General features: G+C 39.6%; 1 protein-coding gene across 2 annotated transcripts; it reads right to left on the bottom strand.

Moving 5' to 3' along the window:
- Nucleotides 1-40,205: 40,205 nt before the first annotated feature.
- Nucleotides 40,206-52,472, bottom strand: LOC148024956 (dynein axonemal assembly factor 19 homolog). 2 transcript variants are annotated; one of them, XM_087694639.1, is made up of 4 exons: nt 52,425-52,472; nt 52,224-52,313; nt 41,924-42,066; nt 40,206-41,437 (listed from the first exon to the last, which is right to left on the bottom strand). In XM_087694639.1, exons 3-4 carry the CDS (start codon nt 42,062-42,064, stop codon nt 40,595-40,597), a joined length of 984 nt encoding a protein of 327 aa, XP_087550765.1. In that variant the 5' UTR covers nt 42,065-42,066; nt 52,224-52,313; nt 52,425-52,472; the 3' UTR covers nt 40,206-40,594. The 2 variants fall into 2 exon arrangements, with proteins under 2 accessions (XP_087550765.1, XP_087550766.1); XM_087694640.1 differs by lacking the exon at nt 41,924-42,066 and having other exon boundaries at nt 52,425-52,469.
- Nucleotides 52,473-72,089: the final 19,617 nt, after the last annotated feature.

Here is a 72,089-nt window from a genome sequence, read left to right as displayed (position 1 = left end):
ATTCAACATGTTTCCTATGCTGCTTGGTGGCGACTACTGTAAGCCACCTCGGACGGCTGCCAAACCCTTACCAAGCTCAGATGTCTGAACCACTTAAGTCCACTCGGATGTTTGATTGGGACGAGAGTCTAACCACTCAAATTTGGACAAAATTTGGGCCTTGGATGACCAAATCTTAGGCTTCGGATGGCCACTTGGATGCTCAAATGAGCATCCCGTGTTTGAGTACGAGTAGTCTGACCACTCGAAAAACCACTTACCTTTAGGAGCCCACTCGGATGGCTGAATCTAGGACTCAAACGGTTGATTTTGGGACTCGAACAAGTTGTCTAGAACCCTATTTTTTATTTTTTTTGCCATCTTGAGACTTGTTAGGGCCTACTGCTAGCTATCCAACAACCATGTTGAAATCTGAACCAGTAGATGAAATCATAGAGTTGTTTGCAATAAAAAACCTTGACCTAGTAGTCCAAGAGTGACTGAAATAGTTGGCCATCAGCGGCTACTACCTTGGATAGAGACCTAAGTTGACCCACTCGGTTGAACACCCATTAGACCACTTGTCACAACCTAGGAAGGATCCAAATTCTAATATTAGGAGTAATCAAAACCCACTCAAAAAAGTAGCAATCGTATGAAACAAATTGGATGCAGTTGACTTCATCAAAAGTTACACTATGCATTGTAGACATTTAAGCACATGTGAAAGCTGAAAAGCCTGATTTCACATAACTCACATTGAGTCGCATTGCTAGCATATAAGTGTTGTACATTTGCAACTATTGGATTAACAAGGAACACACTAAGGGGGATTAAGCTAAAAATGAACCCAATAGTAGGAATGCAACCCTAGGGAATCAAATGAGTGACCCAAGTCACCAAAAACAAAGGCCTAGAGAAGGTAGAACCATCAGACCACTGAGGGAAGGAAAGACTAGCCAAGATTAGGGATACATCTTTAGTCGACCTAATTGACCTCATAGAAGTACTGGTGGGTTAGGAGACAACCACCATGGCAGGCACCAACTCAAATGAGAAGGACCTTGATCTTAACCAACCTTAATGTGGTAGAGTACCCAAACGACATCCAGCATTTTGCCTATGATGATAAGCAGACAAGGATAGTGCATCATGGGGAAGACTAGCAATTGATATCATAGCTGACCTTGAGGAAGAGAGGAGATTGGCAAGGATAGCATTGCAGTGCATGGCGAGTTATAGCCAAGAGCAAAAGGGCTCAAAGATTGCACCAAGAGAGAGAGCTCCATGAGATTCACAAGATCCTAGCCATCTTAGATAGGAACACAATGGGAGGCAATGCCAATAAGGAGAGAGCCTTAGAGGCCGACCTTATAGTGAGCAAGCTACTCATGAAAAGATTGCTAGGTAGTACCAGCACTGAGCAAAATGGGGTAGCCTTAGCAGCATGATTTCTAGCTTGGCTCGAAGTCACCCCAAATACCAAGAGCCAAACAAAAATACCCATAATTGCAAAGCAACTCAATAAATACCAAGCAAGCAATGACCCTTACAACTTCCTAAGAAATTTGAGCATGAGTCACCCCAAATACCAAGAGCCAAACAAAAATACCCATAATTGCAAAGCAACTCAATAAATACCAAGCAAGCAATGACCCTTACAACTTCCTAAGAAATTTGAGTAGGTGTGTGAGGCTAACAACCTCATGGACCCTACTCAACAAGTGCAAGTATTCATTCTTTTCATGGGAGACAAGGGAAGGACTTGGTTTACCACTCTAGACTATGCTGAATACAATAACTTCACCCAATTGAAGGATCTCTTAAGCAAGAGATTCTTGGAGGCAAGATACTCTAATAACCTCATTGTTAAGCTAATGAATGTCAGTCAAAAAGACAAGGAGGACATACAAGAATATGTCACATATGTGAGGAGTCTCTACAAGAGGATACCTACAGCTGAGCAACCCAATGAGAGAGCGGTCTCCACTGTATTCATCAACGGGATCCACAATGAAGAACTCTATAAGGCCCTAGCAAGCAACTCAAGCCTACAAAGGGATGTGCTTGGGTAGAAGACTTGCTCATGGAGAGAAGCTCTAGGACTATGTAGCAAGGAAGTAACATATTTAGAAACACCAAGATAATTTCCACACTTAGCAAATGAGTAGCCCCTAGCAAACAAGATAAAGGAAAGAAAGTCGACCTAACCCAAGTGATAGCTCATCTAAGGTTGAAACTAACTAGGCTACAAGAGTCAATACAAAGGCCAATACAACCTCAAGTGTAGTGTGTGCATTGTGGAGAGAACCACCTACAATTTGAATGTTTTGATCCTAGATCACGGCTTTGTGACAACTATGGAAGATTTAGGCATGACACCATGCATTGCTAATTGCCAAGATAGTTACCTTACCAACAACCTTACGCTCAACCATACTATCTAGGAGTTAGGCAACCATACTTCAAAAAACAAGCCCCTTTGGCTCTACCAACACCTAACCATTCAAAGCCAACTGCTTTGAGGGTAGACATCAACCCAATGTGAATCTGTAGAACACTAGGACCTATCATGACCTATCCACCACCAAGCAATGCTCTAGTGCACTTTGTGGAGGAACACTAGAGGAAGACTTATACGTGAACCCTTACATCTCTTATGACGAAGAGAGTAATCCCATATTGATGGAGTATAGGCCTATGCCACTCATGGCCTTAGGCAGAGGGAGAGGTAGAGGCCTAAGAGGAGCTCGAAACCATGATCCCATAGCATGTTGGATGTGTGGCCATCCAAGGCATATCACATCTCATTGCCCTAAAAAGGAGAAAGAAAACAAAGAGAAGGCCAACTTGAGTTTTCCTAAATGCGGAGTCACATACCTATTTGTTGATTTTCCTAGGCAAAAACCCTTCACTAGTTCAGCAATCATGCCATCTGTGTTGCTTTGACTCTTTTCTATCAAGTCACCTAACAATGATGGCACACCTATTCCCATGAATGTCATGACACGAGCTCAAACAAAGCATGATGGTATCTCATTATCTGAACCTAGCAACCTAGATGTATCCTCTATAGGAAAGAAGAGTCGACAAAGGAGGAAAAGGAGGACTGGGACAAAAATAATGCTCAAGATAGAGAGTCAAACCACATTAACAAAGGGAAAACAAGTCATTGATGCTGAAGCAAAAACATTTGGTCCTAAGACGAGAGAGAAGCGAAACACAAAGGTTGGAGAGTATCCTGACCCCAAAGAGCAGCTAAAGGCTATGAAGATCAAGGAATGGATAAAGGAAGCACAAGCTCACTTGCAAGATGCTAAAACTATCATTGAGGATGGGATCAATGAACTCTAACCACGATCCCACCAGTCTCTCCCACATACCTAAGAGTAGGAGAGGGAACACCACCACATAAATAGTTGCATAGGCAAAATGAGGGTGCCACAAATAGGAAAACCACCTGAGAGCATTGGTAGGGAGCCCATGAAACCGAGGAGGGAAAGATGAATGGTGAATTGTTAACCACATTGATAACAAATCTTGTGACATTGTCATTGGGAGAGTTGCTTAGGAAACACCCCACACTATGGCAAGAATTGAAGCGATGGGTAGAACAAAGTAATAAACATGCATTGCAAGACTTGCCGGATCCCGAGATCTTGTGACACACAAACCCATCCTAACTCTGAATCCAGTGTTTAGTTCCCCACAAGTGAATGCCTTTTGGGAAGGTAGTGAGATGCAAGCAGTCTTACCTATCGTTTCCCTAGGAGATGCTATGCAAAAGGGGATAGTAGACATAGGAGAAGAGGGGGTTAGTGTACTTAGCCATGCAGTCCTGCAAGCTTGTGTTTGAAGATAGACAGACAGTAGAGAGAGAGAGAAAGAGTTCATAACACAAAGCAAATAGCTCATGTATTATCTCTTTCTTCTTATTCAGAGATAGTCACACGTACACTTTCCAAGTAGCCTAATACATCTTTTTTCTAAGTAGGTCATAACCCAACTTATTCGATGATGCACACATGCTAAAGACAGCTAGACACCAAGATGTCATGTCGGGCATACACGTAACTTGAGCTTGAAGTCTCAACACTCCCCCTCAAGCTCAAGACCGTAGTAGCTGTTGACCAAGTAGTTGTCTAAAGTGAGTGAACTTATCTTTACCTATTAAGGACTTGGTAAATATATCTTCTACTTACTGATCTGTCTTCACATGTAGGAGTTCCACCTTTCATGCAATTACCATCTCATGAATGAAATCATAGTGTACTTCAATATGTTTCATTCTAGCATGATAACAAGATTTTTTGCCATAAGTATTGTACTGAGGTAATCACAGTATAGTGTCACTGGAGCATTTACTTGCATATCTAAATATGCCATCAATTCCAGCAACAACCAAGCAATCTCACATGCAGCCAAAGTTGCATCTCTATATTTTGCTTGAGTACTTGAGAGTGCAATAGTCGATTGCTTCTTACTACTCTAGCTAATCATCCCACTACCAAGACTAAATGCATAGCCACTGCTAGAGCTACAATCATAAGGACATCCTACCCAATCCGCATCAGTGTAGCCAGTGAGCTTCAGGGCCTTAACTTTCTCATAAAACAACCCATGGTCTATAGTTTCCTTGACATATTTCATAATCCTTCTTACAACATCAAGATGTGGTTTATTGGGCTTTTGCATAAACTGACTTATAAGCCCAACTTCATAACTTAGATCGGGCCTAGTGATAGTCAAGTAAATCAAACTTCCAACCATCTGCCTATAAATAGTAACATCTGCAATCTTGGCTCTAGTATCTATGTCCAATTTGATATTTTGATCCAATGGTATATTAAGTAGTTTACACTCTATCATCCCATATTTTTCCAGCATTTCCAAGGCATAATGTTTCTACATCAGCCATAGTCCATTGGCTGAATTTATCACTTCAATGCCCAAGAAAAATTTCAGCTCACCTAGATCTTTCATGTCAAATTCAGATTTTAGCATACTCATCACATTATGTATTCCAATGTCATCATCACCTATAATGATGAGATCGTCCATGTAGATGACTACAACAACCAATCCTCTACTTGTCTTTTTAGCAAACAAACTATGATTAGCCCTTTCAACCATAAAACCAAGACTTCGCAAGTAACTGCTAATTCGTGCATGCCAAGCTCTTGGTGCTTGTTTCAGCCCATACAAGGCTTTCTTCAGCTTGCAGATATAATGAGGAAATTGTGCTTGTTTCTTCATAATCTAAGCCATATTGCTGAGTATATTGTTTTGCAACTATCCTGGCTTTATATCTCACTATGCTACCATCAAACTTGCATTTGATTTTGTACACCCATTTTTGCAATCTATGTTCTTCTTACCATCAGGTAATAAAACAAGATCCCAAGTTTGATTTTCAGTCAATGCAACCATTTCTTCATCCATGGCTTTGCACCAATTCTTATCCACTACTACTTCAGCAAATGTAGCAAGTTTTTTATACTCCATAATCTTTGTCATGTATGCATAGTGTTTTGTAGAATATCCACTCTATGTGAGTCTATCCACTGGGTATCTGACCCTCTGCGAGAGTCTCAACTACAGTGCACTGCTTGATTCCCCTCTTTCATGAGGTGGTACATACTTGCTCTGCTGAGCACCAGGTGTAAAAACAAATGGAATACCAAGTTCACTATCAAGACTGTCAGCTGAAGAAGTTATCATACCAGGAGTCATCATGTCAGAAATATCATCAGTAACTTTTTCTTTTCCTCTACTTTCTACCTCATTTCTCCCCCTCACTGACATAGTGGTGTTAGTGTGGATGGTGATGCATAGCTTCTCTGTCTTCCTGTCCATGGAGACACACTAGGATCCACCATCTACAGGCATAGAGACAAAAGCACTCTACTACAAAATAATAGGTGAACCTGAATCTGAAGGCATATCAGCAGCAGGCACAGTAGTAGATGATGCATACCATGAAGCCATTTCATCAAATATGGCATCTTTGCTGAAAAATATCTCTCTAGTAGATGGATCATAACACTTATTTGCTTTCCTCTCCTGTGCATAACCAATGAATACACACTTGTGTGCTTTAGGATCCAATTTCTTACGTTTCTCATATGGGATATGAACATAGGCAATACATCCAAAAACTTTCATGTGACTTATGTCAGGCTTGTGCCCATACAGTTTCTGGTATGGAGTCATGTCATGTATACCTGCAATGGGGGTTCAATTCAACACATACATGGTTGTCATAACAGCCTTAGCCCAATAGTACAGTGGCATGTTTTTTTCGTTTAGCATCTCACAAGTAGTCTCCATAAGCACTCTATTTTTTCTTTCAACCGCATGATACATAATGTCCTGTTATTTTCCTTTTTGATTAGCCTGCTTTTTCCAACACTCTTTGGCAATGTGGCCATACTTGCCACAGTAGTGACAATACTTATCTTTGTTTGGATTGTCATGAATATGATGTGACTACCAGGATCCTCTACCCCTAGGGCTGGATCTCCCCCTCACTCTAGAATGACCACCACATCTTGCATGTTGACCCTATAGGGCATTACTACCGTGAGATGCATGCTGTTGTATTCCTCATCCATGAGCAAACCCTCTTCCTCGACAGTAACAGCCTCGTTGATTATAATAGAACACAGCATATTTGCCTTTAGAGCTACTTGATCATGTAGTTAACCCCAATTTGACTTCTTCGTGGATCAACAATGACACAAGCTCATTAAAGTTTGGCATTTCAACCCGCACGGATATAGAGGTGCCAAATGATTTGTACTCAAGTCCCAAACCATTTAAATTAACAGCCACCAGATCCTCATCATCAACATCAACTCCAACCAATGCTAGATGATCTGCAATGGTCTTAATTTCGTCACATAGTCCTGTATACATCAACCTTTCTAATCCATATTGTTGAACTTCTACTTTAGCTGGATTTTTCGAGCACTAGTGGTCATGCCATAATACCACATCAAAATATTCCATGCATATTTTGGTGACTTACAATTCATTATCTACATAACCATTGCATCCTAGATGCACAAGGACAACCAATGCAACATGCGTCATGCTCTTTCCATCCATGCTTGATGTGCCCATTTTTGTTCAGCTGTAGGATTCCTCTCAGGAAGTTCGAGTTTAATTTCAACACTCATAACTAAATCCCAATAACCCTTTCCAATCAAGAAGTTCTCCATTCAAATCTTCAAAATGGTATAATTATTGTTATCAAGTTTGTCACCCACTATTTGAGTGATATTATATGTTCTCTTTGCATTTCCCATGTCTAGAACACAATGTATTCACTACAGTATTAAAAATTGTCCCTGCTTGACTTCCTGCAGACCAAGTAATTTTCACAAACAGGGTGCTTGTATGCACTCCAATCAATCCAATAAATATGAAGACAAGCTATCTACAATATCAATTGGGAGTGACCAACAGTAGCAAGTTCCCTACTAGATTCTAATTTTTCTCTTTATTTTACCACCAATAAATCAGCCCATAACTAAGCATTAAAATCTTCTAGTATTCTTCAAGACACCCATAGTCCATGTAGTAAGATCGAAGCATTAGATGACATCAACATGTAGTTCAATGTGCTTGTAGTATCGGACCAAAGTTGGTACAGTTCAAGACTGATTTCAAGACCATTCCAGATTTATAAATGCGTTCAGATCTGTGAAGTTTGGACTCCTACTCATGCTCAAGTACAAGATCTTGAAGGCATAAACAATGCCAATCAGTTCACATTGATTTAGTATGTCCTTCTTGTGTATTCAAGAATTGAGATGCATCTTACTGCATTCACATAGAATAGACTGCAATTAATTTCTTGTCATAGTGCAAGATGTACTTCATTATTCAGCATGCAATTACAGCTCCAGATTTGAAAATCCAATGCTCATAGCATGCCATTTAACATCCACACTTCATGTGGCAAAGACTAAGTATCACTTAATATTAGTAAGCTTCAATGAGTTGCAAAATTTCAAATATAAGCAGTCATTATTTCCAAGACAGCACTAACCATTGGCCAGATCTACATTCCATTGCTTCATTATCATGCCCAAGTGTGTGTATAGAATCTCGAGTCCATTAATAAGCATCCAAGACATCAAGTATGACATTTTTCAAGTATTGAATGTTGGAACAAACTGATCTATAGGTGAAGAAAAAAATTGCAAATATTCTAGCATCACACTACCTGATGGTCATGTTTTTACTGCAACACAGTGATTTGAGTAATCTTGTAATTTGGCAATTGATATACCACACATAGGCTGCATATACAATGCACCAAAGCTGCCCATTCTTGTCAAATGAGTGCAGGCGCAATCTTCTTCCTATTCACGTTGAATTTCAAGACCTAAAGGCGACTCCTTCCTGTTGTATGTGATAAGCATTACCAAGCACTCCTCAGTGCCGATCATACCCTGCACAAAGAGCATAATTGTAAGGTGTCCACTGTCCAGGCTACTTTTAGCGGTCTATCGAGAAACGAATCTAAGCGTCGCTACCCGGCACCTTACACTTGGTATCAAAGCCAAGTTTGTAATGATGCGTGATTGATTAATGTATGGTTCATAGGCATATCCTAAACAAAATAATCTAAGTGGTATAGCTTGATTGTCAAGCACCTCTTGCACCCACAAATGCTGACATGCAAGAGAAGAAATTTCTTCTCAAGCAAATTAAGGCACTCGAGTTTGATGGAGAAGGAATAGATGTCGCAGCAGAGGCGAAAATATGGATTTATTTCTCTACTTTGGGAACTGCTGCTACCAATCAAGCAATAATAGCCAAACTTAAAAAAATTGCATGCTTATGAGTGATCAGAGAAGTAAAATATATGCTTAAAAAATCGAGAGTCATAAATTTGATATTTTTCTCAGATTGACAAGGGCCGTAGCCACTCTTCACGGAAGTTACAATGTGAATGAAACTTATGAGCTATATTAATTACTAGTATTAATGTGTATAGTTTGGATGGTCCAAAAATATTAGAATTTGGGCAAAACTAGCATATTCTAGATATTTTAGATATTATCCTAAAAAGATATGGAGATTTCTAGAAATGGATGTCATTTAAAAGAAAAGACAATTGATGTTTTAGTTAGTTTTAGAGATTTTATAAAAAGAAAAAAAATAAAGAGAGGGATTTGCGAAATTGTGTGTGCCGCGATCGCAGTCTACAAACAGAAAGCAGCACTTCAAATAAAGAAAAAAATGAGTGAACTGAGAGCTTTCTAATCAAGTGTCTCATAGTTTTATCCTCCTTTCGGAACCAATGAAACCATCAAATTTATGATCTAAGCATCAAATCATTGATTTTTCCAATATCCCCCTCCACAAAGAGCTCCTCTTCTCAGCCACAAGCCTCTTCTCTAATTCACTATAAATATGAGGCATGGGGAGGCACAAGAAGCAAAAGGAGACCTCGAGAGGCTGCGAGAGAGAGGTAGAGAGAAGGATACCCCTCCAAGAGATTATGAGAAGCTTGAGAGAGAGAAAAAGAGAAAGAGAGAGAGAGAGAGAGAAAGGAATTATCCCGAGAGAGAGAGTTAGTTCAATTTTTTCCTATCTCGGTCTTCGACTAAGCCATCTTCTCTTACGCTCTCCTATCTCAAATCTATTCTACCTTCTTTATTTCTTGAGTCTTCTTGTGGACAATGGCCTCCAAGAAAAGGATGTCATGTGTGGATGGCAATCCTACAACCAGTAGTGAAGCTTCGGGCGAAAGCATCACTGTCAATCCAACTGCGGTTCTGGTTGTAAGTAATGTATTTTCAAATTGATAGATGCTTGTTTTGATTCTCATATGAGATACGTTAGGCCCCATACTATGATGCACGAGTATAGGTCATCGAAAGGGATAAATTTCATCTCATGTATTCACAAGGGAAGTTAATTGCACCTAGTTGCATATGGCTTGTTCATTGATAGAGAAATTACAAGTAAGAATCGGTCAAGGGTTATGAATGGCATAATCATGATATTAAAAATAGTGCATACAAGTGTTAAGTAAATTTTACATAAAATCACTCTTTAATCCCAAGGGGAATAGCAGATATGCAATGGAAATGTTATCACAACTATTCTTGCATTGTTTGGGAAGAATACAATTGGTTTTTTGCTGGTTGATCGAACAACATCCTAAATGCTTTTACATTCAACCGGTTGTTAGTTTGTTGTTTGGGTGACTATTCCAAGTGCTTGTGATTCATGGTAAATGCATGGCAAGGGTCTGTGATGACAAGTTGCCATGGAGATAAAGGAATGTTTTCCTAGAAAATGATATTAGGACTGAATGCCTTGTTGTGCTAGATTCCTAAATGATTTAATTAAGGAAGGATATATTGCACGGGTGGATCACCTCCATGATCGCACTGCGGATTAACCCGAGAGGGCACTACTTGATTCATGGGCCAAAGGTCGAGTGGTGAAAAGGCCAACCATGGGAATGATGTTTCACTCCTAGATAGCTTGCGAGTCAGGTGGAGCTCTGGACACCCCTTGCTAGGTCTAGAATGGATTTGAAGACCTCCGTGGCTCCCAACATCTGGGCATGTTGGGAGATCCTATTCTAGATAAAGGATTGAATTTATGGTGCCATATGATTTGGACCAGTTACTTCTACAGGGCAGAAGGGATACTTCTATTGGACCTTGTCAATAGATTACTTTGCTCTATTTTCGTGTCTGTGCGCTGTAAGTTATGCAAACAAACCTTGTTCCCTAAAAGGCTTAATTAATGAAGCTGACTTTAAGTGTCATACATAAATGTGGTAGGACCTAATTAGAAAACTAAAGCTATTGAGAGAAGCAGATGGGCGGAACCCCCAATAGGTCCGTCCTATGGTAGGGTGGTCCTAGAGAACTCAGAGGCTTCTCACAAGATTTTAACGTCGTTCGACCTTTAGGTATTGTTAGGTTAGAAACTGATTCATGCCATTTTAGGGGACCAGAATTCCCTACAGGTAGAGAGGTTGAGCGGGGCATCCCTCTCTCGTTTCCCAATCTCTTTGAACCAAGTGCGGCATGGGTCTACTTTGGCTTAGGTATCTCTGCGTAAAGTAGGACGTCCAAGATCCGACGCTAGAATGATGTTAGGAGACCTTGGCCACTAGGAGCCCAAATTTCAGGTTGATCCTAGTGGGTTTCACCGTGAATGTTTCGTTGCGAGGCGGATTTGGGAAACCCTAGGCGAGAAAACTCAGAACATTCCATGGGAGTTCCGGGCAATGACGCTTAGATTCATTTCTCGATGGACCGCTAAAAGCATGCCTGGATAGTCAATGGGCAGGCACCTTACAGTGCCAGGTAGCAACGCTTAGATTCGTTTCTCGATAGACCGCTAAAAGCATGTCTAGATAGCCGATGGGCAGGCACCTTAGAGAATTGGGCAGCGATGCTTAGATTTGTTTCTTGATAGACTGCTAAAAGTGTGCCTGGACAGCCAATGGGTGGGCACCTTACAATAACACTACCAAGATGTTGAACCACGTAGATCTACAATATCACAATTATAATGTTGTCCAAACAGGCACAGAAAATGAGTGCAAAGCTTCTCTAGATCATGTTTTTAATGCAACCTATCTTCGTTTGTCAATGCTCATTCAAAATGGGCTCTTTCATGTGACATTTCACCCGGTTAAACAGTCTCAATAATCTCCACCAAGCATAAAACTCCACACTCTCTAGTACTCATCTTTTCTTGAGCTATGGCTACTAGCACTTTCTTCTCCCTTTGTAGACCACTTCGTAGGTCATTATTTCCCAACTCTTGCAATAGCCAAGCTCACAAACTAACATGGCTCTGATACTATGTTTGAAGATAAAGAGGGAGAGAGAGAGAGAGAGAGAGTTCATAGCACAAATCAAACAGCTCATGTATTATCTCTTTCTTCTTATTCAGAGATAGTCACACAAACTTTCCAGGTAGCCTAATGCATCTTTTTTCTAAGTAGGCCAAACCACACTACCCTAATAACTCCATCTAAGTCATAACCTAACTTATTCAGTGATGCACAAATGCTAGAGATAGTTGGACACCTAGTTGTCATGTAAGGGCATACACACAACTTGAGCTTGAAGTCTCTAGCTTGGGGAAACACACCAGCTGAAATTGCACAGTTCAATGTCACTCTAGTGAATGGGATGAAGGTTAGACCTTGAAGGACTCGCCTTTAAAGATAGCAAGAATCCAATTCTCTGTAAACTTCATAGTCATGAAGGGAGTGGATTATGATATCCTACTAGATGCAAACCTTGGATAAGGAATGTCAAAGTGATAGAGGACTAGGATGATAGCATGATATCCTTAAGCAATAGATTAGAATCAGACACTGAGTAGAGTTGGACACTTGGAAAACCTCACCAGTGGACCTGGATTCCATCTCTACCAAGCTAAAGGGTGACTCAAGGGCTAGAAGTTATATGGATCTATAACAAGGTACACATTCCTTGCCCTGAGGATGAGTGTGATTGGATGCATATATTGGCAACCATTGATCTCCCATTCTTGGAGGATGAGGATGAATATAGGAAAGCTATAGATTCATTTTGTAAACCCAACAATGCCATAACTTCAAACCTACCCACACTAACCCTATGCATGTTGACCATGATTCCATCAGTAGACCAACACCAATCACTATCATGTCCCACAACTACCAAATTGGAACTCCATAAAATCCTTGAGTGCATGTCAAGTGAGTTAGTTGCAACTCAGCCACCGATTTAAAGCCCCTCAAGGATCTTGTGGAAAGAAAAGAGTGGCAATGGAGTAAGGTGCATGATTTAAACATGTCATATAAGTCGACTCTCATGACAAGTGAGACAAAGCTTGAGAATAGGAACCATGCAAGTGATGCAATGTCTAAGTATAAGGATTGTCATGATGAGTATGAAGACTATTCTTCCATCGGTGAGGAAAGTAGAGGAAGTAGAGACCACAAAATATGACATGGACGGAAGAATTATGGAGAAAATCATAGCAAATACTAAACCCTAAGAGGTCAACATGTTTAGAGTAAGCAAAGGAGTTGCCAAGGTAGATTGCAATCGAGCTTGGCTAGAATGCATAGAGGTGGTAGATTATGAGCGAGCAAGATTAGTTTAGCCTTGCACCACACCATTATTTGGAGTGGATTTAGTTGAGAGTTGTGAATACTAAGAAAAATAGCCTCTTCTAGTGAGGATAGTGAGTACAAATCTGCATCAAATGTGAGCTCTAATAGTGACCCCGAAATGCCTTGATCACCTAGGACCAAATGCACCAAGGGGGACCTCCCAATCCACCTAAGGTGCAAGAGGCTAAAGAAGGAGAGAAAGAAACAATCAAAGTCTTAAAAAGCTAAATGATAGAAGAAACCCCAAAACCTGCTCAAGCAAGTGAACCAACCAACCAAAGTTAAGAAGGTCAACTTGGCTAGAGAGGAGAAAATGCATTGACCTATGTACATGGTAGATGACCTAATCGAGAAGAAGGAGAATGATCTCATAAATCTCTAAAGTAAATTTATCGATGGGTTTGCATGGTCCTTAAAGGAGCTGAAGGGAATAGATCCGAGTATCATGACTCATAATATTTCCATGACCCTCGAAGCAGTACTAGTCAAGCAACGACCATACGCAATGAATCCTAAGCATGCACATACTTGCATGAAGAAAGATATTGATAAGATATGGAAGGCAAGATTCATTTACGAGATATAGCACACAGACTAGGTATCACCCATAGTTATCATCATGAAGAAGAATGGGAATATTCAAGTGTATGTAAACTATAAAAAGGTCAACACAACTACAAAGAGAGACACTACCCGTTACCATATACTAAGCATATACTATAGAGACTGGCAAGAAAGGAAGTCTACAATTTTTTGGATGGCTTCTCAGGCTACCAAGTGCAAGTCCATCTAGACGATATAGGCATAAGATGGCATTCACCACTGAATGGGGTGTTTACCTACTATAGTCATGCCATTTGGGTTGACCAATGCCCCTACTACCTTCTAGTGCTTCATGTGTGCCATCTTCAAGGACATGCTCAGAAAATGGTTGGAAGTCTTTGTTGATGACCTGTGCGTCCACACCAAGTGGAAAGAGCACTTGGAAAAGCTGCGAATATTCTTTGAACAGTATTAGCAATACAATCTCTCATCATTGAACCCCTTAAAGTGCTAGTTTTGGGTGAAGCATGGTTGTATTTTAGGGCATGTTGTGTCAAGGAACGGGATAGCCACAGATTCCTCCAAAGCTAATATAATTATAGACCTTCCCTCTCTAACCAACTTCAAGGGAGTTCAATGTTTCCTAGGCCACAAAGGATACTACCAATGGTTTTTTATGAACTATACATTTATTGCTAGACCTTTGTACAAGTTATTAATATCGTTTGAGTGGACTAAAGAATGTCAACAAGCCTATGAATGTCATAAACTAGCTCTAGCTTCAGCTCCTATTTTAACAGCCCTAGATTGGTCCATTACCTTCCATGTGCACATTAATGCATCAAAATTTGCCATCAGGAAAATGTTGTGCCAACCTGGTGAACATAACCTAGACTATCTAGTGAGCTTTGCTAATAGAAAACTCACTAATAGAGAAATTAACTACTCCACAACAGAGAGGGAAGTGTTAGCCATGGTGTTCACTGTAAACAAGTTTAAACACTATCTTCTAGCAATACCCTTTACCTTCTTTGTGGATAATTAAGCATTGCTTTATCTTGTGAATAAACCTTGTACAATAGAATGCATTACTCAATGGTTATTTCTACTTTTGGAATTTAACTTCTCTGTGGTCGTACGCGAGGGCAAACAACACTATATGGCAAATCACATGTCCCGCATACCCACAAGAGAAGCCATAGGGAATCAATGATGATCTACCAAATACATATCTTTTTAGAATGTCCAGTGAATGAGAATTTTTTAGAGAAAACCTCACATTGTATTGGGAGGATGACATAGTCCACATCCTCGAGAACGGATTACAAAACGACCCGTAGAAAAAGCTAGGTTAAGGAGACTAATCTTGAAAATCCAACCCTATTAGTTGATTGCAAGTTAATTGTATTGGTTAGGATAGGATGGACTCTTAAGGAGATGTCTGTGCGAACACAAAATTATGATGTGCTCAAAGAAGCACATGGCCGAATTGTTAGAGGACATTTTAGTGGAGACACCACAGCATGCAAAGTGCTCCAGTCTCACTTGTGGTAGCCAATGCTATTCCGTTACACATCTAAGTTTGTGAAGCACTGTGATGAGTGCCAATGGACCAAAGTCCCTACTCATAAGAACAAAATGTAGTTGACCCCGATGATCACATGCCAACCATTTGAGAAATGGGGAATTGATTGTTAAGAGAGAGACAGAGAGAAGGGTTAAACATAACAAAGAAGAGCCGCATGCTCTCATCTCATCTTTTTATATTATATTATTTCATAACACATATATCTAAAGTGAATACAACACTCTAAGTTCTACAAACCATTCACACACAGCCTAAAGTCACTGACTTATTTAATGTCCCACACTTGTTGATACAGCTGGACACATCTAACACACTGTCGGTCACACACAAGAGCTTGAAGTCTCAACACTCCCCCTCAAGCTCAAGATAAAACCTATACACCAAGTAGCTGTCGAAATTGACTAAAATTATATTTACCCAAAGACTTGGTAAAGATATCTATAACTTGTTCATCAATCTTCACATGCATAAGATCTAATTTCTCTGTAAGAACCATCTTTCTGATAAAATGGTAATGTACCTCAATGTGTTTAGTCCTGGCATGATAAACTCGATTTGTTGCCAGGAGTACACTGTTGAGATTGTCGCATAACAATGTCACTGGAGCATTTACATGTATGCCCAAATCAGCCATAAGCTTAAACAGCCATGCAATCTCACATGTTGCTAATGCAACACCCCTGTACTCTGCCTCAATGTACTAGATAATGCAACTGTAGGTTGCTTCTTGCTACTTCAACTAATCATCCCACTTCCAAATCCAAAGGCATAACCACTTTTACTTCTGGCAGTGGCACAAGATCCCATGTTCTATTTTCAGCCAAGGCAAATATTTCATCATCAATAGTTGTGCACCAATTTTTATCCATCACTACTTCAGCATATGTAGTAGGTTCTTTGATCTCCGTCACTTTTGTCATGTAAGCATAATGATTCACAGAATAACCATTGTAAGTCGTCCTATCCACAGGGTACCTAACTCTCTGCGAGTGTCTAAGATGTGGTGCACTACTCAATTTCCCTCTCTTATGAGGCATAATATATATGTTCTATCTAGTGCCATGCGTATACATAGTCGGAAGACCAAGCTCACTGTCTAGACTGTCAGCTGAGTCATAGCCTGAAGTCATCATGCGAGGTGTCATCATACCAGATGCATCCTCAAAGACTTTTCCTTTCCCTTCGTTGTCCATCACATCATATCTCCCCCTCACTGACATAGTGGTGTTAGTGGACGTTGAGCCAAAGCTCCTCAATCTCCCTGTCCATGGAGATACCGTCGTACTACTAAGGCTTGTCAATGCAGTACTCTACTTTGAGTCAACTTTGAAACATGTGTAGAAGGCATATCCGATGGCACTGTGGTCGATGATGCATACCAAGAGGCCATCTCATCAAAAATAACATCTCGATTGACTAGTGTCTCCCGAATAGAGGGATCATAGCATTAATATACCTTCTTCTCCTGTGAATAACCAATAAAGACACACTTATGTGCTTTTGAATCCAGCTTCTTCCTCTTCTCATCAAGGACATGCACATAAGCAAGACAACCAAATACTTTCATGTGACTGATATCAGGCTTGTAGCCATATAGTTTCTCAAATGGTGTCATATCATGAATACCTATAGTGGGAGTCCTATTCAAGATATACATGGCTATCATAGTAACCTCATCCCAATAATAGATCACGACATCTTCTTCTCATTTATCATTGCACGGGAAGCTTCCATTAAAACCCTATTCTTCCATTCAACTACCCCATTCTGTTGTGGAGTGCAGGCGCATATAAGCTGCCTATGTATGCCATTTTCAGCCAAACAACTCATTTAACACATATTCCCCACCACTATCAGATTCATTTTCAACCTACTACTTAAATTATTGAAAAACAACAAACACCTCATCCTTTGTTTTCAGTATATAAACCCAAGCATAGAAATCAAAATCCTTTTTAACCTACTTCTTAAATTGTTGAAAAGTAATAAACACCTCATCCTTTGTTTTCAATATATAAACCCAAGTATAGTGATTGAATTCATCAACAAATGTCACATAATACTTAGAGCCTCCCATAGATGAATTATGGGCTAGCCTCCATACATCGGAGTGAACCAACTACAACGGTCACTTACTATTTCTTACATGCTTGACAAATGGAAACCTTGATTGTTTACCAAACTAACAAACATCCCAAACTTGCATAGACCTGTAACAAGCTATTTCTTCTGCATCATTTGTAGCCACTAAAGATTAACATGCCCCACTCTTTTATGCCATATTTCTAAATCTCTAACTGTGCTACCAGAGACATGGGAAAACATGGCTGATTTCACATGTGGCAAAGTGGCATCAAGAGTAAACATCCTCCCATTCCTATGACCGCGAAAGTAATCAATTTGCAGCCATTACCAAACTCCTCAATGAAGCAACCATGCTTATTAAACCTAACCTGCAAATTTTTCTCAGTCATCTAGCCCACATATAATAGATTTTTAGTAATTGACGAGACGTGCAATACATCATGTAAGTTCTTATTCTTACCATCATGGATTACCAAAGGTACTTTGCCTTTATGTTCAATGCTATGCTACGTGTCATCCCCTTTGCATACATAGCCATTCCTCTCAGGCACCATGTAAATAAACTAATCACCATGAGGCATCAAATAATTTGATGCCCCCGAATCAATTTACCAATTAGCATCCTCAGTAGACTTCTCAATAGCCATGTCTTTCATATATGTCATGGCAAACAATCTATCCCCAAAAGCATCATTTGTCTAACTAGATGATGCATAATATACATGCTGCTTGCCCTTTTGATTTTCCTACTTCTTCGAGTAGTCCTTGGTAACATGACCATACTTTCCACAGTAGTGAAAATCCTTATCCTTATTAGGATTGTCAGATGGACAATGTTTCCAGGAGCCTCTACCTCTAGGGCTAGATCTCCCCCTATATCCTCTTGCATTTGAACCTTGCTTGTTATTATTGCCATAAGATACATTTTTTTGGCCTCCTCTACCCGAACCATAACCTCTACCACGGTTGCCACGGCCACATTGATTCGAATAGAAGACATCATTCCTCAACATGTGTGCCAATGGATGCCAGCTAATCGGCAATAGTCTTAATCTCTATGACGTAATCCTATCTAGATCTGCCTTTTCTCTCCATGTTGTTGAATTTTTGCTTTAACTGTATCTTCCTAGCGCTAGTAGTTGTGCCATAATACTTGCTCAATATGTTCCATGCATCTATTGGTGACTTGCAGTTCATAATCTGCATTACCATAGCATCCAAGATACACAAAGATAACCAATGTAGCACCCTAAGAGCTCTTTCCAACCAAGCTCAGTGTGCTCATCTTTGATCGTTGTAGGATTCCTCTCTGGGATTTCAGGTTCAGCTTCAACACCTGTCACCAAGTCCCAATATCCTTTACCTATCAAGAACTTCTCCATGTAGAACTTCCATATGGCATAATTATTGCTTTCGAGCTTTTCCCCCACTATTTAGGTTATGTTGTCCGTTATGTTTGCATTTGCCATATTGTAACAAATAATGGCTAACTTCCTACAAGCCAAAAAGTCTAACAGACCAACTGCAATTTTTGACTATTTATGATAGTTTTTTGCAATTAACTGTCTGTTGTAATCATGATATTTCATCCCATTAACATCTCAAAACCATCCACAAACATGTGGCATAACTTTTAGATACATCGGTCAACACATAGACCATATAGTTGCTGGAACTCTATATCATAGCAACCTTGCTGCAGTCAACCAAACATGCAATCTAAAATCTGCAGACTATCAATGACTAGGATCTTTTTCAAGGCCAAAATTGAGATGTATACATGTCATACATGCAATAAAAACTCTCAGACATCTGCTAGTACATGTAGAAGTCCATACATGATCATGCCGAAAAAATTTAGTGCATATACATCAAGTACAAGTGTTAAATACCTTGCTTGCAGGTCGCAATCAGCCAATACTCAGTCAAACCAGGTTTATCCAGCTCCAAAATGTCCTCAAATTACTTCATACATGTACTATCAAGTGTCGGGGTCAATACATGACCATTCAGACAACCATAGACGCTCTATCTTCAACAGAGACAATGTCATAGAATGCATTCCATGTTTATAACCAGCTAGATAATATCAATGCATTATCTTTCATGAGCATTCAATGCTCATCTCAGTCCTCCAAACATACAGTAGACATATTGCATGTCATACATTTGACAGAAGCTAACCAATGTTATGTAATGCTTCAGGACCAATGAGTGCTTGTTGTCCACAGTTTTATGACAGTTTTTAGTGTGTCATATACTTCCAGATCTGAGTATTTTCTTCAAGAAATTGCAACTCAAATGCATAAGACACAATACATATGTCTTCCAATATGTATCTACACTTCAATGGAGCCAAGAATGCATGTCAAATAGCTTCAATGCTTCAACCAAGATCCAATGTATGCTATATATTCATTGTTTATAGCAGTTCATGCTCTGTTCTAGATCTACATACCTATGCATAACCTTCAAACTGAGCTTCCATCAATGGATTGCCATGTCATGACCTTCAAGTACCTTCCAAAGTGTGTATGCAAGCTGTAGATCACTTGAGTAGTGATTATTTTATTGATTACCAGTCATGGGGAACCATTTGGACAGCAGGCGCAATCAAGCTGGCAGCCTAGAGGTGTATTCTAGCAAATCTTCAACACACTGATGATCAGTGCTCTCTCTAATGTGGTCAATGAAGCCTCCAAATGCTTCAAACAGGACCCAGACAACCTCTCTTTCAAGCAAGATGAAATACCTTCAGCACATACCTTGTAAAACAACAATGGCAAGCAACTTGCTATTCATAGGAACCCTTGGCCTTTAGTCTTCAAGTCTTCTTCCAAAATGCTATCCACCACAAAGCCCATTCATGGCTCTAATACCATGTTAAGAGAGAGACAGAGAGAAGGGTTGGAGATAACATAGAAGAGTTGTATGCTCTCATCTCATTTTTTCATATTATTCCATAACACATATATCTAAAGTGAATACAACACTCTAAGGTCTACAAACCATTCACACATAGCCTAAAGTCACTGGCTCATTTAATTTTCCACACTTGTTGATACAGCTAGATACAGCTAAGACACTATCGGTCACACACAAGAGCTTGAAGCCTCAACATTAACTTCATTGGTCCAATCAACCCTATAACACAATATTCACAAGCCAAGTACATCATTGTTGCCATAGATACTACCTAGCCAAGTGGCCAAAAGCTCAAGAAACTTGCAAAAATGATGCTAGGACCATGACTAAGTTCCTTTGGGAGCCAATAATCTCATGGTTTGGTTGCCCTATATAGAGTCGGTTAGCGACCAAGACACACACTTCATCAATGAAGTGATTGCTAACATGTTATCCACCTTCTTAATAATCCAAAAAAAGTTCTCACCATATTATCTTCAAGCCAACAATGAAGTTGATTCCACGAACAAGATCTTAGTTAAGTGTCCTAACAAAAGTAGTCTCTGCCTCATGTAGTGATTGGGACAACAAGCTCATGGCAACTTTGTGCATATATAGGATGGCCTACAAAACAGCCATAGGACAAACTCCATTCAAATTGACCTACGGAACCAAAGCTATTTTACTAGTAGAGTTCTTTGTTCCAAGCACTTGCCCAAGAGAGATGGGAGGGTCAAGAAGCATGGACAAATTGGTTAATAGAGCTGGAGCACCTATCTAAGACTTGTCCCACTGCAACACATGCTCGAATCTGTGAAAAAGCACGATAGAAGAGTTGGTTTAACAAACATGTCAAAAAACAAGACTTTGCACAAGGAGACCTAGTCTTGTTGTACTTTGTCAAGGGACACGAGCAAAAAATGAAATTCAAGGGATTGGAACCTTTCAAGGTTCGCAATATTAGTAGAATGGGGAATGTGGAACTTGAAACCCTAGAAGGGGAGGGCATAGGTTTTTTCAATGGAAGTCGCATCAAAAAGTATTACCCTCCATTACATCCACTTCATGAACCTCTGATGATGGATCTACAGACAAATGTGAGGGTTGCAACCATCATAGAACTAAAAGAGGAGGATGCAAAAGCAATAGCACCAGTCTACCTGCAAATAACAATAAGTGCCCAAAAGGCATACACCCTTAACACGCTTATTGATGAGGGAATTGACTCAAATATCTTAACGCATGAACATTGGACTGCCATGGGTCAACCCCAATTGCAAAAACCAATGCAAAACTTAGCTCGTTTGGGGGGCAGTCCTATCCACTCTTGGGAAAATCCAAACTAATGGTTTCTATCAAGACTAAGAGCCTATGCATCATCTTTTACGTGCTACCTAACAAGCAAAGTGTTAGTAAGGAATCACTATTGGGATGCATGTTCAAAAAACAAGCTCATTGTAATGTTGACTATGAATCATAGCGCATCCACCTTACCACCATTGGTAATGTTAGAATAGTAATGATGTTCAACAAAGACACCATGGCTATCCAAAAGCATGTATTTTCACTAGTAGTTAAGCCTAATGTCAACCCTAAGGAGGAGGGTAGTGCATCACAACCTCCTCCCATCAAAAAATTCACATCAACATCTAGAGACCACAACCAAAGCTACGATCCAAACACTCAAGTGGGTCCCAAAGCATAGACCACCATAGCTCCAAACTCATAGTTTCCATGTCTCAAATTCTCACTCTAAATGGTGGAGTTGGTGCTCCTATAGTTCACACATGACTCGGTAGCACTGGGTTCCTAAGGCCTCATTGCGAGCCCAAGGCAGTACTATGAAGGTAACACCTTGATGTGGCTACCTAAACTCTCAAGTGCTATGTATGATTCTCAATCTTATGCCCCAAAAACTAAGGCCCAAATATGTTAATCAAAATAGGGGAGGAGAAATATAAAAAGGAAGAGTGCTCAATCCATTAGTACTCCAATGGTCTATCAACTCAAAGCTCAATCAATAGCCCATAAGAAATTGCTCATGAATGAGCTCTTGCCTAATGACTCTAAGGTGATCACCAGTCCAAAACCCGACAAGTGACAAAGCATCAATTGAACTTCAAACTTCTCAAACCAAGCTTACCACACCCAATGAAAATTCAAAAGTGGAAATATCACAGCCCAACTTGTCCAATCCAACTAAACCAAAGCCACTAGCAATCCTTAAGCCATCATAGCAACGTCAATCCATTCTTGAGGTGGCTTCCAACATGACTATGGGATACGAGGGATGACTTAGCCATGCGCATCTAGCAATTGGACTCAACTTTCATGTTGTTTGCTAGAAGTTACAAATGTTTGGACCTAGCCCTACTTGAGGAACCCATAGCAAACGATGTACATGCTTTGCTGTATTCTTGGAAAGAACACAAACTCATTTTCATTAAGGCCCCCACTATTGCAGATGAAATGATTGGCAATGAAATTTTACGAGAAGAGGCCTTAAGCCAATGCTTAATCACTTCCTACAAGAGAAGAGAAAAATTCCAATGCCACCACAAGAACTTGCTAAACTCCAATGATTAGTCGATTTTGAGTCCAATTTCTTACACAAGTGGTATACTTTGTGCATTTCATGGGTTCAAGAGAGGGTTATCCAATCATGACCAATGTGGAGCAATGACATGCCATCAAGAATTTTGAGTATGACCAGACATATGTGATCCCAACCTTATTTAGGGCATTAGCCTTAACAAGGAATCGACCATTAGAAGACAACATCATGCTCCACGCATGCTTGGATAGGATCCTAATGGAGGAGGAACTCCACGTTGCAAAAGCCGAGTCAACTCCGGTGACCTCTTGTGACTGATGTATTGGCTTATATCACATAAATGGGCATTGATCCATAGGACATGGATTGTTATGTGACCCTAGAGTATAACCCCAAGTTTTATGACTAGCTCTTGAAAAAGTAAGGCACTCCATGGATGCATTGAATGCACATACACCTTGATTTCCACAATCCTAGGAAGGATTTTCATCCTTTTCAAGGGGGAGGGGGTAAAAGTGGAAAATGGATGAAAAACTGAAACTGAATTTGAATTTTAAAGGGAAAAATGAATGTGTAAAAATGTATGGATTGATTGATGTAAGAATTGTCATTTTGTGGTTTATACCCTTCATCATCGAACATAATATTTCAAGTCACTTCACCTTCCATGCAAGAAGTGTCCTTTAAAGAGAACTAATTGTGGGTTGTTGTGTGGCAACAGGAACCCAAATGGTAGGTCAATAGGATAAAGCCAATAGGATCCCCTTCTCAAAGGAGAAACATAGAAGATATCGCTTAGCTACATCCGTTCAACAACCTACAGTACCATAGTATCCATAATCTGGAAGGATTGGTGATATCTGAAGAGGCCATTGGGCAAATGATAGAATGATGTAATCTTGCTAAGTACCTAGAAAAGGTGGGGCTGGACATCAACCACAAAAAATGCACAGAGTTCTAAGAACCTTTGATGCTCAGAGGAATAGCACCACAATAACCATAAGGCATGAAGATACCACTACTAGAAGGATGGATGTCGCACTTAGTTCAAAAATTGTGGAGAAGGCCTTAGGACTAGCAAATAAGCCTGAGAAGAGGTCAAAGAGTGACATTTATGGGATACTTGGGATGGACAAAAAGAAATTCTACACGCATGATAGAATCAGCTTGGCTCTGAAATTCCTAATCCCATCATTTGACTGCAAGAAAAAATGGTTCATACCCTCTTCTCAAGTCAAAGATACAATGCTCTCATGAACAACAAAGGAGTACCATTGCTGGAGAGCCTTGCAGCAAATGTACTGGATGAAGTAAATTGGAATGCCTAATATATCTCAAAAATAATCTAGGCATCAAAAAAGGTACTAGCAATAGCATCAAGGGCAACAGGGGGGAGTCTCCAACTACCACAGTGGAGTCAGAGAGGAAAAACGTGCTTCCAAGGCTTCAACCATAGGGTTTGGAGGAGAATTGATAGCCATAATCCAAGATGCCTTGGGGGAGGCGAAAGAGAAGAAGTAGTGGAGGAAACCCCAAAACCATCACCCACCCAAGAGGATCATCACTCTTCCACTCCAAGGAGCCCACCTATTTAACTCTCAGCAGAAGAACGGGGGGAGGGAAAATTCAACAAGGATCAACACGACAAAATAGAAAGAACTACTAATGAGAAGAAGCTTGATCGACCCACTCAACAAGGAACTTCAAGTGAAAGGATAGTCATCAAGTAGCAAGTCTCAAAGCTATCAAGCCAAGGTGGGAGAAGAAAGATCACTCTTAAAATCCCCATCAAAAGAACTCAATCTACCTTTTAAGAAAACAAATTATTGTAGAGGGTGGAAGAGGAATCAAAAAGGCTTGAAGAGGAGCATAGGAAGAAATAAGAAGAGGAGGAAGAGCGACTGTGGCAACAAGAGGAGGAACAGATAGCATTGGCTATTCGGAGATCAACGGAGAAACCCTCTCGACCTCATGAATTGGCATTGATGAGCCCAATGCAAGATCACATACCAAACACAAGTGTAGCAACATAAGAGGCAAGACCAAGACCAGTGTGGCAGAAGGCAAGGGTAAAGCCCCTCTACATACAGTTCCACCAGCCACAACCACCCTTGCAGAAAGTCACTTCCATCTTCTATCTAGCTAATATGATTGGTATTTTATTTTCTCCAAATTAATAATATCTCCCCACTCCTTTACATTCCATCCCTATACAAGGGTTTTTACCCTCAAAATTAAAACAAGGACTTATTACAATGGTTGGAATGATAGGCAAAACAGAGTACTACTCTATTTTCAGCATTACAAAGATATAAAAATGTTGGGGAATATCAAGTGGCTAAAATGAAGACTAAAGAATGAGCCACTTTTATGTACAATATCTAGATGCTTTCAAAATGAATTCATGGCTACTAAATCTACTTGAAAAGACTCCTACAACCTATAGACAACTTGCTTTCTAGTACACACCCCGCTAAACAAAATCTGAAATAACTTTTCATAGACTAGCCCAATGAGACATGCTACACATAAAAAGGAAGCTCTTTTGAAATACTTTCAATCTATGTAGATTTCACTTTGCTACTATAATTATGGCAAAGTAAAATATGTTCATAAATAGAAGGCTATTTGGGACTATCTATAGCAAGATAGGACCAACTTTACTAGCTCTCAACCAAAAGAGCATTCTAAAGATAAGAAAACTCTTCCAAAATAGATGTTGTCTTCCAAGAAGCTTCCTCAAGTGGCAAATCCTTCTATTTGAGAAAATACTCAATGATTGACCAAGATTGAAGTTATTTTCTCATTGCCTAGACTTCCTCATGGATGTATTTGTAAAGAAGGGATCTTCTAACTTAATCAAATTTTCCTAATCTAATGGAATCAACAAGGAATTGACATGGAAAAGAAAATGAAATGTATTAATCTAAGGAAACATGAAAGAAATGCTTAAACAAGCTAGTGCCATGGAAACTCACCTCCATGTAGGTGGAAGACATGATTTAATGTAACTACCAAGAAAACTTACATGACTTCCAAGTTCATAATGAAAAAAAGGCCCTAACTTTGGCTAGGGCTACCTATTTATAGCAAACCCTAAGCCCTAGTCCTCTAATATTATTACAAAGGCTTTTAGCATGTCATTGGCCTTATTTACTTCATTACAAACCCTCCGTGCTTCAATTAACTTTGTCCTCAAATTTGCAAATGGGAAGAGACTACAATGGATGTAACATAAAATTTCAAAGGCACAAGTTGAAGAAGAATCCATGGTCCAAGAAGTTAATGACTGTCTTCATGCTACTCATGCTTTCCAAGAAAGGGCTGTCATAGTAAAAGAGTCATGACTTCTGAAATACAGCTCCAAATCAAAAAATTTAGGTGTCATTTTAAATAATACACCTAGGATCATCACATCTAAGCATAAAATCTTGACTTTGATGACATCAGACCATTTATTTTCATGATAGGAATTTAATACAACAAGATGTATTAAACAGTGAACTCATGCTTCTTCAATTGTTTCTCCCATAAACCAAATAAAAATCAATGAAGACAAGCTATCAATCATATTTGTAGGTCAAGGGATCAAAAGTCCAGCCATTCTTCCATAGCAATCCTCCCGGATCAAATGGGAATCCATCAAAGTGATCATCTTCATGAAAACAACTGCCAAAACTGTCAATGATGATGCCCGGGTCAAATGGAAAAGAAGAATCATTCCAATGATCCCCCAGATCAAAAGGGTAATGAACATTCTCATAATCAGTCTCATAGTCATCATGGTCAAATGGATGTAAAGGATCTTCATTATCCAACATGTACATATCCCAATCACCTATGGGCTAATATGCATCATCAATAGAATCACCATAGAAACCAAAATTTGCATAACCATGTCCCCCTTGAAGGATAGAGGTCTCATGAAAGTTATCCTTATGTTGCATGATGCCCTTAGTGAGTTTCTCATCAAGGTCCTCCTCATATTCTTCAGCATTTTTCTCCATTTGCTCTTCTTCATTACCATCTATGATGTCCACATCTACATGTGCTTGCTCTTCTTCATAGATATCTTCAGCTTGTAATGCTTTAGGTGGTTCGTGTGGTACATAACCTATATGGTTGGGCTGACAGTAAGTGACATAGCTCTCATTCCCATAATGCTATCCATAAAAATGATCATAACTACTACATTCATACATGTCATGCTAATCATGATGGCTAACATTCTCATAGACATTACCATAGGCATGTGGATGAAACCTTGAAGGAGAGAAACATGATAATCATGATGAGAAGGCTGATCAAATACATCATGCTATTGTCCAAATGTATGTACATGCTGATCGTAAGCAAAATAATCTTCACAAGCATTATATCCTTGCTCAAAGTAGCCATGATAGTCATTGCTTTGGTAAGGAATACATGCATGATATTCTTGATCAAATCTATCAAACATCATCTTGTTTGGCTAATGACTAGAATGATTTGAATGATACCCATTTTGCTCATCATGACATGAAGTATAGCATCCATTTTGTGCAAGGCATCTGCCAAAATGTTGGTAGCCATACATCAAAGATAGTAATGAGTTTGTCAATACCCATCTTCATTTCCCTAATATCACTTGCCACACTTGCCAGACGGTTCTCTGTATGCATGATGTCCCAAATATCCATAGACACGGTTTTGGCCATAACTTGATAAATACAAATCCAAATGGAACAAACGATAGCTCCATTTGATGCCTATGATGTATAGCTTCAAATTAGAGTGTTGGTTTCAATTTAGGAGAAAAATTTCCCCTCTCTGTAAAAGGATTTACTATGCCTATCCATAGTAGACAACACCATGTCCCAAGTACCTAGTTGCATTGTTTTGACCATAACTTGAGAAATTCTAATCGGAATGAGGTGTTTGATAGGTTCACTCGAATCCCAAAATCTTTACCTTCAATTAGGAATCCTAGTTTGCATTATTTTGTACCTAAACCCCATTCTAGAAATGATTCTCTAGGTCTATCTACAATAGGCAGCACCCTGTTTTCCCCTGTTTGAGTGTTTTTGGTACTTCTCATCCAGATTTGAGCCAATACCCAATACCAAAGCACTCAAGAGAATAGGGAATAGTTGTAGGTTACTATGGTAAGTGAAAATAACCTCTACAAATCTAAATTTGAAGCAAATCTTGCTTGTAGGTGACCATAAGAATGCCAATGAACATGTATGTCCTATCAATACCACTGCATACTCCAAAGTACAAACCCTTCTAAGTGTAGGGCTGAAATAGATTGCATTATATATTTATCGCATTTTTCCCCTGCATTACGTATGCCCATTGGAGAGTACAACTTGCTACTGAATCCAATATCCCCATCCTTCTTGCCACAAAGCCATACATCATTGCCATATTGTATCCATTACATTGAACCATTTGTCCATAAGTGTGCATTGATTAATTTGTATTGAACAAACAACCAAATACAGCATCATACCATTGAGAAAGCTCCATTCGTCTTTCATACAAGGTAGCTTGATAAAGAGGAATAAAATGGCACAAGACTTTGTTGAATCTTCAAGAGGAGTGTTTTTTAGCCTTCCACAAGTATGAATGGACCCAATATTTGAAGAAGGATCTCAAAATTAATGCTCTAGGCAATGCCTATGCTGTCCAAGCTCTTCAATCTTCAAGAGATAGTCAATTCTCTTCAATATTGATGAATAATCTTCAAATGTTGATTGCTACTCATGTCAGGGACCTTCAAGAAGTGTAAAAGAGTAAAAGTTCCATAAAATGATCATGAATTATCCAAAATTTTTAGACATAGATCCTGCTGTCCTGCAATGGCTCCATAGTCAAGCTTGAAGAAATCTTCAATAGTAAAATGGCATGGATGTCTTCATTCCTATCAACACCTCCTTGAAGAGGATTAGTAGGCCACTCCAAAAGTCATAAGAGAACTTCAAAATTGAAAAAATCTGTGAATCTTCATAAGCTTTTGAAGACTAAGCTATCCATAACCTTTTATGAGCAAGAAGAATCCCAATCTTCACAATGTAGTATCAAATATGGCCAATGTTGATGGTTATACGTATGAGGAACTCTCAGGAAGCATAAAAGGCCAAAAGCCCCATGATCAAGATGAGGAAATCTGAGATTCTTTCTTGCTGTCCAAAACTGTCAAGAATAGGGTTTCATGGGAGAGAGAATAGTCCAAGAATAGGAAGAAATCTTTCCCAAGCTTAAAGAAGACCACTTATCAAGGGACTTTAAGCATTATCCATGGATGACTTGAGCTCCATAGCTCATCTTGAGAAGAAATAGGCCTGAATGTACTGCAAGCACAATTCACACTATTGTCCACTCCTAGATTTTGGGGAAAGAATGAGGCATTATGAGCCAAACAACTACTCCAAGGGAAGCTCAAGAGGTGAAGATCAAGGTTATGAAATCCATTGGCATAATAGAGATCACGGGCAAGAGATATGATCAGTCTTTGGCCATGGCTTCATGAGAAAAGCTTGAAGGGAAAGGGAAAGGGAAAGGGAAGAACCCATGTTCTTGAAAAGTAACTCAAGTTTAAACCCACACTAAGCCATGTAACCCTCATTTTGTCCATCTCTCTTCATTTTTGGGCAAAAATCGAGCCATGACCTACTAAATTTGACTAGAGCCCGCCATTATCCACTGTTTCATTCCAAGAACCTCCATCTTAGTCATGGTTTGTGACAAATCTCCATGTCATACCATGGTTATGGAAGAACTAACTTCTGTGACTAAATTTTAAATGTGGTTTTCACTCCCTAGTCACTACAACTAAATCTAAAGCAAGAAAATGACTTCTGACTGGATCTAAACTAATGCTCTGATACCAATGTAAAGAAGGGATCTTCTAATCGAATCAAATTTTCCTAATCTAATGGAATCAACAAGGAAGTGATATGGAAAAGAAACTGAAATGTGTTAACCTAAGGAAACATGAAAGAATTTCTTAAACAAGCTAGTACCATGGAAACTCACCTCAATGTAGGTGAAAGACATGAACTAATGTAACTACTAAGAAAACTTACATGATTTCCAAGTTCATAATGAAAAAAGGGGTCCTAACTTTGGCTAGGGCTCCCTATTTATAGCAAACCCTAAGTCCTAGTCCTCTAATATTATTACAAAGGCTTTTAGCCTATCATTGGACTTATTTATTTGTCATTGACCTTATTTACTTCATTGCAGTATTGTATAATAAAGGAAGTTCAAAACAATAAGCCAAAGTCTCATATGCATTTGGGAAACATGTATGGCCCATATAACCTATGTGCAAGCTTATTACTTGAGCCATACTTTAGAGTAGAGTATCAAGTGATAAACACTTTCAAAGAACTAACTCTCCTTAAAACTCCATCAAGTGCCTTTTCTCATTAGCATACAACTTCATCGGCTCTTCTTGGGCTTTCTTAAGGTTCAACTTGTACTACTAAAGAAGGGCCTCCATGAAATCTAACTCTTCTTTCCCTTAAGGATTAATCTTTTCACTGAATAAGACTATAGGAAGTGGCTCCTTATGACCATAAAAGGCCTCAAAAGGAGAAACACCAATGCTCAAATGGGTAGAATTATTATATGAAAAAACTCAACTAAATGGAGCAATGAGTCCCATGCATGCTAGATAACATGACAGAAATGTCTAAGATAAGTTTCCAACCACTTATTTACTTTTTTTTTGTTATTAGTCTAAGGATGGTATGTTGTACATGGAGCTAATTTAGTGCCCATTGAGCTGAAAACACCCTATCAAAATTTTCTCATAAATATGGTCTCTCTATCATGAACAATAACCTGCTATAATCCATGTAATTTAAAGATATGCTCTATGAATTGATTGGCAACTTCTAATGCAATAACTTGAGACTTGGTGGGAATAAAATGGACTACCTTAGTGAGTCTACCCCCCACCAACCACATAGATACAATTCCACTCCTTCTTAGTTATAGATAAGCCACCTTGGTGAGTTTATCCACCACCACATAGATATTTTTCCACCCTTTATTGGTCATAATAGGTAAGCCAATAATGAATCCATGGTTATGTGTATCCACTTGGCTTCAAGGATAGGCAATGGTTGCAACAAACCACTTGGGTTATGGGTGTTGTCCTTATTTTGCTGATATGGCAAACATTTAGAAACAGAATCTTTTATATCCTTCAATAAGCCTTTCTAGTGAAAAATTTTGAAAATCTCATCATAGGTCAATGGGGGCAAAGAATGCATCTCCTCCATAATCTTCTAATAAGAAGTACAAGGGGAAACAATCTTACCATTGAATCAAATGAGGCCATTTCTAAAATGAAATTGAAAATTTTCCTCTTGTAATTTCTAAAATACATGGCTGACTTCTTTATCCAATAGATAGGTTTCTTGCAACTCTTCAAGTTAGTCACTATAAAGCTTAGTAATATGATTGAAACTTTACATGCTCACATTCTAGAGAGAGAATCAACCACTATATTGTCTTTGCACATGTATAAGTAATGTCAAAATCATAGTTTTCTAGTGTATCCAGCCATCTACACTACTTAGAAGTAAGATTTGACTAGGACATGAAATTCTTAAGGACCATGTGATCACTTTTAATCCTAAATCAATTGCCATAAAAATAAGGGTGCCACTTCTTTATTGCATAGAGAATAACTAACATTGCTTAGTCATAAACATTCATTGCCATCTCTTTTTCTGTAAGCTTGTGATTTTTAAATACAATAACTCCATGCTCCGATAACAAGACTGCACATATGCCTCTTCCACTAGCATCACACTAAATGGTAAAATCCTTAGAGAAGTTTGGGCAAACCAAAATAGGAGCAAAACTAAGCAAGTCCTTCAATTGATTGAAGCTCCGATCAACAATGCCATCCCAAAAGAAATATTTCTTCTTGAATCTATCAATCAAAGGAGCTACAATAGTTGCATAATGCCTAATGAATCTATGATTAAATGATGACAAACCAAGAAATCCACAAAGGAAAGTAGTATTTGCAAGGGTTGGCCAATCTCTAGCATACACTATACCTTCTTAGAATTAACCTTAATTCCCTCCTCACTGATAATATGTCCCAAGTATTCCACCTACGTTTACATGCATTAACCTTAATTCCCTCCTCGCTGATAATATGTCCCAAGTATTCCACCTCACTAATAATATGTCCCAAGTATTCCACCTACGTTTACATGAAAGAGCATTTGGTCTCCTTTTAGCAAAGATCCTATGATACTTCAATACATCAAACACCTTCCTCATGTCTAGTAGATGATTCTCAAAGAATTTGTTGTAAATAAGGATATCATCAAAGAATATCAATAAATAATTTAGAGAGAAATGGCTACAATAGCTACAGTATCTTGTTCATGAGGCTTTGAAAAGTGGCTAGGATGTTAGTCAACCCAAATGGCATAACCAAAAAATGGTAGAGCCCTTGATCAATCTTGAAAGTTATTTCTACTTCATCACCCTCTCTCATACAAATTTAGTGGTAGCCTAATCTCAAATCTATCTTTGTAAAATAATTTTCTCCCCTTACACTCATCTAGTAAATCATCTACTTTACGATGGGATACATATTCTTTACTATGATCTTATTGAGGTCCCAATAATCAATACACATCCTAAAGGAACCATCATTCTTCTTGACTAACAAGACCGGTGATGTATAGGGCAAAGAACTAGGGTCGATGAACCCTATCTCTAATAATTCTTTGATTTTCTTTGCAACTTCCTCAGGTTCATATTTGGATAACATGTGTAAGGTGATTGATTTTGAGTGAGGCTCTAAGTCTATAGGGTGATTAGCTACTCTCTTAGGAGGTAAAGATGTATGCATCTAAAATAAGTCTTTGTACTCTCAAAGAAAAGCCTTCAATGCTAAATTATTTACTAATTCTTTAAATTGAGCTAATACTTATTTATTCAGGTGGAACAAAAATACTTGAGAGCACTTTTTAAACTCCTTGAGCTACTTAATGGTAATAAGATGAAAATCTAATTTATTATGGATTCCTCATAAATGAATAAGATATCCCTCACTAATAAACTCCATACAAAGCTATGGGAAATCCACATTAATTTTCCCAATCACATCAACCAATCATAAACTAATACTATATCTATAGGGCCTATCTCTAAAGCAATTAAGTCCACCTGCATGTCATAATTTTCAAACAAGTGCAAGGGGTTTTTTTTAGCACATTTGGCTGTTGATTTTCTCATCTCCATTAGCTACCATAATCTTAATGGGCTATTGTAAATCAGTGGAAAGACAGTACAAATGATCCATTGCTTGCCTATTCATAAAATTATGTGTACTACCACTGTCCCCCAAAATTTACACAATCCTTACCAAAATTATGTGTATCCTTAGTATACCTGGACTCCAAGAACTTGTCCATGCATCCATGGAGATTGAATAGAGTGAAGTGGTAGTAGGCAATGGCTCACTACTCTTTTGTCCACCCAAATCAAAAGGAATGTGGTCACATAGATTGAAAAGAAAACCCTCTTGAGGGTCATAGAACTTATCTTTCCCATTGTTATGATCAAAGTCATCATGTTTAGCATTTTCAATCATGAGTGGAAATTTTTCTTCATCACTTAACTCTTCTATGGCAAAACTGATGTTAACGATTGTTTTCTTCTCATCACCTAACTCCTCTATGACAAACCTATTGTTAACTTTTGCTTTCTTTTAAAAACACATTTGTTTGCATTGTCAGTAGTGTATTTTTCTCTACATTTGAAGTATAGGATTTTTCTTTCCTCTCTTTGAAGAGATCTACATGAATGGATTTCTATCCACCACTAGTATAGTTGAAGTGTTGCATGGCCTATTATCACCTTGCTTGCTTTCCATTTTGGGGTTGATTTTTGCTTTAAAGATCCCTTCTTGCCTTATTGCATTGAAAGCTGGGTATGTTGGGAATTTAGGGCTGACATATGACATGTTAGGGCCTCCAAAGTTTCCCCAAAGTGTCTCTATTTGTAGGCAACTTTTGGGGTGTCCAAATGATGGTGGAATATTAACATATGTTCTGCAGTTTCAAGCATATCTCTCAACCAACTGTATTGCATCAAAGAGAATGGATGATTTCTAGGCTATAACAACTACTAACAGACTAGGCTCCAAACCATAAATGTATTTATGTAACTTAAAATCATCATTAACACTTCATATACATTTTTAGATTCAAAACCTAATTGGTATACTCTCTTGTTGTCATGCTTCTTTGATCCAATTGGTACCATCTTCTAGCCAGCTTTTCCTTCTTAACAATGGGCACAAATACATGGTCAATTTGAGCCTTAAAGTCTTCCCAACCATAAATTTTAAATTTTTTTCCTTCACATATCTCTACCATATATGTGCGAAACCTTCTTGGTAAAAGTAGCAAAATGAATTTTTTGTTCATCTGACCTTGGATAAATTTCAGAATAGGACTCAAGTTTTGATGTCCATTCCTCTAGATAAGATGGGAAATATGAATGCCCACTATATTTGGTCATTATGATCTTATCATATAGAGCTCTCTCACTCAATGCTTGCTTTCTATTAGAAGTTTGTGGATGTTAGTCCAAGTAACTTCCATTGGAACCTGGATTATTTGAGAAGCTCCTCTAATATACAAGCTAAAATCTTCGTGCAACTGGTTGCACTCTTATTCCTTGAGGATTTGTTTGCATGGATACTTGCAATGGATTCCTCATTTCTATGGGAAGGTTTATCAACCTTGTAGCTACTGTTAGGAATCCATTTGTGTCTAACTATATCTAGGTAATAATTCAAATTTAGAGGTTGAATAATGACTATCTTGCTTTAAATTTGTTCCTACTTTCCTTATTTACCGATAGCATTGCCACTACTTATGAGATTTGAGCTATTAGCTTATCCAAATAGTCTTTAGTGGATTGGGCCATGTAATCAATTGCCTCTTTGGTTAATGCATTCGAATGAGCCATCTATTCAACCATTTTGTCAATTTTTGACACTGATTCGAATGTCTAACCAAATGTTTGGTCCCATGATTGCACAAAGTTGCATTAAGAGTACTATAGGCCCCATGCTCTTATGACTCCTCATGATGGTATTCTTGTGGATGCTTAACTATAGAATCTCTGATTTGTTGCTATACATTATTATAAATCTTGTTCTTACCTATGTTCCCTGCCATTTTTGAGTGCTGTCAAAATAGAGCTGATGTCACAAAAATAGCTATATATTTTGACATTGATATCTAAAAAATGTACTTTATAATCCAAATCAAAGGGAAGAATGTGATCTTTGAGATGAGCTATCAAACATATCATTATAATCATATGAAAATATTCTTGAACTACTTTTTAGTGTTGTACAAAATAGTCCAACAACCTGTAAAAGCCATGTCTTCGATGTAAAACTGCATGTAAACCCTATACAAGGTCTCTAAACCTTTTTCCAATCACTATAAGACCTATAAATACTTAATGCAACCCGGTAGGACTTGAAATCAACATGTATGCGCTCAAAAGCACCTTGCAGTATCCTACTATGCCTAGAAAATACCTAGAAATGATCTAAAATTCCCTATTTCTCTTGTAACCACCTATAACCTATTATCCAAAGTTTATGGTAACATGTAAAATCCATGTACTAATTAACAAATGCTTGATTATTTGTTCAAGATCGTGCCTTCAATGCTCCACTCATTGTATCTATGTGAGGGATAAATTGGTATTTATGGCTCCCTATGTGGTGGGATATAAGACTTGAGGGGTGTGTAAATTTCCTCAAGTTGGATTGTGCACCCTTTTGAGATCTCCAATATGGGGTAGGATAATCTCTCTTTTTTCTTGTATCTCACAAAGAGCATCCACTTTTTCCTTGTGGATATTTGAACATGGTAGGAGCATACTACACTAAGAAATCATGGATGAAATGCATCACCCAAATAAAATCTTTCAGCTTTGATGATGTGCAAGGATTGAATAGAAACAATGGATTGAGATGAGGGATTGCCTTAATAATTTAGTGACTCATTGATTACTAACTTACCCTAAATTTCTTTTGGAAATAGTAAATGATCCAAGCACAAAATTAGAGTTTATTAAATCCATAAGCAACATTTTGAATGAAAGCTTGATTTTAGGAAAATGATGCCCAAAATTGCTCTATGGAACTTTTAGATTTCCTTGAAGAGGGATTTATCTTATAAAGCATCGAAATCATGCCTATGGATGATCTAATCTCTCATCAACAAGAGGATGTTGGCTATGGCAAATGGAATTAGAGATATTTTAGAGAAAAATGCATTAGATTACATTTTCAATAGAGGCTTGAAGCTTGAAGAATCAAGGAGAACCAATCTTTAGTAGGTCGAAGAATAGCTCCCAAATGCTCAATGAGTTCCAATGGTGAGGGTTCAATGTCAAGCAATGATCCACTTCCATTAGTTGAAGATCAATAGAACCTCGATGTTAAAGAGTCTTTAGCATTTTTGAATGCATGTTGATGATGGATGAAGGCTTGAAACCAAGAATCCCCAAATTTTCATCCATAATAGCTTCTTCATGACCCATGAGCTCTAATATTTTCAATCTTACTTCAATCTTCAAGTAGAAGCACTTTAGAAGAGTCTCAAGGCCAAGAAACTAATGAATCTTCAAGAAATTGTGAGCTTCAAGCAAGTGGCTTTAATGGTTGTCATGCTGTGCATTTAGGGTTTCTGTGAAGGACTTAAAGGGAATGAAAGGAGGGCTCCAAATCAAGAAAAAGAGTTTGCCATTTGATATCTAATACCCAAGGAATCTCCAAAGTAAAGATCAGAAGTAACAAATTAAGAATATCAAGCCTATTGGCCAATGTGAAATGCACCACAAATTGTGAGACTAAACTAGGAGCTCTTCTTGGTCAAGGCTTGCAACATTGGTTATGAGCTTGTTTCTCACATACTCTAGAATGCATTTAGGCTAATGTTTTATTCTAAACGATGTTGAAGCTATATATAGCTCAGCCTATCTAGACTAGCTCTCACCTATATATATGTAGCTTATGATCAATATGATATAGTCTTTGGGAGTATACATAGTGTGTCTCTTCTCTCTCTCGCATCTCTACATATCTTCTCTCTACATCTCAACATGGTATCAAAGCTATCACAATCAACTATAACCTATTCCTTGAAGAAGACAATTAGGAAGTATACCCATGTAGTATCTCTTCAATTCTTGATTCATGTTCTTTTCATGCTTAAATTTGATGTATTGTGTATTTTATGAGCATCTTATGTTCTGAATTTTAAGCATAGAATAAGTTCATTCGATCATCATCAATCATTATTTAGATTGCAGATATGTTGAATTAAATATATGCCTTACTTGGACACCCTAAAAGTTTCTATTTGGGAAACTCTTAAGGCAATGCCTTTCTCAAGAAAACCAGTTGTTGTGATGTATTAGAACTCTCAAGCTTTCTTCCTAGCAAATCCCTACTCAATTTGGAGTTCTATGTCAAAAATTATATCAGTTCATGTAAAGTGGACTTGAAATAGAAAAACAAATAGAATAATAGCTTTTCGTACAGACTTCTACGACAAGGTTTCATCACGATTACTCACTCTTGAGTTTCTGCTAAAATTTACCCTTCTGGACAATGTTCCCTTCCTCACTTTCAAGAACAAGGATTTCTTGGATGAAAAGCAAAGATGTTGCTAATTCTTGAAGGTGACAACTTATATGATATTGTTCTTGGTAATTATGAATGTCCATCTCAACCAATTGATCAGACTCATGATAATACCATTTTAATTGAATGACCTATCTTTGAAGAATGGCAAAGTGCTTATAATGAGTGGGTCACACTCAACAAAGTAGCTCGTCGGTATATTCTTTCTGCTCTTCAAGAATCTCTTATGCTTGATCTATGTTATCTTTCAAACTCACAAGCTATATGGGAGTATTTGATAGCAAATTTTAAGAAGAAATATATTACAAAAATACCTTATATTCGTAGTCAACTCACTAAGTTACAATACAACATCGGAACTTCTATGACAACACATATCGAATCATTCAAGAACATTATCAATCAACTTGTTGCTGGTGATGTCATTCCATGAAAGCAATTAGTGAATATTGTGCTTCCCGTGGTTTTTTCATCCGCAGCTAGAGAACTTTGTTTGAGTGGGGGTGTTGAAGCTATATATAGCCCATCCTATCTAGACTAAGTCTCACCTATATATATGTACACTATGATCAATATGATAAGTCTTTGGGAGTGTACATGGTGTCTCTTCTCTCTCTCTCTCTCTCTCTCTCTCTCTCTCTCTCTCTCTCTCTCTCTCTCTCTCTCTCTCTCTCTCTCTCTCTCTCTCGTGTCTCTACATATCTTCTCTCTCTACATCTCAACAAATGGTAAGGTGGATGGAGGTAGAAAGGATTCCACCATTGAAGCTTCATCATGTCCCTTCCTCTCTTCAAAAACTTGTCAATTTATATAAAACCTTGGTAGAAACTCATCAAATGATCTATATGTATAGTGCACATAGATTGATGCATTGAAGCCAACAAGTATTGCATTTTTTAAGTGCTTGTTAATTCTTAATCACTATCAAACATCATTATTGTCCGATTACGGGATCTTAGACTTGCTATATTGAGATTTCATCTCTCTTAGCTTTCCTTGAAAATGTTCTCAACCACACAATTCATAACTCTTAACTTTCCTTGAAAATGTTCTCAAGCACATCTTTGGTGAGGATAAATTCATTTTTTTAAATTACAAAATGACTATTAAGGTACATATCAACTTTATGCCCTACCCATTCCTTATCAAATTTGCCAAATTTTGCTAATACAATTCAACTATAATCTTGATGCTTACAAAATGACTCTCTTCAATTGTCATGGCTTTCACAAGTAAGAGAGCGTATTAGAGCATCTTGTGTATCATGAGGAACATTGTGGTATAAAGTCAAGGATTTCTTACAATTTGACAAATACAAGCATCTTTGAGAGCATATGATGTTATCTATCACCATCCAAGGGAAACACCATCTATTATATCATGGCTTTCTCAAGTGGGTAATAGAGCATATAACTACATCTTGACAAACATATTGCTCATATCTTGAAGACACCTCATGGATATAGATTCTAAAGGGTAGCTTACAATTTTGATCAATACGAGCACTTTGGAAGCATATGACATTTGTCTATGAAACATACAATGAATGCACCATCTATTGTTATGATGGTGGTGAGGTACAACCACAATGTATTCGCTTAGTGCTCGATGTCCCTACAAATTTAAGCTCGTGGGAAAACAAATAGTTCAAGGCGATGTGTCAATTAATGCTCTCTAAGACAATTAATTATTATCATTTACTATCTTTTTTTATAAATGGAAGCCATTTCTAACATGTTTTTTTCTTGTAATGTGATTGATTTATTAAGGTGCAAACAAGTTATTAGAATCCTCATAGCCCTCCATAGAAATAAAGCTTGAATCCACCAATCCATCCCTAGGAATTGAACCCAAGTTCTCATGCAACCCCACGCAAATGCCCTCTCACATGTAGCTTTCAACAAGAGTACTTAGGAGAATGAGGCCATAGAGGAAGAAAGTGTACATGTTAGCAAAGAATTGATCATAAGCTAGAAACCCTAAGTGCATCACACAAAGAAGAGCTAAAGAGGTGGATAATGACAGCACAAAATCCACTAAGCCCCAAACTAAAGATCAAGATACCTCTATTGATAAACATTGTAAGGCAAACTTCAACTCAAAAGCCCACCTACAGTTGGTCTCATAGATTCTTGTAGAATCCATTCAAAATGAAAATGGACGAAAACTTTGATTGGCTACTAAAGAAAGTGGTCCTCAAAGTAGATTAGGTATGCAATAATGTCTTTACATTCGACATAAGGTGGTGATGTAAACATAGCTAATTAACACACACTAAAGCGACGAACATTTGCCAAAAGTCGTAGACAAAAAGCATCATTAGTTTGATATCAAAGCAAAAGTAATGCACTAGAATAGGCAAATGGCAACCCATCTCACCTATGAATACAATGTTCAAAATCCTAGCCAAAATTGTAGTGAATACATTTTCACCAATGATCCAAAGGTACCTCAACAAGTACTAGTATGGGTTTATCAAAGGGAGATCTCTCCTAGACATACCAAGTACTAGTATGGGTTTATGAAAGGGAGATCCCTCTTACACAGTGTGCTTGATGCAATGGTGGGCTAAGGATTTGTAGACAACCTGTTAGTGCTAGAAGCGAAGGAATGACAACTTGAAAAAGCCTTAAAGATGTTGGATTTGTACATGTAAGATCTGCTAGATTCTCGTTTAATTTCCATAAATCTTTGCTCAATAGTGTAATTGAGGATGACATGCTCAAATTAGGTTGGAAAGGGAAAGTCACAAATAGAGGGCAAATTTTTCAGCTATTTGTTTGTCCAATTAATATCTTTTCACACCTAAAATTATGCTCGTGGAAACATTTTTGTCACAGAACTAAGTATCTCTGCCAATCTTGCAATGCGTGCAAGGTCCAATATGCTTGGAGCTAGACTAATATCTGAATCGAAGTGTGATGCCATTAGAGCTTTCAAGACCTTACTAAACATTTTCAAGGATAATGTAATCATCTTTCCAGACTAGTTTCTCGTGTCACATGCTGGATTAGGTACCAGATTGAGATATTTCTGAAGGTCCGGATGAGCTTAGCTGCTTGCTTCTTTTTCTTCAATTTAGGCACTGTAGATGATAGTGAGCAGCTTCACATCATCAGACCCCACTAGTTCTAGCCCCATTCTGATGCCTTGCAAACTCTTTTCAAGTTCCAAATCCTGGGAGCTCCTACCAATTTCAGCATATGGCATTATGCCCTCAGATCCTGTCTCACATGCATTTTCCTTTCTCAAGCACTCCTCAACAAGATGAAGTAGACTGATTGCTAAAGACCTCACTTTTTCACCCACAAGCTTCAAAGATAGGGAAAACCTCCCACATTCAGATAAAGCCTTCAATATATGAAAAACAAAAGTGGCATCAAACACGTTAGTGAGACCAATGCCTCTGGTTTGATCTTCAGAGTCAATAAAAGGTGTGTTATTCTCTTGTGCCGGTGGAGAAGAGGATCTCCAGAAAGATAACACAGTAATTATATCAGCCAATATTGAAGGGGGAATCTCAACTTTGAAAATATTGGGCAGCTCTCGTGGTGGGATGCCATGCAGTATGCAGAGCTTCTTTTGTAAACATGGGCTCGCCCTTCTCCACTCCCTTTTAAAAGTATCAACAGTCCTGAAAGAAGGGAGTTCCAAAGTGTCACTCATAGCGACACTATCATTTCTCTTTGGTGACCAGGGTCTTTCTTGTGAGCTTGTACTGGCCATTTCCCCAGATGAATGTCCATTTGCATGCTGGAACACAACTTCCTGCTTTGGAGACACCTCGAAACAGCCATTGTCACCACTTGATATTTCAATAGTACCTGATGCATCAAATGACCATGGAGGCATGGCAGGAGACTTTGGCACCACTTCTCTCTTTCTATTGCGGTCCAATGGTTTTATGTGAGCCATTGATACCTGCCACACAGGAAAACCACACTCAGATATGTTCACATCAAAGGTTGATTACCGTTTACACTGGTTTCACTGCAAATAAATATCAAACCTAAGTAAAGATATAGCTCAAACAGAAATTTCAGCTCATATCCTAATCTATAGGGCTCACAGATGACAACACCTTTGTAATTACTTCGACAACTAACTTTCTAGCAAGGAAGAACACAATCGGCCATAGTTTGTATAACATATTTACATGGAAGTGTTACTAAATGCAATAAACTAAGCCCTATAAAACACACATTGTTCATTCTTACATTTCTCTGTCCAACTTGGGCACCTCAGCCATGTTACAAGTTTAGCTGGTTACTCTTATCATATGTTTTCTGAAGTAGAAAGCATGCCAAGAGCATATTTATTTACCAGGGCCAAACAAAACACAGTTTGACATTTAGATGTTTCTGTGCTTAATATTTAAGGACACTTTTCTCCAATGGCTTTACCCACCAAAGCAGCAAATGTTTCATAATCAACATGCTGCGCAGCTGCACGTTTTTTTGCTGCATCAATTTCTTGGCGTCGTGCTTCATCTTGTACTGCAGTCTCTAGCTCCTTACTGTATTTGGGAATTGGCCTTGACTCACACATTTCTAGAAATGAAACGGAAACTCCAAGCTTAGAAATCTTTGAGTAGAAGAAATCTTTAAACAAATAACGGTTAGAAGGTTGTTATCATAGTAACATACAATGAGATACACCTACAACTCATATGACATGATTGTTCAAACACTTGAAAAGAACAATATAAACAACAATTATGTGGAATCAATTCAAGCAAGCAAGGTGTGAATAAAGAGTTTAACTGGTTAGTTTTAGCTTGAGGAAAGAAGCTTAGGAGTAGAAGATAAAAAGCAAAAGATGAATCAATCGTTGCAACTGTTTTGGACAGCATAAAATTACGCATGTTTTCTACATTGTCTGACGGCCGTCTAAAACATCCTTACATAGCAATTCGAGCAATCATGGAGCTTCAACCCAAATAGAAACTAATCTCCTTCTCTCTTCTATGTCTCTATTCAATGGAATGGCATTGCTTCTTGATTTGCTTCAAAGAGGCTCCTCTTCTTGCTTTCGATCTTCAATGCTTTGCTTGGTGATGGATGCACAACCACAAGGATGATGGCTCTGATGCCAAGTGAAAGGATAAGAGATTCAAGAAGGCTCATAGACAAACTAGGCCATAAGTTTGAGAAAGCAAAGAAAACCACATGCCATTGCATAGAGCTTGTCTCTTTAAATAGACACAAGATTGGATACATTGTATTGAGTCCAGTTTGACTTGCCACCTTAGATCCTTATCTATCCAACTCAACATTCTCATCTACCCACACTCTTAAGTTATAGTTCATACTGTGTTGAAACGAAGTAGAGATGGTACTCCTACATGAGCTAATATAACTTGGAATCTTATTATCCAACCTAGATCCACGAGTAGTTTAGGGGTTCTTGACCCAAATAGTTAGGATGCAACACTAATGGTAAAAGCTCATTGTGAGGGGTCTTCTTCCAGGTAAGGAGCCATGGAAGAAGCTACTATTATGGAGATTAGAGAATCATTACTCATGCTCATGGAAAACTATGGCAGCCTAGCACACATTGGCTATTTCAGCATATCCAAGATACAAGGCTTTGAAACATTTTTAAGGTTAGATTTGTTGCATCTATTATACGGGCATGGAAATCAATATTTATAGGACTTCGTCAAATTGACCCAACAAGTGTTGAAGAGAAGTTGAGGCAACCACTTCTTTTTAATCAGCTACTCAAGACAAAGAGAGGCCACACCATTGAAGAGAGGACCCTCCTATCTTGAGGGAGGTTCTCTGCATAGGTAGCTTTTACGGTGAGGAAGTGGTTTGCCTTTCTAGAGCTGTCAGCCCATATACAGACAGAGACTTTCAAGGTATTAGGGGGGCAAGAATCATAATGGAAAGCATCAAGGAGATGGTATCCCTTGAATGGAGAAATGACATAGTGATAGATCAAACATGGATAGGGGTCTTTACCAAGGGAGAGAGCCTCCTTGCAATGGTAGCCACTAGTGGAGATAGTGTGTTTACTTTTTCAGTAGAGATGGATGACAAACTTAAACGAGAGAATTTGGATCAATTAGAGTTCACAAGATGCTCTCAACAAAGGATTAGAGCTGTAGATCATTGTGATAGGACTTGGTACTTAGACCCAAACCCTCAGACTTGTATGGAAGATGGATGGGGACATTGGGCATATAGAAGGAGGCCACTACGAGACTTCATTAGGATCCTGGGGAGTGGATATGGAGAGATCCGTTTATAGAGATGCCTCAAGTTGTGCCCTCCTTTGGCTATACCACTAGGTTGGGGAGAAGAATTGTGTGTAGAATCAGAGTGGTACCAACTGCAACTGAGCATTGGACTATCCAAGATATATCACAGTCTTTCCTTGCAAACTTCTAGAGGAGATTGGAAGATAGCTTTAGATCAAGAAAGATTCCACTCTTTCTTTGGTTACTAGCACACGAGTTTAGCAATCGATACATGGCTTGGCACAAACAAAATATGCATTTAAAAAAATGTATTGCTTTGTGCTTTGTTGTCCTTAACATGTACTGGAAAAATATGCTACCGATACGTACCGATGATGAGAATGTCAAAATTGATGAGATGGAAGTGGGCATGTAGCCACAAGGGAAGGTGTTGCCCCTTTGCAATAGTTACAAGTACTTGTATTCACACATCCTATTGATAGTGAGGGCTATCCAAGTAGTAGTCAAGGAAAGGTCTGAAAAGTTCCCCTTATCGGATGTCTATGTGAAGCCTCATTCTCTCGATTGGTGGAACTTCTATGTACATGCCACAAGAGGGGATGATGCACGGTTCAAGGAGGTCTTTTGATTTCCAATATCCTTGTTCTTGCAACTATCCACATTATTGCATGATAATTTGAAACAAAGGAATACACCATACACCTTAGGATCTATTTGCAAGAGAATCATTTCAGTCGAGAAGATAATCACAATAGCTATGCTTCCTCTTGCGAGTGGCATGCACTACACAGAGATTGGAGAAAACCTTGGGTTGGGAATCCACTCTCTCTAAGATAGTGCACAAGTTTGTAGATGTTGTTTTCACACAGATCTTTTTTTATCCGCTACCCGAGAGGTGCAAAAAGCATGGCCAAAGTAAAAGATAGATTCATTATAAACAAGGGATTGCCAAACTGTCGTGGGGCCTTTGATGTTATGCATGTGAATATGGACAAGCCTCGAGGTGTCAATGCCAATAGTTGATTTGATAGAAACAAAAATTACTCCATATCTGTTCAGTGTGTTATTGACATGGATTTGCATTTCCTAGATGTTTATGCTGATTAGACTAGGGCTACATACGACAGCCATGTATTGCGCAACTCTATCTTCTATGCACGAGCGCTTAGTGGACAATACCTTACAAGCCCTATCTGTGGACAATACCTTACAGGCCCTATCTACAATGATGGTCAATTTTCAATTAGAGAATATATTATCAACGATGGTGGATTTGATTTGAACTACATGAATGGCTAATGACATCTTATAGATTACCACAAACGGAAATTGAGAGGGAGTACAACTATGTAGTTGCTTCAACAAGAAGTGTTGAGCGAGCTTCTAGGCACTTAAAACAACGTTGGTGCTATTTGAATGGAAAAATATCTCAACTGTTACCTACAAGCTTTTGGACGCTTAAAACAACGTCGGTGCTATTTAAATGGAAAAATATCTCAGCCGTCACCTAAGTTTCTTTCATAATGCATTGCAGTTTGTTGTGCATTGAACAATACATATATTGATGGGCAAGAAATGATTGAACATGAGTATGTAAGACTGCCCATAAATCATATTCCTCTCCGCACACCACCACCTTTGCACAACCTTAAATCCAACGTGATTGCCTTGCTCGTTATGTGGTGCAAAGACATGGGTAACATGTGGCACATTTGCAACCTTCAAAAAGTCACATCATTATGATATTCATCTTACATGTTGCTTTTATAAATGTATGCAAACCTGCTTTTTCTGTGCCTTCTTTCCATGCTAACGATAAAGTTTGACATCTCTGTTGCTCAATGTTTTTGTCAAACTGTCATATTTACTACCATTTAATAACATAAAGCAAATGTAACATTTTCACTTGCACTCATGTAAAATCCATCAAACATGTTTTTTGCCAAAACATGATAAAAGCTATAGGCTAGCACCATTGCAATCGCTAGCACCATTGCAATCACTGCGACTCATTCTCGGAGAGTTGTGAATACTTTCAGTTGCTAGAATAGCAATTTTGAAGCCAAGTTGTGATCCTAGGGATTGGGCTAGTGGCTAGATGAAGTGGCTACCTCATAAAGGAAATGTGTTAAGGCAACAAGCTCCCACATTACCTCATTTGCCTCTCTCTCATTCTCGCGACATGCATAGTCATCCTCAATTTGATGATTGAGTCTCTCCCTCTGCATTGCTATGCCGGTCTCAATTTGTTGACTGAGACACCCCCTTTGTATTACTATGTTGGTCTACAAGGCCTCTCGCTCCCATGTTGTACACCTTTCCTCTGCTTCAGAGAACTAATCCATTAATTGCTTGGTAGTCTCCTCCAAACCTCAACCTAGCATTGTGTGGTTCCCCTTCCGCCGTTTGTGTCCACCAATGGAGGATATGTCTGCAGCTACAAGCTCTTCAACACCAATGGCTACTTCTTTAGGGTTGGATACACCATTTTTAGTATTTTTTTATGCTTCGTGAGGCGCTAGAGGTGCTTCAAAATGCTTCGAAATAGTAGTACAAGTTGCTTTGCTCTATCCTAAAATATATCTCAAAAAATTACCATGCAAAGTGCAGTATAAGCACTTGGGGTATCTGCAAAGGTGTCAACCACATCATCCCCTAAATCAATTGTGTGCTCACCACCTATTCTCAATATTTTCTGATGCTTTGTGAGACGCCGAAGGTGCTTCAAAAGGCTTCCAAACATTAGTACAATTTGCTTTGCTTTATCCTAAAATATATCTCAAAAATTTACCATGCAAAGTGCAATATAGGCACACGAGGTATTTGCAGAGGTATCAACCACATCATCCCCTAAATCAATTGTGCGCTCACCACCTATATGGTTCTCAATGGCATCATAGAGTTGTTAGTAGTCGTGTGTGTTGTGTGGTCATCTCCTGCGTGTAAGCCTCAGTCTAAGTCACACAAGAACATTAGGAGCTCTAACAATGTATTTGTTTGTCATTTTATGTATTTTAGATACTTTAGATGGAGGGCACATTAGTGCATTTCTTTTTGGGCACTTTTGGCCATTTTTAGGGGTTTGATCATATTTAGGGTTTTTCCACTTTTTGCCTGTATATATACAGGCCTACCCTCCCACTCTTATTATCCACCATTGATCCTTCATGATTAGCCAACCCTCCTCATTCTCTCATCTCCCCACTACCATCTAGCACCCACACTAACGCATAGAGTTGCGTGTTGGAGCTAATTGTTGCAGTCTTGTACCTTCAACCATTCCACTCACATTGTTCCTTCTCTCTTGCATTCTCTCTATCTCCTCTCCATGTTCACTTTCCTCTTTCCGTAGCACACTCTCACATGGTATTAGAGCCACGCGTGGAAGCCAGAGATTTTGAAGAGGAGCACTCTATTCGCAGTTCCAGCCATTTTCATGGCCAGTCAGGGGGCAGCATACTGTGTTTTGCTTTCTGACAGGCTAGATGGCCTTCTAAAAGGCTGGGTGGCCATTATTCAGTGCTGGACAGCCTCTTTTCTGGTCTGTCCCATTTGTGTTTAACAAGCAGCCCCTCCGACAGGCTGGACGGCCTTCTAACAGGCTGGGCAGCCATTATTCAGTGCTGGACAGTCTATTTTCTGGTCTGTCCCATTTGCATTTTGCAAGCAACTCCTCCTCCAGCACACATGCAGCAGGTTTAGACCTCTGTTTCAGGTAGGCGATACCCCCCTTTTGCTGGGTGGCATTTTTCTCTGTAATTGGTGCAATTTTAGGAGGCCCTGATCTGCACTTCAGGCAGCTGAACCACCTCCAATCTGCATTTAGATACTGCAGAGCAGTTTCCAGCTCTGGGCGGCTTCACACATACCTGGGAGACCTTCTCCAAGCTGGGCAGCACGTTTCCAGGCAGGGCGACACCTTTTATGTGCTGAGCAGCCTGTTTTTACAGGTGGGCAAACCTTCGTTTGCTGTACTTTCTATTGGACATTCACTTTAGTTTACCAAGTGGACCCTTTCCTAGTTGGGTAACAAGTTTTTTACCTGTTTTGACTGCATTTATTGCAGCCATACCTGCGTTTTGCAGATCAGCCCCTCCTTCCTCAGCATCAACTCATCTCTCACCTCAGAGACTCCCCGTGTACATTGCTTTCCGATTAGCAAATTGACGGACCTCGTACATGTGGAGGACATCCCGGTTGTAGCATCCTCTTTGTTTCTTGCAGGTACTTATTGAAGGACATCTATGGCCAACATATATGTTTCAGGGGATCGTGCAGTTTGGGCCAATTCTGAACGACCACCATCCTATCACTCTTTCCCATTATATTCTTCTAGGGTTTCTAGTCCCCGATTGGCATTGATGGCATCTCCTGAGCAAGAGCATGTCCTACCCTCTCTACCCGCATGCAACAAGCTGGATGGGACAAACCACCCTCTATGGTCATGCCGCATGGAATGCCTCTTCAACAACTACGACCTTTGGGATTTTTTTCCCATCCCTATACCCCAACATACTGTGGATCCTCATAATGGTGTGACCGCAAATTCGGTAACTTTATGGGATCATATGAATGCTAGAGCCCGCTCTATTCTCTTATTGAGTTATAAAGATTCCATGCTCGTGCATGTTAGACATATCCACACCACTGCAAAGGTTTGGAGGAGATTAGCATCTCTCTTCCGGATCCAAACGTTTGGGCATTGATTATCTCTTGAGTTGAAGCTACAACAACTTTCTATAGCAAACTCCCCTACAATGAGGAACCTCATCAACAAGATGGAGGAGCTTCATGATGAGCTTGCATCCTTGGTACGAACATTTCTTCGAAGCACCTAGCTATGACACTTCTCTCTTCTATCACCAAGATATGATGTGTTCTTTACCAATCTTCTCACTTCCCATAGCCAACAAACTCTCACTTGGGAAGAGCTAGTCCCATTGGTGCTTCAACAGGATGCACATCACAGTAAGCCAGATTCTTGTGTTTGCCGAGATATGATGTGTTCTTTACCAATCTTCTTACTTCTCATAGCCAGCACTCACTTGGGAAGAGCTAGTCCCATTGGTGCTTGAATAGGATGCACATCACAGTGAGCCAGATTCTTGTGGAGCTCATGCACCTGGCTATGCCTATGCGGCTTTATCTACAGGTATAGGACATGCCAAGCAAAAGAAAGGGAAGAGAAAGAAGTTGGAATCATCTTCCGACTCTAATACAAACCTCGCACCCCGAAGAGTAAGTGTTGAAGGATATACCCTCACCTTCATCCAAGAGCAAAGGGTGGATCTACATCAGAGCCTTTGACTGCCTCTACTTTGCTACCCGCTATTACCATCAAGTTCATATTTCTACACATTTATCAAGTGGAGAAGCCTTCTTCAACTATCCCATCTTCTAAGCAGTCTTGGCTCATTGACAATGGTGCATGGAGTCTTACGACTCCCCGAGGTGATTTATTACAATATCTCCATCCATCAGAGGGTGTCATCACTGTCGGTGACATCTCTTCGATGCCTATTAGTGGTGTTGGCACCTTGCCTCTATTGGCTGACTGTCCATCGAGCTCCGTTTCTAAGGCCCTATATGTTCCAAACTTGGGCTTCCATCTTCTCTCAGTTCATGGCCTTCCTAGTCTCGGGACCTGCGTTGTCTTCACCGAGCCAGCCATCTTTGTTGAGGATTCTTTACCAAATTTTTGTGACAAGTTGGCTAGAGAGGGGTCTATCTATGCTCCGTTCCCTTCCATTTTGTAGGGTCCTCCAAGGCACTTTTCTATTGCTACAACCATTCCCGATTGTGCACCATTTATACCACAAGTTCCATCTCATCCCCCACCATCTCCTCTGGTGGTTCACTCGTACCTCTCATCCCTTTCAGAGGGGGAAAATATCGGTGATGCGGCTGTGGATTTCCTCGCCCTTTGTGTTTCAAAGGGAGCTTCCCAAGATTATGATGAGTTTCTTCGAGGTTTCTAGTCTACTTTGGAACTTTCCTTTATGCGGCAACCTCGTTTCTTCATCATCAGGCCACCACCCCCTGCTACTTAGCCCTTGGTCCCTGATATTTCCATGCACCTTATGGTACCCTCAATTGTTCCTCACTATCATCTCATAGTTGAATCAAAGGCTTGGCTCACCCATTCTCAACTGAAGTTCTTAGGAGTGATCCATTCAAAGCCTCTCCATTTCCCTTGCCCTTTGGTGGGCCTTCCATTTGATCGGATTTTACTATGGAGAGGGGGTCTTGCTCCTTGGCGGGCATTCTTTTTCAACGGACTTCATCCACATTGGCACTCTTCCTACCACCCTCAAATCCACATCTCCTTTTGCCTTTTGCCACATCTAGGATCTAAGAGGAGGTGTTAGCAATCGTGTGTCTTATGCAGTAATCTCCAACCTGTAAGCCTCAGTCTGAGTCAAACAAGGACATTAGGAGCTCTAACGTTGTATTTGTTTGTCATTTATGTGTTTTAGACACTTTAGATGGAGGACGCATTAGTGCGTTTCTTTTTAGGCAATGATGGCCATTTTTAGGGGTTTGACCACTTTTTGCCTATATATTGGTGGCCTACCCTCCTACTCTTATTATCCATCATTGATCCTTCGAAATCAACCAGCCCTCCTCATTCTCTTATTATCCCCCTAATATCGTCTAGCGCCCACACTAACACATAGAGCTACATGTTGGGGCTGACTATTGCAGCCTTGTACCTTAGGCCATTGCAGTCACATTGTTCATTCTCTCTCTTACATTCTTTCTTCGTCTCCTCATCTCTATGTTCACTTTTCTCTTTTCATTCCCCACTCTCACAAGAGTCTCGCATTGTTCATTCTCTCTCTTGCATTCTCTCTTCGTCTCCTCATCTCTATGTTCACTTTTCTCTTTTCGTTCCCCACTCTCACAAGAGTCTCGCATCAAATGAAACTAGCAACTTTGTGGACTTTTCCTTCCTTGATGCCATTTGCCAATATGATGGATGACCGAACAAGATCTAGCACTCAGTCATAGATGGTTTTCCATTCCCAATGTACTCAATTCCACCTTGTCTTGCATTACCTAGCTATTTTGTGCACATTTCTCGGCCACATATTCCCAACTTAAGTCCATCTTTGCATTGACAAGTACTAAGGTTTCTTGAGCATCCCAAGGATTTGTTTCGACTACTTGCGTATTCTCAGTTTGAGCAATCGGATCATTGTTATTTTCACTACCCGAGGCTTCTACTACTTGGGCTTCCTACTCTTCAAATGGCAATGTGTCGTGTGGAACAGGTTCATGCTGCACAAGAGAAGATGAGGACTCCTCGGCCACATTGCCTTCCTCAATGAGGTTTGATGGAGGTTGCAAAGAGGCATGGAAGTACTAGTGCCGTTCATCCCCAACCGTCCTACAGCACACCTATGCACTAAGGAAATTGAAGTCGTTTATTCTCCAGATCCATGTGATCTGACACATCAAGCATAGACAACATTGTTCCACGGTGTCGTGAAGAGAGTGATGGAATCTACAACACTCTTGAAAAGGAGTGGCGCTACCGTCCCGTAGGTGTGCCCATGCCATAGAAGAAGTTGCTCGATGTGGCTAGGCATGTGGAAGCACATAGACCTCTACATGGGTGCAATGGTGTCAAGGGCAAAGGTCCAACACCAAATGAGCCTCTTGATAATCCAAGGCTGAACAGCCTACCTGCCAAGAATGCAATATAAATAGGGTAGGATGGGAGTGGTTGTGGAGAGTTGTGCGACACAAAAATGTATGGATATGGAGGAGTCTGTCTATCATGCTTGAGTTGAGAGGAAGGCACAAATGAGTCAAGATCATCCACATCATCACTCTAAGACCTCAACAAATACCCAACATGAAAGAAGATGCTTAGATGTTGAAAATTGTATTTCTAATTATAAGAAGCCTATGAAAAGAGCGGGAAAATTCCATGGTTACTTAGTGCAACACAAAAAATTTGAGCATTATAAAAACAACATCAGTTTTCTCATCATCTCATCATCTTAACATTCACTAGAAAATGAGCAATACAAAAGGGAGCTATTATCATAGCTCACATGTTGCAGGAAATGAATAAGAAATTAGATCATGATAATTAAGAAAGAGAAGGACAAATTGTGGTCTGCGTGCATTGAATTCCAGCCCTAAGTATGTTCAATGGCACGAGAAGAAATTATAAATTTGTCAAGAAGGGCTGCAATACAAACACCACCTCAAAACAAAAGTGTAATGGAGAGGTTTTACTGGATTGCATGTTTTTAGGAACAATCTCCACAATACCCATTCTGATTCTAACAAGACAAGTATTGGACATGCCAGGTCAATTTTCAAACCAGCATATGAGTGATTGATTTCAAGTAGTCATGCATTACTGATTCATTAGGGACAAATATACATGCAATCAGCCGTATAGCAGCAAAGCTGCAGCATGAATATGAAATATGAGCTCGAGAAAGACTCATTACAGAATAACAACCATAGCAAAGGGTTTTGTACCTTGATTTTAAGGATGAGTTTTCACATCTCAATGACAAAATCACTATCTTCGTGGACACAACCACACAATAGGCTGCAGACGTCAAGTTCCTGCAACAGTCACAGCAAGATACGATGTTTGTTCTTCCAGACACGAATCACATTCTCATAAAGATAGAACTTGAGCAACATATTTTGAAAATGCTCAGAGGTCATACGTACTATTGCTGACTGCAAGGACAATCTCTCCAGACAGAGACAGATGCAGAGGAGAAGGAATGCATTCAAGGGCCAGAATTGTAAGTCCCCCCAAAAAGATGTCTGTTATCATTGAATGAGAATATTAAAACTCGGAACACCTGCCAGACAATGAGAATTGATGAATCAAATAAAATTTGCATGCAGTCTTTGCCTTGAGAGGGAGATGCCGGATACTGAGAACAGTTTGCAGACAGCTGTGGCAGACGATCTCCAAGCAAATCAAAATCAATTTCCCTGGACGCTGGGGAAAAAACACAGTTGCAACGCTTGTTTGGTACATGCTTCTCTGATGATTAGCCCAGAAGCAATGCAGAAAAGGAAAACCATAAAAAGTGGACATACATGAAAGAAGAGTACACCTTGCGTGCTTGTGTCGGGGACTTTGAATGCGAGCATGTTGCAAGCAAAATCCTTGGAGAAATGAGAGGCAGTCAAGGAGGAGCCGCTCAAACAACAACCGGTGTAGCAGAAAGAAGAAATTGGAGGATCGAATAAGAGCACACCGGCTGCCCTGCAATGCAGGCCACAACTATCAAATTGGAGATTGTAATATGCAGGATCAGAAAGGATAGAAAGAAACGGACATGCAAATCTTAACAGAACGGACTTGCAAATCAATAGAGAATGGGCACGCAAATCCACACAGAATTAGCAGCAGGATGAGCCGGAAATAAACGAACATAAATTTGAGATGGAGAAGACCGGAGATTACCTTTCGCCTGCGACATGCAGAAAATTCAGAGTGACAACACTCTGCAAGGCAAAAGAAAGGGGAAGAAGAAGCAGATATAGTGGAAGAAACGATGGAGGAAGACGCTGTTTTAAGAAGCGGAGGGCGAGGGCGAGGGCGAGGGCGAGCCAGCGAGCAGGTTCAGACCGCGACGGACGGCACACGTTGTTAACCTCCGGTCCGCTCTTGCGCTGTTCCTGTTAAACAGCAGCAATTTATGTGGCACAGCAGCTTTCCTCGGTATGACGGAGCTTGGGGGGAAGACGATGATAGGCTGAAAGTCTCTTAGGTAGCGGTTCGAACGCTTGTCTGTGGATTTTTAGGCCATGAAATTCGTTTCAACCTGTCCAGCCTAGAACATTCCTAAAAAGAAAGTTCCCCTCTATTCAAACAGCCAACTAGAAATGAACACGTGGGTCCGTTCTGCCAAGTCCGAACTGGCCATGAGGTCGGTTACACACCGGAGCTATGGACGGACAGGAGGTGCAAGTTGTCCATTACTTTGTTTACACACTAAATTGCGCGCATAAACTGCGCCCATATATTACATCAAAAAGGGGTTGGCCCAATGGTAATGATTGAGAGACGTGAGGCAATTGGTGGGGGTTTAATTCCTGTCAGTCCCGCATGCCACTTTTTGGAGAAAGGTGTTGTCGTCTTGTACATTGGGCACGCCCGAATTTCGGGACGGGGGAGATCCCCCGCCCAGAAGTGTCCACCATCCGCAAAAATCGGGCCCAATGGCCTTTTGACACGTAGGGCAGCGGACGCCTCTTTTTCCACCCTGCGTGTCCACAGCTCGGTGTGTATCCGGCCTCATGAGAAGGTGTGTCGCTACTCTCGACGAGTGTGTTGGTGGCAACGACCTAGCAAGCTCCACCTACATTTGGTGGGGGATTCTTCCCCAAAATAAGCCCTATGAAAACTTTCTTCTCTTCCTTCTCCCATTTTTGGAAAGGGGTTTTTGAAGTGAAAATAGGGGACAAGGGTTTCCAAGGAATTTTAAAGGTTTTCCTTGAAAAACAGGTATCTGCCCTTGTGGCATTAAGGGGATCTTTTTTTTTTAAACAAATAATTCACCGTTTTTTTTATTGAAAATGAAAAAAAAGACTTTGGAATAATAGAAACAGAGTGGTGATGAAGAAGGAAGGGCCTCTCAGCAAAGAAGTTCTAGTCAATATGTGTAAAGAGGATACGGTTGCTTTATTAGGTAGGCTTGGAAAAAAGGGACATGTTTATAAGGTAGCCTTTCATAGGGGATCTTGTTTTTGGATGGAAACCCCTCGAAAACCTACACCAAAACCCCCCCGGTGAGAACAACTCCTTTGAACTTTTTCGTTTTTATCAAGCGAATTACACACCAACATTGGAAAAAATAGTGTCTATTAGCCACGAGTCATAATGGTATAGGTTGTGTGTTTTGTGGACACCAAACGCTTCTAGGTGGGCTATATCCCCTATCATGATATCCATCCATGCCCAAGGTGCTAAATGACAACACATTTTTAAGTAAAAAGTCTTTTGCACATGGGAGGTATGGAGCCCCCACCAATTAACGTGCATTGAAGACTTTAAACCACTAAGCCAAGCTTCACTTTTTGATATGCTTGGTGCCATTTAGTATGTGAACATATCAGCCGATTGTTTTGAGGGCAAGTGGGGGTCATCACTCGGTGTGTAACTACCCTCAGATCAAGTTCCCATTACTCTCTCACACATTGTTCTATTGAACATGCATTCCTCTTAACACTAATGGATTCATTTGTGTAGAACACCCATAATCAGGGCCTAATTATGCAATAAGTACTACAATAATGATACATTGGGCTTATCACTCCATAGCAAAAGTGGTAAAACATTTTGAAAAGAAAAAAAGAAGATTAGTCAACTTTTTGTATGTCAAGAAGTGGACTAGACAGAGAGAAAGAGGAGAGAGAAGGAAAGCAGGAGAGAGAGAATGACTAAAAATGGAGAGAGAAAGACAAAAAGAGGTGAGAAGCCATAGAAACTATGAGTAAGGTAATGAGGAAGAGATAGTAATGTATGAATGCTTCCAAAAGATGTGAAAATTTACATGTCTCTCCCTTATGACAGTGTGACATGGTATTACTATTATTTCTATACTAAACATCTATTCTTCCTAGCTTCTTACAATCCATCTTGTCCTAAGGGTTTTTGCCCTCAAAAACAAACTTACAAAAGTTGGAAAAGGATGGATGGAAAAAAGTATTGCTTTGTTTTTAGTTATATAAGTAGAGAAATGAATGAAAGATTAAGACATATGGATTGAGACGAAGGAATGAGAGGTAAGCCTTAGTTATATACATGATCAGGAGTGCTTCAAAAGTATTTGGAGCCTTAAAGTTTTCAAATGATGGACTCAAAATGATGTGGACAGCATTTCTGTAAGAACAGACCCTACTGAACCAAATCTGCCATAACTTCTAGAAGAAGTATCCAAACGAAGCGTGCCGCATGTCAAAACATAGCTCTTGAAGAGTACTTTGACCATGTAGGTGCCATAATTTTGAAAATTAGGCAAAATAAAAATTATTCTAAAACAGCTTGCTGCTAGGAACCTGTCTACATCATAACTACCTCCATAGTTAGTATGCTTCAACCACCACCAATGTGTCCCGTAGAGATAAGGAAACTCATCTATGTTGATAATAGCAAATGATACTTGATATGTATGCCCACAGAGGTTGGATGTGTGCCCAAAGGAGACTGGAAGATAGACATATGATGTATGCTCTAGGAAGAGATGACATAATCCCATAAGAGCAATGCGGTACACTGGTACTATCCAAAAAGCTATAAAGGCATGTACTTGACACTCATTTTGATGTAATAGAACTATCAGATTGAGTCATTGTCAGTGTCATTGTCCATCTTACACAAGAATATATTTATGAGTCCAAGCTTCCATCTTAGAACCTAATTCAATTGTGTAACAGTTAGTTTTTCTAAGTCTATGTTATCATGAGTCGTGTATTCATCTTCCATCCTCCATAGCTCCTACCATGCTCTAGATCTATGCTTTTCACATGGTATCAGAGCTCAACCGAGCATGGCATAGCTGCATACACTACTTCCCTAGTCTCTCTTCATCTCTCGTCTTTTGGGGGTAAAGGTGCCTCTACCTAGCCGCTCGTGTACTACTACACTGACAGTACCCACCACTACACATTGCAAGTGGTGGGCTCCCATCACTGTCACTTTATCCTCTTGCTTCTTATCATGCCTACTCTCTAGTGGTGACTTTGCCCTTCAAGAGGGAGTTCCTGGGGGTCCTTGACTACTCCCCCAACCTTGCCTTGACCTTGCCCAACCCTTCCATAGGCCCCATATCAATTGGCCAACTTGAAGACCTGAAAAAAAATCGTTTTTTACTTCAACCCTCCCTTGGCATTCATTGGCAGCTTGAAAACACTTCATTTGGCACTTGGAAACACCCCCTTGATGCTCGACATTGGTGGTTATCATTGGCATTGATCTGTGGACTAATTTACCTCAGTCAAGGGTTGTTTTCCATAGTCCACATGAAGCCACAAACAGTGTTACATCAGCACTTTATGTTTATGCTTGGTTGACATTGACATTGGTTGCTTGGTTGGTCTGAAATGCGCCCCGAATGTTAGGGGAATGTATGTCTATGATGTGAGATGCTTTTGGGGCTGAATTTACTCAGTCATTGATTGTTTTACATAGTCCACAGCAGCCCAAAATAGGGCAGCCCTCTGTCATTACACTTTATGCTCATGCTACATAGTCATTTGATGCTCAATTATGCCCGGCTGGTGCCTGTACATATGGGAAAGTACGCCTATGGTTTGTCTATGGTTTTAAGCTTGGATTGAGCCATAGTTTGCTTAATTTTGGACATTTATTTGCTATTGGAATATTCAAGGCTGAAGCTCTTTTGCTTATGTTTGGATATGCCTATTGCATTCGGGCTATGTCTTGGATGTATACATTGATGTAGTGACTCTCGGGGATTGACTTCAAGCTTGGATTTGCTCTCAAATCATTGGTTGAGCTTGAGCTCACTTTGCATAGCATTTGAATCTTCATCTCTCATGTACGTATGGCATGTACTTTGCTTATATCTGATCGGTCTTGACATGCTTGGGCTATGCCACTACTACATGCCCGTTACATTGTTTGGGGTTGGATGCTATCGAGCCTTGCTTTGGCTTGACATTTGAATGCCTAGAGCTTACTTTGGCTATTTCTCGGCTTGCCAGAGTTATAGTTTGGATGTACTTGATGTCTATGGATGCTATATACGGATGCTACACGACCTATATGCTCATGAGGTCTTATTGATGCTTGATCTTGGATCTTTTGGCACCAATGCTATTATATGCCCTTGTTGAGCTTCTTTGCTTGATATTTACGACTTTTGTGCCAATGGGAGCGTCTTGATATGCTTGACAAACATTGAGCAAGCGGTTTCTGCTACTTGAGCATTTAGATACTTGAGATTGGGATATTCACCTGGATGTTGCATGGTTGATATGTCGTGGTCCTCATAGATGTACTTAGGCTGATTCAGGCTTTGCACTCCCTGAGCATACACCTCTTTGTGTCAAGTCTTGTCAGTGTTGTATACACTTTTCCCTATTAGACAGGGGGTGTGCCAACTTACTGACGGATTCATTTGACATGCTTGAGTGTTTGCTCGATGTCCGTATGACTGTCACATGCTGATTTATGTTTGCTTGATGTTGGTTATGCTTTGATAGTCAGTGGTTGACTTGGTGCATTCATTTTGCCTATAGTTTGCTCTCATTATACATGGCTGTAATTTATTACAGCAAGCAATTATGCATAGATTGACGTGAAATTTTAATGTTGAATCATCTTGATTTTATGTACTTTTGATGGTACTTGGTGGGTAGCATCTTAGCTATTAGTTTGTGGTCATTTTGCCTTGGTTTTGGTGGTATTTTGGTTGTTTATAGTAGAAAATAGCAAGTAGTTTTGAATTGTCTGCACCATTTTGGACTGTAATATGGCATCTTCTTCCACTAACAATGCTTTCTTCAATATCACTAAGCTTAATGGTACGCATTATGCATATTGGAAGAGCCAAGTTTGGGAGGTATTGGTGTAGAAATCTCAGATCAAGCCACTAAGGATGCATGGCGAGTGGCTTGAAATTATGACTGATGACGAATGGAATGAGCTTGATGAGTTATGCAAGTCCACCCTCATCTTGTCTCTCATTGAACAGGTGCATTACAATGTGGTTGAGGAAGCATAGAGTCCTTGGTAGCTTTGGGATAAAATTAAGAACCTCTACAACAAGAAAAGTCCAGCAAGTCAGATATATTGTGGCTGAAGCAGCTTATGGACTTGCACATGAAGGAGAATATGACGACGTCTACTCATTTGAGCCAATTCCATTCTTTTCTCAAGAACTTTGACTTTGCAGGGTATTACCTTCAATAATGAGGTTACTCCGTCGTTTTTGCTTGGGACCCTAAGCGAGTTATGGGATGTATTCCGCACTACCTTATGTGCCCTTGCTACTATTTTGAACTTGCTTGATGTAGAGAGTGCTCTTCTATAGGAAGTGATCAACCGTAAGAACTTGGATGCCTCTCGTGTGTCACATGCTTTGACTATTAGAGGCAGAGATGGTAATGGAAAGAATGACTGTGGGAATGGCCGTGGCAGAGACTCGCAGAAGTCTAGGTCTAAGTCACATGGTAAGTCACACAGCACGTCTCGTGGTAGAAATGCTAATGTGGCATGTCATCATTGTGACCATAAGGGCCATATACACCCATAGTGTCATGAGTTGCGCAATGAGAAGTACAAAGAGAAGGGGAAAGACAAAGTATAGGAAAAGTCCTCTGATCGCAGCGTGGTACCTGCAAAATTCAATGTGAAAATCGAGGAGATAAATGCCATGCAGACTGATGACTCTGATGGGGGGTACATACTTGTAGCTAGTTCTTGTGATGCTACGATGTTTACTGAGGTTCATTCTATGTATGCGCAATGCTAGCTTTTGGATTCTGGTGCTTCATTTCATGTTACACCATACTGTGAATGGTTTCACTCCTACCGCATTGTCTCTGCTTCAGTTCGCTTGGGTGATGACATGTCACTTGCTATTGTTGGCATTGGGGATGTACGGCTGTAATTCTCTATTAGCATTACTTTTCTGTTACAGGATGTATGTCATGTCCCTGTGCTTACACACAATCTTATGTCTGCAGAGGGCAGCTTGATGATGTTGGATTTCATGTTTCATTTGGGGATTCTACCTGGAAGATCACCCATGGCAGACTTGTGCTTGTTAGAGGTGCCAAGGGTGACAGCCTCTATCCTCTTGTAGTTGATGGGTCCTCTGTTAACCATTTTTTGTTAATCAGTTTCATCCCACATGTATCTCTTTGGCATGCCTGTTTGGGCCATATGTCCTTGAAGGAAATGAAAATGCTTTTTGATTTGCAGTACTTACCGCCCCTTGACTATGCATGTTTTGATTTATGTGAGTATTGTCTTTATGGCATAGAGACTAGGAATACGCATAAGAAGTCTGGTAGGACACGCATGAGTGAGCCCCTGGCATTGGTACATTCAGATGTGTGTGGGCCCAAGCCCTGTCAGTCTATGGGTGGTGCAAAGTATTTTGTGACCTTCATTGACGATTTTTCACGTAAAGTTTGGGCTTACCCCATTAAGTTAAGTCAGATGTCTTGGCTGTGTTTTAGAGATGGCTTGCATTGGTTGAAAATCAGACTGGGCATAGGCTCAAATGGCTTAGGACTGACAATGGGGGAAAATATGTGTTACCTGCCTTTGAGCAGCTATGTGACGAGAGGGGTATTAAGCGTCAGTTGACCACCCCCTATACCCACCCCAAAATGGTTTAGCTGGGCGGATGAATAGAACCATCTAGGAGCGTGTACACAATATGCTTAGCCATGCAAGCCTACCACAGAGCTTTTGGGCCAAGGCAGGCAGTATAGCTGTGCATGCCATCAATAGATCACCTAGTGGTTTGGATTTTCAGGTTGTAGAGGAGGTATGGACTAGAAAACCACCTTCTTATATGCATCTACGTGTCTTTGGACGTGAGGCATTCTGCCATGTGCCCGAAGACAAGTGAACTAAGTTGGATCCTAAGAGTGTTAAATGCAGTTTCCTTGGCTATGGAGATGCATACGAGATGGGTTACTACCTCTAGGATCCGCAATCATGGAAAGTCATTCGTAGCCATGATGTAGTCTTCCATGAAGACAAGATGCATAGGCAGCTTGAGAATATGGTAGAGATACGCACGGTTATATTCCAGGAGAAGCCACGTACTCCTGCACAACCAGTTCGACAACCTGCAGTAGCAATTGGTACGCATGGCCAAGGTGTTGGATAGGATGCTAGACATGCAGTAGAGCTTGCAATGAGATGGTCTACTAGAGCTAGACGTCCACCTGATCGATTTGAGCCCTCTATGTATTATGTCTTGGTTACAGATGTAGGAGAGCCTCTCACCTATGATGAGGCTATGCACAGGGGTGATAGTCACTCTTATTGGAGAGGGCTATGCAGTCTGAGATGGACTCACTGCATAAGAATATGACCTGGGATTTGGTTACATTGCCTAACGGCAAGAAGGCTTTGCTATGCAAATGGGTGTACAAGCTGAAAAGTACCCCTAGACACCCCAAGTCGGCTTATAAGGCAACACTTGTTGTTAAGGGGTTTAAACAGGAGCATGGAGTTGACTTTGATAAAGTCTTTTCTCTTGTGGTCAAGATAACCACCCTACACTTAGTTTTGGCCTTAGTCGCGCAGCTTGACTTAGATATGTATCATATGGATGTCAAGACTACATTCTTGCATGGGGATTTGCATGATGAGATTTACATGGAGCAGCCTAGAACCTGATAGGGAGCACCTAGTGTGCAAGTTGAAGAAAAGTCATTATGGCTTGAAGGAGGATCCTCGGGAGTGGTATCATAAGTTCGATGCCTTTATGCAGTCACAAGGCTATAGCAGGAGTGCTATGGATCCGTGTCTTTACACTAAGACAATCCATGATGGCTCATTGCTTATTTTGGTACTTTATGTGGATGATATGCTGAGAGTAGGGAAAGCTCATGATGAGCTGGATGCTCTTAAATATCAGTTTAAGAAGAGCTTTCAGATGAAGGATTTGGTATAGGCCTCTCACATTCTTGTTATGTGCATTAAGTGCGATAGGCATTAGGGACTAATCTACCTCTCACAGAGGGAGTACATTCATAAAGTCATTGAGCATTTCTGCATGCAAGATGTGAAACCTATTGGCCGTCCATTACCTTCTTATGTGAAGGTTTCACATGTCGATTGTCCACAAACAGATGAGCAGAGGGCCGAGATAGCCAAGATTCCTTATGCATCAGCTGTGGGTAGTTTGATGTATGCCATGATAGCCACATGACCAAATATTACCTTTGCAGTTGGTGTTGTGGCACGCTTTATGGCTGCACTTGGCAAGAAACATTGGGATGACGTGAAGGGTATCATGAGATACCTGAAAGGCATAACAGATATGTGTATTTGCTATGGCAGCCACGATACTAGAGTTGTGGGGTATACAAACTCTGATTATGCAAGACATGAAGATAGTAGGAAGTCCACTTCTGGCTATGTATTCACCTATGCTGGAGGTGCTATCTCTTGGATGTCTAAGGTTCAAAAGTGTACGGCTCTCTCTACCATTGAGGTCGAGTATGTTGCAGCCACTAAGGCTTGCAAGAAGGCCATATGGTTGGGCCATTTGGTTCATGACCTTGGGATTGATTCTATACTTACGCTGCATTCGGATTCTATGAATGCTATTCAACTAGCCAAGAAATCAATCTTTCATGCAAAGACGAAACACATTGATGTGAGGTATCACTTCATACATGGGGTCGTGGAGGACAAGTCTGCTGTTGACCTTGTCAAGATCTCCATTGACAAAAATTTTGCATATCTACTCACAAAAAGCTTCACTACTGAGCGCTTTGCCTTCCTCAGGAGATGATGGGTGTTGGATGAGATGACACTTTTCCTCATCCCGTTGTACATGTGCACATTGTACAGTCTTTTCTTTTTCTTATTCAGTCCTCACTGGGGCAGATTCTCCTTTAAGTGGAAGGTTGTTGGGGGTAAAGGCGCCTCTACCTAGCCGCTCGTGTATTACTACAATGGCAGTACCCGCCACTGCACACAGCAGGTGGCAGACGCCCATCACCGTCACTTTATTCTTTATTCTTTTAATGACAGTTTGAATAAAGGAAAGCCCGATCACAAATTGTGACTGTTGGAGTTCCCATTTGATCTCTCTCTGTTTCTTGCTCTTACTCTCTTGGCATAGCTCTTCCAAGCAAGCTTTGATCCTTCTCACCTTTCATGGTCATCTCTGTTCAATTTACATCTAGCTCGTGACTCCATTTTCAACTTCAACTTTGACCTTCATGTCTGCCATAGCTAAACGACGTCTATCCTGCTTTGATCTCCTAGATCTTCCTCCATAAGCTAAATCTCTTAAAGCATCCTTTTGAAGAAGTGTTCCATGACTCAATAAGGATCTCTGTGTCACTTTACGATAGAACATTGGGGTCTTTGCTTCCCAACATTGCAGAAATTATTGCTCATTGTCCCTGTGTGTGCCTGCAGACTGTCATACCTACTGACCTTGGAGGAGGTAGTGTGAGCAAACTAGGTCATTTCAAGTTTCGCATCCTTTTGGAGACTTCTTCTGTAAGTCAAGGCGCACCCTCTTAGCATCTCAAAGCCTAGCATAGCTGACGACAGCAGCCAACATTGTCATTCTTCACAAATATGGTGCAATTTTTGTTATGCACTAGTTCACACATCATTGTGACTAGTACATGATGCAATCCTTGCTGCCACCATAGACTTTGGTAGCCCCCCAAGTGAGCTAACCTTACCCAAAAGGGTTCCCCAAAATTCTTTCTCTGTTGCTCATACAGAGAAAAACCCTAGCTGTCTATCTGTTGGCAGCCATAGCTAGAAACCTGAAAGCTTTGACTTTCTCTTACTATTATCATGAACAACGATTTTAATAACTAAGCTACACTCTCTAGAGCTCACTATAGATTTGAAAGTGCTTGAGTAAGCTTAGAAGTCATCCACAAAGATTCAAGAGAAGACCAAGACTCCATACCCATTTCACCTCAAGCTTTCTTTTCACTTCATTTTCACACCTCTCTTAGCTCAAGGAAGTTCCTGTAGCTCTAATTTGGTCATTCACTCGGTTTTTAGCAAGTTCTTTTCCATCAAATTAGAAAGAAGGGGACAAAATCACCAGCAATATCAAGTTCAATATAAAGATCTTCAAATCTTCAAGCATAGTTTCTATTGATACTCAACTAGTGTTATTTGGCACTAATCTACTTGTGTTCTTGGGCAACTCACTTTTTGGTATTATCTTAGCTATTTAAAGCTAATCAACATGGCAGAACTTGAGCAAATAGCCAAGTTCAATAGAGAAGGCTTTCATGCCTAGAAGGAGAAGACCATGTACCACTTTATACGGAAGGACTTGTGGGACCTATTTGAGGATGATACATGAGATGCAAATAACAAGAAGGAAGATGATGAAGATGGGTTCGTTGAAGAAGACTAGCTCAAGACAAAGGAGTGGAAAAAGATAAACAACAAGGCTCTAGGCATTATTACCTGGGGACTATCTAATGATGTATTTCACCATATCTCTGGCATCAGAGATTGGGATGAGCTTGATAGAATCTTTGGAAGTCAAGCCAAAAACTCTAAGGTCAAGTTGTTAATGCAGCTCTATAAGCTTGATATAAAAGACAACACTTCAATGACTATGCATATTAACAAATTTAAAAGTCTAAAAACTCAACTTGCCACTCTGAAGAAAACAATAGATGAAGATGAAGCCATTTCTGCACTCCTTGCTAGTGTAAACTAGAATCTTTATGAAAATCTTGTCTCTACTCTTAGCAGTATACCTAATTTGTCACAAAAATATATTGAGCACTCTCTTCTTGATGAAGAGAATAAACAGAAGAACAAGAATGCAAAAGATGGTGTACCATCATCTAGGGAAAACCTCTTGTACACCAAAGAAGTTGCTAGACCTAAAGGCCGAGGCCGAGGATTCAACTTCAACAACAAAGATCGGATGACATATCATTATTGTGGTAAGATTGGCCATATAGCCAATGAATGTTTCCACCATAAAAGAGCACAACAGGTGCAGAATGGTAACCATTAGAGAATCAATTCATGAATGAAACAGAAGAAGAAGAAGATGCTTCTGCTATCAACAACGACTTTGACAACTACTTGTTTTGAAGAAATTATCTTTCCTGTAGTGAATCTTATGTTTTTCCATAGTGGATTTTGTTTTCCTTAGTGGATTTTCTTTGTAAAACAAAACCCTTACCAAAACCAAAAGAGACTGGAAGATAAACTTATGATGTATGCTCTAGGAAGAGATGACAGAATCCCATAAGTACAGTGAGATACAGTGGTACTATCCAAAAAGCTATAAAGACATGTACTTGACACTCATTTTGATGTAATGGAACTATCAATTTGAGTCATTGTCAGTGTCATTATCCATCTTACACAAGAATGTGTTTATGAGTCCAAGCTTCCATCTTGGAACCTAATTCACTTGTGTAACAGTTAGTCTATCTAAGTCTATGCCATCATGAGTGGTGTATTCATCTTCCATCCTCCATAGCTCTTGCTATGCTCTAGATCCATGCTTTTCACAATCTAATATAGAATCAGGCCTCCAAGAAGCTTCCTTAGGTGGCAAACCTCTCAATTTAATCAAATATTCAATGATAGAGTGAGAGCAAAGCTTCTTATCATGTTGACCTATGACATCCTCAGGGATGTACTGAATAAGACCTTCTTCATCAATAGGTGGTAGCTCATCAAGTGTATCAATAGGATCACCATAGAAAGGCTCGAGCTGACTAACATGGAATACATTATGAATCTTAGTGGAAGAGTGTATCTCCAATCTATATGCCAAGTCTCCAATGCACTTCAAGATCCTGTAGGATTCATAAAATCTATGAGTAAGCTTATTACTAGATCCATTATTCAAGGTAGAATATCAAGACTTAGGCACCTTCAACAAAACCAATTTTCCTACTTGGAACTCTAAGGGTTGCCTCTTCTCATCTGCATACATCTTCATTTGGTCTTGGGCTTTCCTAAGATTCATCTTACACTGCTGAAGAAGGGTATACATTCTTTCTAATTCTTCTTTCCCATGAGGATTGATTCTTTCGTTAAAAATGAGTGTGGGTAAGGGCATCTTATAACCATACATAGCCTCAAAAGGGTGAAACTCCAATGCTAGCATGAGTGGAGTTATTGTAGGCAATCTAAGCCAAATCTGAGCCAAGTGTAACCAAAAAATCCTATGAATTCTACACATCATAATAGAAATGACGAAGATAAGTCTCTAACCACTTATTAACCCTTTGTGTTTGTCCATCAGTTTGTGGATGGTAGGTTGTAGAGGGAGCCAACTTAGTGCCCATGGATGTAAATACCACGTGCCAAAAGTTACTCATGAACTTTGAATCTTTTTCATGAACAATCACCTATGGTAATCTATGTAATCTAAAAATTTGCTCTATAAATTGACTAGTCACTTAAAAAGTAGTAAACTTGATCTTGGTTGGAATGAAATGGGCTGCCTTGGTGAGTCTATCCACCACCACATATATACCATTCCATCCCTTTTTGGCAATAGGCAAGCCAGTAATGAAGTCCATGCTAATGTGCATACATTTGCCGAAATAGGTAATGGCTACAACAAACCACCTGGCTTATGGGTGATGTCCTTATTCTAAAGACAAGGCACGCACTTCATTACAAAATCTTTGACATCATGTGTCCAACTAAAGGTGAAGAATGCAACTCCTCCATAATGCAATTCCTCCATAATTTTCCATGTAAAAGAAGAAGCAAAGGGAATAACAATCTTGAAGAAGAAGTAGAGGGAATAACAATCTTGCCAATTTAACCAGATTAGGTCATTTTTAAGCTGATAATGTGAGTTATCTTCCATGAGACCTTGTTGTAATTTCTAAAAACTATGGTTGAGCTCTTCATCCAAAAGATAGGCTTCCTATAAATCTTCAATCTAGTTGCTATGTAGCTCAATCATAGTAGTTGAAACTTTATATATCCACATACGAGAAAGAGAATCAGCCACTACATTATCTTTGCCCCTCGTATGAGTGATGTCAAAAGCATAATTTTGTAGTGTAGCTACCCATCTACACTACTTAGGAGTAAGATTGGACTAAGTGAGGAAATACTTTAGAACCATGTGATCACTTTGAACTCTAAATTGGTTGCCATACAAATAATGGTGCCATTTCTTTATCGCATGTAAGATAGCCAACATCTCTTGGTCATAGACATTCATAGCCATTTCCTTATCTATAAGCTTGCAACTTTCAAAGGCAATCACTCCATGCTCTTGTAACAAAACAACCCCTATGCCTCGGCCACTAGCATCACATTGTATGCTAAACTCCTTAAAAAAATACGGAGATACTAAATAGGAGCAGAAAGTAAGGAGTTTATTTAATTGGTTGAAGCTACTATGTGTAAGTGCATCCCAAAAGAAAGCTTCCTTCTTCAACCTATCAGTCAAAGGAGCTGCAATAGCCACATAATGGTTGATGAATCGGTGATAAAATGAGGATAGACCAATAAACAAGTAGTGGTAGTAGGTATTGGCCAATCTTTAACACACTGCACCTTCTTGGGGTTAGCTTGGATCCCTTTTTCATGGACAGTATGTCCCAAGTACTCCACCTCAGTCTGCATAAAAGAGCATTTATTCTCCTTAGCAAAGAGTCTATGATGCCTCCTTAGCTTGGATCCCTTTTTCATGGACAGTATGTCCCTAGTACTCCACCTCAGTCTGCATAAAAGAGCATTTATTCTCCTTAGCAAAGAGTCTATGATGCCTCAATACATCAAAAATCTTCCTCATATGTGATAAATGGTCGAAACTGAAAGAAGAAAGTCTGCAATATATTTTTCATCAGACTCTGGAAGGTAGTTGGAGCATTAATAAGCCCAAATGACATCGCTAAAAAATGGTAGAGCCCTTGATCAGTTCTAAAGGCAGTCTTGATTTCATCACCCTGTCGCATACGGATCTAATGATACCCTAACCTCAAGTCAATCTTCATAAAGAATCTAGCCTCCTTGAGCTCATTAAGAAAAGCATCAATTCTGGGTATTGGGCACCTATTCTTCATTGTGATCTTGTTTAGATCCCTGTAATCAATACACATTTTGAAAGATCCATATTTCTTTTTTACTAACAAGATCGGAGATGCATAAGGTGAAGAAATGGGTTTAATGAATCCCATTTCAAGAAGCTCCTTGATTTGCTTGGCTACTTCTTCACACTCACACTTGGACAAATTGTAGGGTGACTTATTAATTGGTTTTGAGTTGGGCTCCAAATCAATTGGGTGATTTACTGCTCTCTTGGGAGGCAATGAAGTAGGTACTTCAAACAAGTCCCTACACTTCTCAAGAAGAGCTTTCAAAGCTAGGTGATTTGCTGAATTTATGGATTGATCTTCAACCTCTTTATTCAGGTGAAAAACAAAGATCTATGAGCACCTCTTGTACTCCTTTTTGAGTTGTTGAATGGTGATCAGCTGAAATTTTGATTTACTAGGAATTCCTTATAAATGAATGAGCTGTTCATCAAGGGTAAACTCCGTATAAAATTGTGAGAAATCTATAGTAATTTTACTTAATGTCATTAGTCAATCATACCCGAATACAATATCTATGGGCCCCATTTCTAAGGTTATCATGTTTACTTTTGGTTTATAATATTCAGTGAGCTGTACATAAATATGTGGGCATATTTAAGTGCTAATTTCTTTTTCACCATTTGCTACCTAAACTCTTATGGGCTGTTGTAAGTCAGTTGGGAAGACAATTCAGTTTATCCATAATAGACTTATTCACAAAATTGTGTGTAATGCCACTATCTATCAGGATAAACACATCCTTCCCATGAATATTACCCTTCATATGAAGTGTATTAAGGGTCTTAGAACCTATCCAAGCATCCATGGAAATGGAAAAATTAGTGGCAGCAAGCGGCTCATCATGAGTTCCTCTTAGATCGAAATGAACACTACTGCCTTGATCAAAAGGAAAAGTATCGGCAGGGTCATAAAAATGTTCTTGTCCAACTTCTTCCTCAACATCCTCATTTTCAGCAATAGTTACCAATGTATTTGTTGGAGGTAAAGGCACCTCTGCCTAGCTGCCCGTGTATTACTACACTAACAGTACCCACCACTACACACTGCAGGTGATGGGCGCCCGTCACTGTCACTTTATTCTTTATTCTTTTAGTGACAGTTTGAATAAAGGAAGGCCTGATTACACATTGTGACTGTTGGAGTTTCCATTTGGTCTCTCTCTCTTTCTTGCTCTTGCTCACTTGCCATAGCTCTCATGTGCAAGATTCGATTCTTCTCACATTTCAATTGGTATCAAAGCATGGATTCATGACTACTCGAGCTTGGTTCGTGGCATCTTCAGCTTCCTATTGATTACCTATACCAATTGGGTCTCCTTCCCACCAACAGCCATATCCAACTCCTTTGAGATCCAATCACTCATCGACTTCTCAAACATCTACCCGGCCCATTTGGACACCCTCAGGGCATTCCTTAAGATGTATTGGAGCTCTCTTATGTTATTTTACTTCAATCCACAAGTTTTGTGAAGTAAGGCAGCCATGTTCTCTTGCTTCTTGTGATGCCTACTCTCTACCGGTGACTTTGCCCTTCAAGAGGGAGCTCCTAGAGGTCCTTAACTACTCCCCCAACCTTGCCTTGACCTTGCCCAATCCTTCCAGAGGCCCAAATCCATTTGGGATAGCTTGAAGACCTGCAAAAAAATCGTTTTTTACTTCAGCCCTCCATTGGCACTCATTGGCAGCTTGAAAACACTTCATTTGGCACTTAAAAACACCCCCTTGATGCTCGACATTGGTGGTTATCATTGGCATTGATTTGTGGATTGATTTACTTCAATCCAAGATTGTTTTCAACAGTCCACAGGCAGCCACAAATAGTGTTATATCAGCACTTTATGTTTATACTTGGTTGGCATTGACATTGTAACATATGATTTTTGATGCCGAGAAGTGCTTTAAAATAGCCAAAAAATCCAAATTCCAGGGGTAAAATAGACTTCTTAGAAGGTGACAGTTGCAGTTAGTACGATTTTAAGCGGTAAAGCCCCAAAAGTGCTTTAAAGATCCACCGAGTGACGGTTGGGGAATTTTCATAATTTCTTGGCATGTCAGATGAGACTTCGAGAGATGCCCAGCAATGGGGGACTTCAAGACGGACTGATAGAAATTTCCAGATCGCAATTCCGATACCGGATGTGAAAATGGAGGTGCTCGGGAGGCCAAGGGCCAAAGGAAGCGAGTGTAAATGAAATAGAGGCTTGGGGGGTGTGATCTTTGGGACTTTCACCCCCCGATTTTCACGTGAAGGGGAGGGGCTATTTTTCATGAAAAAAAAGAGGAAAAAAAGTGCCATGTTTTTGGCAATGAATTCAGGAGGGAGAGGAAGAGAGAAAATGCCACCTCAATGTACCCCTACCAACTGATTAGATGACTATGATGCTTGCTTCCTATGCTCCTCATCACCGCCTTCAGCCTTTGAAATGGTTGCCTGGATGAGGAGGTGCAAAACCAATCTTTCTCTCTCCTCCCTTTCTCTCCCCTTAAGGGGCGTTCATGCCCTTGAAGAAGAATGAAGACCGGTTGAAAGATGCTTGCCCGGCATGAACCGGATTGCTCCAAGATCAAGAGGAGGCTGAGGGGAGAACTTGGAGCTTGGAGATGGAGCTTACTTGAAAGCACATCTTGGATCACGAAGCTATCGGCAAATTTGTGGGAGGAGGAAACTCAATCAAATTCAAAGATAAGCTCATTACACTTGTATGTGAGAGAGTGCACACAACTATGTGAGAGGTAGCCATAGAACTGGGCTTGAAATGATTGAAGCAATAAGTGGTCTGTGGGTCTTGGCAATCGTAGACTATGCATGAGAATGCAAACAAGGATAAGGAATGTCACGACTGTGGGAAGTATGGACACATTGCCAAAGAATGCTGGAAGAAGCAAGAAAATCAAAGAGGCAAGTAGCAAGGTCACTATGCCTTGTCCAATCTTGCAGAGCTTGAGAGTAGTGACAGTTTATTTGCTATGACTTATGTACGGAACAAGGCTACTTAGCAAGAAAAGTGAGATGACATATGGTATATTGATTCAGGAGCATCAAACCACATGATACTATATGGAGAGTGGTTTGATGAAATGAAAGCAAGAACAAATGGCTATGTATGCAGAGGAGATGACACTCATTATGACATAGCTCATAGAAGACTTGTTCCATTTGGTTATGCATGATGGTAAGAAGAAGAAATTGTATGATGCTTTGCATATTCCATCAATCATGATAAAATTATTATCTATTGGCTAGATGGTTGAACAAAACCTACAGGTACGGTTTAACAATTGAGGTTTTATAGAGAAATATACCAAAGGTTACAAGTTGATTGCAAAGGGCAAAAGACATGGAAGAATGTTTACTTTGGATGCAAATATTCTTGAGTTGAAGGCTACAATGTTTGCTCATGATGATGATGGAAGTATTAGAGGCATAGATATTTCACATAAATGCATTGGACACATAAATGTACAAAGGCTGAAAAATATGTAGCAAAAGGATATTATTTCGAGATTGCCAAAGTTCAAATATGTTGATTTGGGACATGTATGTTCAACTTGTCAATTTGAGAAAAAATCTCGATTTCCATTTGTCAAATATATATGGAACAACAATAGACCTTTACAACTTATTCACTTAGATGTATGGGGACCCGCTCATAATATATCTCTTGGAGGGTCTAGGTGTTATGTGACTTTTATGGATGATTTTAGTGATATACTTGAGTATATATTTTGTAATATGAAGATGAGATTCTTGACAGCTATATGGATTTTAAACGTCATGGAAGAAAGAGTTCAGCTATTATGTCTCATGCCTATGGTCTGATGGTGGTGGTGAATATGTGTCAAAGGAGTTTGACAAGTACTTGATTAAGCATGGGATCAGTAGACAGTTGACATGCAACTATACTCCTCAACAAAATGGAGTGGCTAAAAGGAAAAATAGGGTCATTATGGAAGTAGCCAAGGCAATGTTGAATGAGATAGATGTGCCACTTTCTTATTGGGCTAAAGTAATTCTTATTATTATTTATGCCATGAATCAAACACCCACAATTGGCATACATGAGAAGACGCCATATGAGCAAATTTATGGTTATAAGCTTGACATTAGACACTAGAATGTGTTTGGCAGCATTGCATAATGTGCATGTACTTGATGAGAAACGAAAAAATCTTGATCCAAAATTAGTGAAGTATGTCTTTATTTAGTTACTCACATGAACAAAAAGCTTATAAGTTTTATGATCCGTCTACTCATGAGAATTTGATTAGCCATGATGTGGTGTTTGATGAGCTTGCATCATGGTATGGTTCTAAAGTAGGTAACATTTCATGATAATACTTCAAAAAGTACATATGCTGAAAGTGGGGTGCATGACACTACTACTACTAGTAGACCTATACATGATGTATCTGCCAATGTGAGTGCTTGGATATGACAATTATGCAGTCATGGTTCTCATTCCATTAGCACAAATATGTTAATGAGGGGGAGATTGGACATGGATAAAGGAAAAGAAAAGGCATTTGATGATGTAACAAGTCCATTGACATCGAGATATGATCTCACTAATAG

The sequence above is a fragment of the Lygodium microphyllum genome, chromosome 15 (genome assembly GCF_053477565.2).
Source record: "Lygodium microphyllum isolate KBCC chromosome 15, Lygodium_microphyllum_v1.1.10, whole genome shotgun sequence".
Lineage (NCBI taxonomy): Eukaryota > Viridiplantae > Streptophyta > Polypodiopsida > Schizaeales > Lygodiaceae > Lygodium > Lygodium microphyllum.
The sequence above is the reverse complement of the archived record's forward strand: the minus strand, read 5'-3'. Positions and strand labels throughout refer to the sequence as shown.

What these genes read in the sequence shown, in the direction of transcription:
- LOC148024956 (XM_087694639.1), bottom strand. Translation starts at nt 42,064, where the DNA reads ATGTGTGAGTCAAGGCCAATTCCCAAATACAGTAAGGAGCTAGAGACT. An exon ending in ATGAAACATTTGCTGCTTTG is followed by an intron (nt 41,438 to 41,923) that starts GTGGGTAAAGCC and finishes CCTGTGTGGCAG; the next exon opens with GTATCAATGGCTCACATAAA.